The 70,144-nt window shown below is 49.5% G+C and overlaps 3 protein-coding genes across 3 annotated transcripts in view; 1 reads left to right on the forward strand and 2 right to left on the reverse strand.

Annotated features, from left to right (window-relative positions):
- Positions 1-4,018: 4,018 nt before the first annotated feature.
- Positions 4,019-23,049, reverse strand: Ttc22 (tetratricopeptide repeat domain 22). Its single transcript, XM_026381871.2, has 7 exons — positions 22,483-23,049; positions 10,026-10,081; positions 9,723-9,838; positions 8,904-9,022; positions 7,932-8,093; positions 5,221-5,373; positions 4,019-4,693 (listed from the first exon to the last, which is right to left on the reverse strand). The coding sequence occupies exons 1-7, from the start codon at positions 23,047-23,049 to the stop codon at positions 4,019-4,021; spliced, it is 1,848 nt and encodes a 615-aa protein (XP_026237656.2).
- A 4,650-nt stretch (positions 23,050-27,699) lies between these two features.
- On the forward strand, positions 27,700-50,595 carry Cimap2 (ciliary microtubule associated protein 2). The gene is made up of 10 exons (XM_026381868.2): positions 27,700-27,752; positions 28,483-28,570; positions 29,034-29,198; positions 29,383-29,505; positions 32,652-32,789; positions 32,922-33,065; positions 34,658-34,819; positions 35,965-36,090; positions 38,054-38,187; positions 50,523-50,595. The coding sequence occupies exons 1-10, from the start codon at positions 27,700-27,702 to the stop codon at positions 50,593-50,595; spliced, it is 1,206 nt and encodes a 401-aa protein (XP_026237653.2).
- Positions 50,596-60,635: 10,040 nt separating this feature from the next.
- The window catches only part of Dhcr24 (24-dehydrocholesterol reductase), a 23,419-nt gene continuing 13,910 nt past the window's right edge, over positions 60,636-70,144 (reverse strand). The window contains exons 6-9 of the mRNA XM_026382448.2: positions 67,865-68,008; positions 63,219-63,416; positions 62,727-62,905; positions 60,636-62,611 (exon numbers count right to left, since the gene is read on the reverse strand). Coding sequence (XP_026238233.1) covers positions 62,458-62,611; positions 62,727-62,905; positions 63,219-63,416; positions 67,865-68,008 — 675 coding nt within the window. The 3' untranslated portion in view covers positions 60,636-62,457. The remainder of the gene's footprint in view (positions 62,612-62,726; positions 62,906-63,218; positions 63,417-67,864; positions 68,009-70,144) is intronic.

The raw sequence follows: 70,144 nt of genomic DNA on the forward strand, positions 1-70,144 counted from the left end.
AGGCCCGGAGCAGGAGGAATTGGGGCAGGAGGAAGAGGAGCCACTGTGATTCTGTGCCCACCAGCAAGCCCGACAGTGACTTTGGCCCATGGAGCAGAGGAGGGTTTCCTGCTGGAAGCATGCCCACCGTGCAGGGGATCTGTTTCCATCTGCTCATTTTACTGCTGAGTTGTAAAGTGCTAAATGTCATTATCCTCCCCTTCCTTAAACAAGAAAAAAGTTAACAGCCTGAGAAAAGGAGATATTTCACTTCATTTGGCATCTAGCCACCATCATCCACACAGGATGCTCCCTGGGGTCTGATTGGAGACAGGGAGAAGCCCTGCTCTTTTTTGCTTTCAGCAGCAAGCACCCGGCTGGGGCTGGAAGCTGGAGGCCAGGCCAGAGCTCAGCTGCAGAGTAGCCAGGCACCCTCTGAACAACTCCAACACCATACCAGGTGCCATGACAGAAAGCGAGAATAGGGGCCAAGGACCAAGTGTTCTGACCAAGTGCTTATTAGGGTGTGCATGGCCTCAGAAGATAAACTTGAATTGAGGAAAGAAACTGCAGAGAAGACAACTTCAACTCAATAGAGGGATGAACTCAGAAGATGTAGATCTGCTGGAAAATGAATTGATTCCTCTATAAAGTCCAGAACTGCTTCTCTTCCAAAGGCGTGCAATTGTGTAGACCCTCTTCCAGAACACTCACTGTGGGGAGGAGTTTCGTAGTAGATGGGAGGCTGAGACAGGTGATGTCTAAGGTTCTTTCCAATTCTGAGACCCTGGGAACCTGTAACTGGGGGATCTCGGCTATGTTCACCATCTGTAACATGCCTCGCTCGTGCCGGCTGAACCCCAGTGCTAGGCTGCCTAATGATGGCTGCTGGACCCTGAGGAAGGCTCCATTCTCATTGCTCTGATTGTGTGGCCACTAAAGCTTTCACTTTGCAGTGCTCCCTGAGAAGCCACTTCAGTTGCATGACAGCTGTCCTCCCAGCCCCATAGTGGGCTTAAAGCTGTAAGCTGCCTCCCCAAGCAGCTGAGATCACAATTTGAGAGGACTGTCAGGCCTGGCCTGAGCAGTGGCTTGCTGAAAAGGGGTAGTCAAGAACCAGGTCCTGGGCCCCAGGGACAGCCACGTTCTCCTCCCCAACCCTGCTGGACTTTGGAAAGGCTACTCACCCTAGCTGAGGATAGCTAGAATGGAGGAGGGACAGTGCTTTGCCATCTAAAACCATCGATAGCCTCCCATAGGTCTTCCAAAGTTCCTGCAATGACCCATAAGACCCCAATAATTGTTCCTCATGGTCTAAGCTGTGAACTCCCTGAAGGCAAGGACAAGCTCTGTTTTGTTCCCTACTGTAGTCCCAGAGTTTGGCACTGGCCAGCACTTGGTAAATATTTGTTGAGTAAATGAATGGAAGCCAACTGGGCAAGGAGGACAGAGAGCAGTGGACCACGAGTCTGGGGGTGGTTTTGAGCTTGACCTTAGAAAAGTCTCTGCCCACTGGGCCTCAGTTTCCCAATCACAGAACTAGGAGATTGGTGTGAGGCTGGATAGGAGGTAGGAAGAAAAGTCATTTTCTGTCTGATCTTCAGACCTTAAGGGACCTTAGGCTGTAGACCTGCCCCTAACCTGAGTCCTGTGAACCTGGCAATAGAGACACCTGTTTGGAATTGAGGTGCCAGCTCATTGCTGTGGGTTTGCTCAGTTCAACCTCAAAAACTAAGACTTTCTTATATGTAAAGCTCAGTGCAGGACTTCCTGGACAAGGTGCCTTGGAGCTGAGCACTTGGGATAGAAATGACCAGAAAAAAAAAAAAAAAGCCAGTGGAGGAACAAAATGTGGAAAGGCCCAAAGGCAAGGCAGTTTAGGAATGGAGTTGGGGGAAGAGCAACAGGTAGGGCTGGTGCTCACAGGACACTGGGAAAGCCAACTCTGGAGGGAAGATGACACATGTCCTGCAGGGCTGTGTTCAGGAGGAGGCACAGAACAGGGTGGTTCACTTCAGGTCCTGGCTCTTCACACACTTACCTGTGGCCTTGTTTGTGTCGCAGTGTCCTCATTTCTGTAAAATGCCTACCCTTCAGGTGAGTGAGAGAATTCAGTGAGGTTACACACATGAAGTGCCTAGCACATAGTAGGCAGTCTGGGGAATGGGATTTCTTACCTCTTTTTGGCTTTTGGTTAATATGCAGATAGCCCTGAGGAAACTAGAATGGGTGTTTGTTAATCATTTAAATGATCAGTGTGAATGCGGTTATCAGAAAGAAATTTTATTCAAAAGGTTACGATAGTCAGGCGCTGTGGCGCACACCTGTAACCCCAGCGGCTCAGGAGGCTGAGGCAAGAGGATCTTGAGTTTAAAGCCAGCCTCAGCAATGGCAAGGCACTAAGCAACTCAGTGAGACCCTGTCTCTAAATAAAATATAAAATAGGGCTGGGGATGTGACTCAGTGGTCAAGTGTCTCTGGTTCAAAAAAAAAAAAAAAGGTTATGACAGGAGGCAGGGGCAATGGAGGGAGAAACGCATGAACTTGGGGACAAGAAATGCAAGGAAGGAAACACTGGAGGTGGGGGCACCAACTTCAGCAACTTTTTAAATCTTGCCAGTAGGGAAGTGGAAGGAAATGCATCTCCATCTTAAGGAAGGTCATAGTCATGGTCTTGGTTGAGAAAGGATGGGAGTGGGCAGGATGAAGGGAGAAAAGGGCCACAAGTACTGCCCACTGATGAGTCACCTCCTGGCCTCTGATGCAATGAAGACGAGAGGAGAAGGAGGTGGGGAGAGAATACCACAGTGCCAAATGGTGAGCCATGGTGAGCCTGAGGTGGAATTCAGCAACCTCAAAGTGGCCTCCTTGTCTGATTTCTAGGTATCTGGAAAGCATCAGTGGCGTTAAAAACATTGACTATCACAGTGCACCATGGTACAAGTGTCACACAAACCTTTAACACATAATAATGTTTTAGCATTGATCAGTTTACTATTATTTTTCCAAACCTTAAAAATGCTGAAAGTAAGCTTCAGATTCAGGGCAAGGACACAGAAAGTGGGACTTTGGGCAAATGCTTCCCTTCTGTGACTCTCAGTTTCCCATCTGCATAGTGAAGGGGTCAGACAGTGTTGTACTTCAGAATGGTGCCACTCTACCACTCTCACCCTCTAGTTCCTTGGTTTCAAAAAGCAATATAGAGCTGCAGTGCAAGGCTGCCACCCTGTCCCTGGTGGAGCCTGAGGACCATGGCCATGAACAATGCAGGGAGGATAGCTCTTCAAAGAAAGGAAAAGATGCAAAAAGAAATCATAAATCTTGCTTTTCTGGTGTCTGGCAAAAACTTAATCTGGGATTTGGGGTTAAAGTAGTTCCTGTGTGTGAGACCACAGAATCTAGCTCAACCCTTGTACAATTTGGTGGCTATCAGGTCTACTAAGTCTTTGACAAAATTCCACATCAAAGATTCTGTGATGATGATTCCAGAACATAAAGGTCCAAGTTCTCCCTCATTCTCTCATAGAAGATTCAAGATTGAGAGTAGGTGGCATTTCCTAATGGGTGGGGCCCCTAGATTTTCTCCAGAACAGAGAAGTCAAGTAAAGGTTCTATTGACAAGTTCTATTTCAAGGAATTCCAGAGGACTTTGGAACCATGCCGACCAAGAATGACACCTGCTGGAAAACTGGTAGGAGGTGGAGAAAGGACTGAGCACCCAGGTTTAAGTTAAGGCCTTGCCTTAGCCCACTCACTGTGCCACCCTGCCCTTGATTCCACTCTGAACTTTTTCCGGCTGCAGGACCCGAGACTGCAGTCAACAGTCAACGTTAGTCTTTTCGTTTTTTGAGACAGGGTCTCCCTCAATTTGTCCAGCGCGGGCTTGAAATCGCAGTCCTCCTGCCTCAGCAGTTGGGATCACAGGTGTGCACTCTCTCATCCGGCAACCCCTTATCTTCTTACAGAGAATGGCTCATGAGAGTCCCCAAACTGGCAGTCAGGCCTTAGTGGGCAGCTCAAACTGCCTTAGTCTCAATGTTCACCTCTCAGTTTCGGAAAAGGAATCTGATTGGCTACCGCAAGCAGCCTGCGGGTGGCTGGGGGGCACAACTTCAGTGCTTAGAACAGCCTCCGAACCTGGGGCGGGGCCTCTGGGGGGCGGGGCCTGGACTCCTGCAACTCCAAAGGAGAACGCACGGCGCCTGCGCGCCTCTCCACTCTCACCCTCTACTTCCATGGTTTCGAAAAGCATTCGCACTAGCGCTGGCCGTCCCTGGGCCACCAAGGCCCCGGCCACTCCCAGCATCTCATCCGTGTGGCTGCGCCACACGCGTTGCAGCTCCTGGCGCAGACAGGCCTCCGGGTACTTGCCCTGGGCGCGGCGCAGCCAGGCGTCCACCTCAAGTCCCAGCTCCCCGTCGCTCAGCTGCGCCTGGCTCCACTGCACCAGCAGCGCCTCAAGCAGGCATCCGAAGCCCTCGGTGTGGCTGGAGCCCATGTCGTCCAGCTCCACGGCGCGCTTGAAGCAGGCCGCCGCGTTGGCCTCCTCGCCCTTGATGCGCAGGCACTTGCCTCGTAGCAGCTGCAGCTCGGGCAGCGTGGCGCCCAGCTCGAATTCGCCGGCCTTGGCCAGGAAGACCAGCGCCTGGTTGAGCGCTGCCTCGTCCACCGCCAGCAGCTCCCGCATGGCGTCCACGCCCATGTAGTAGTAGACCTGGGGTGGGGGGGCCGCTGAGCCTTCCTTCCAGTAACACCGCCCTCAGGGTCATACCACCCTCAAGCTGGTTCAAAAAACACTTCCTTCATTTGGTCCACCCTCCCTACCTCCCTACTGCAGCAATTCTTAAACTCTGTAGCTGTCCCCGCCCCTGGAAAAGGAGAGGCAGTACTGGGATTCCAGTTCCAGCCCTCCCACTCTTGGCCAAATATAACCTTGAGCAAGTCCATCTCTAGACCCAGGTTTTCTCATATGTAAAATTATGATATTATCACCTCTTTGGTAACTATCCCCTGAGCATAGTAGTCACTTTTGGGTAAAGAATACTTATTGAGTACTTAGAGAGCCAGGCCCTCTTCTAAACACGGTACACACATCTCATTTCATCTTCCCCATGGCCAGAGGAGGTGGGTAGGGGGATGCCCCTTATTCCTATCCATGTCCTCATACTCAGGCCTAGCCTGGCAGGGAGTCAGTAGGTTATAAATGATCTTTTCGGTAATCAAGCCAAGAGGCTGCCTTACCTGGCCAATGTCCAGGTATGTCCTGAGGCCTGGGCACACCTTGACTACTTCTTCAAGGTCAGCTTTGGCGCAGGCCAGGTGTTTCCTGTCCGGCATGCCCCCAAGCCCCATCTTGGCCCGTGTCAGGTCATGCAGGTAGGCTCTGATGTGGATCTGCAGGCAGAGGATTAGCTCAGGGAAGGTGCTCAAGTAAGGACCTCCCTTCTTTCTGTCCTACAAGAACACCACCGTCCCTTTATCAATAGCAAACAGGGATGTTCTGTGGGGTAGCAGGAAGCTCCTAAGGCTGGGACCCAGGAATCCAAGGTTCTGGTCCTGTGGCAACTTGGGCTAGCTGCTCCTCTTTCTGGGCCTGTTTCTCTGTCTGTACAATGAGGGGACTGGGTGAAGTAAGTGGCCCTCATTCATTTACTCATTCATTCAACAAACATGTATCGAGTGCCCCCCCCCCAATATTAACCATGTAACCTGGAGGATGTCACACCACCTCTGTGAGCCCCATTTTCTATCTCTGAAAAGTTAGTACATTGATACCTCCCTTGGGAGTTACCCTGATGACTGAGAGATCATATTTTAGTTAGGCCCTAGCACATGCCCAGTTCCCTTGTTCATGTCTTCAAAAGATATTCATCATGAGCCAGGCACTGTTCCAGGCCCAAGGATACAGTGCAGAGCAAAATGTCAAAAGTCCTGCCTTCATGGAACTCATGTGTTATTACTGAGGGAGGAAGACAATAAACATAATAAATGGTTAAATAGAGTGTTAGGGAGTAATTGGCATTAAGAAAAAGCAACCCTGGGGCTGGGATTATGGCTCAGCGGTAGAGCGCTCCCCTAGCATGGGTGGGACCCGGGTTCGATCCTCAGCACCACATAAAGATAAAAACATTGTGTTGTGTCCATCTACACCTAAAAAATAAATATTAAAAAAAAAAAAGCAAACCTGAAAAGGATAGAAAGTATTGGCAGGGGGTTGATCTTTTCAATAAGGTCACTAGAAACTGCCTTTTATCAGGCCTGCAAGAAGTGAGGGAAGAAGTCAATCACATATCTGGGAGAAGAGCATTCTAGATGGAGGCTCAGGCCAGTGGGGCTGGAAAAGAATGAGAGACATGAGTAGAGGGAGGGGTGAGGCCATCATGACCAGGTTTGAGTTTATGGGTCACAGTGTGGTTCAAGGGTTCTACATAGGTCATGTGAGTCCCTCCCTCCTGCTCCTTCCTCCTCTGGACATCTGAATAATAAGTGACCTTTGGAGCTACAGGGAAGCAGCAAGCTTAAGACACAAGGCGAGAGAGTGAGGAAAGTAAGGCTGGGGTTCTGGCTGTTTTTTTAATATATATATTTTAGTTGTTGATGGACCTTTATTTTATTCACTTATTTATATGTGATGCTGAGAATCGAACCCAGTGCCTCACGTATGTGAGACAAGACCTGTACCACTGAGTCACAGCCATAGCCCAAGGGTTCTGGCTATTTGAGAGCAGATCGCTGGGAATGTTCACTGCGCCTTGGTGGCCTCATTTGTAGACTGACATAGGTCCGGTCTTTCTCAGATTCTTATAAGGATCAAATCAGACCACAATCATGAAAGTGCTTGGTGAAATGCAGAAATGCAGAGTTTTATAGAAATGTTTTATGGTGTATTATGATTAATATTCTTATTATTCATAATATTAACCATATCAACTACAGTGAAAGAATATGCTGACCCTAGTCCCTGATGGCACTAGGAGCAGGAAATTAAGCCGTGGAGACCAAGACCAGGAGCAGATTTGCCATTAGGTCATGTGAAAAGTAGTGGAAAAAATAGGGGGAAGAGGGTTGCTTATTAGCTTGGCACATAGTAAACTTGGAGCTCCTGGGCTGTCCCCAGGCAAATGACCTCTGTGAGGTTCCAGAGGGCAGATGTGGGCCCAGTGGGGAAAGATGGGAGGGGGCAGCTCTCACCGGAATGTGTAACTTGCAGCCCTAAAAAACTACGCAGGGGACTGTCACAAGAGACCACTGATCAGCTAAAAACATACCTAATAATAGCCATCAGTCACCTCTGAGCTCTTACCACATGCTTGGTGCTGAGTTTTACATAGAATCTAATTCACTTCTCAGAACCACTCTGTGAGGCAGGTACTACTATCTAGGGTCAGATAAAGAAACCAAGGTTTAGGAATTGGGCCCCAGTATTTTGTCAGAGGTCCCATGGCATGTCAGTGGTGACATGGGATTTGAATCAAGACTTTCTGTGTCCAGGACCAAAGCTCTGAGCCACCAGACGAATCTACCTCCACTTAAAGTGGTATCTCCCACTTTCCAAAAGAACCTGCCATGCCCAGGTGCTATGCTTCAGCCTCTGAGAGCTTTTTAAGATGGGTGTTATTAGCTTATCTTACAGATTTGGGAACTGAGGTTTGAAGGGGTAGGTGGCTTGCCACAGGTTCCACAATCATAGCTGGAGAGACCAGATTTCAACAGTCTGATTCCACAGGCATCTGGAGGCTCCTGACCAGGTGCTGCAGAAGGGATCCCTGCCGTAGGAAGGGGCTCCTCTATTCTTGACCTCAGCAACCTTACTGACCACAACGGCGTGCCCTGATGACCCCTAAGTGGCCCTCCACCATGAAGGCTCCAGGTCCTTTGGGCTTTTGCAATAGGGTCATGGCCCCTGGTCCTTGGTCCCTGATGCCCAATGGGAGGCGCTGTGGGTGACCCACCTTGGCCCTTGTGCAGTATGCTTGCCAGTTGAGCTCTGGATCTCGTAGGACATCCAGGGCCATGTTACAGGTTCCAATGGCCATATCCTGCTTTCCTAGGAAGTGGAAGATTTTGGCCAGGTGATTCAGGATAGGAGGTTGGTCCTTGGCAATCTCGATGGCCTAGGTAAGAGAGGAGGGTAGAGACAAACCATGTATTGTCTGCTTGTCTGCCAGCCTGGATAAATGGCGCCTAAACCATAGGGACCCCACCTCTGCACAGAGTCCTGTCACCACGTGTGCTAACTCCACACCTACCTGCTGTATGTCAGTCATATCATGGAACCCAACACCTTTGGGGTACATCCACTGATACTCAGCTCCCAGAACCCAGCTCATTGCCCTGTTCCCTGGTCATGGCCAGCAAACCCTTCCAGACCCCAGGTAAACCCTCCTTCCCATGTGTGCTCTGCCATATTCCCAGGGTAAGTGAGAGGAGGGGCCAGAGTCAGCCCCTTCCCATATTTACAACGTTTCTAGCTGGGCCTCAGCACTTCCCCCTATGTTGGCATTGACTGCTGCTTGACCTAAGTGGCTTGCCCTAGGGCCACACAGCTTGTGAGCAGAACTGGTAAGAAAACCCCAGCTAGAGATCTTCTTTCCACTGTGCCACTGTGGTTGGGGAGGGAGGGAACCCTGCAGAGGAACAATGTGGACACTGGCCTCAGGGGAGAAGTCTGAGGGTCTATGTCAAGGTGGGAGAAATGAGCTTGGGCCAGCTTGAATGTGGGGAAGGACTTGGTCTTAGGCAGAGGAAAAGAGTCACAAAGGAGCCCTTTTTGTTTAGAACTAGGGGAAGGGTGGAAAGGGGTGTGGAGTAAGTGCCTTCTTGTAGGACACATGGTGGAGGAATGACATCTAGAGAAGCCATGGGTCCTCCGGGAGAGCCGCCCCGCCTCCAGTTTGCAGAGGGGTTGCGGTTTGGGGACATACCTTGCCGAAGCAGTCCAAGGGGTCAGTCCCGGAGTACCCACAGTCGTGGATGCCCATAGGGGTGGTGGAGAAGGTGTCCTTCCTCTCCAGCAGCATCCCAAGATAGCACCAGGCCAGCGCTAGGGTGGGGGGTGGGAGAGGGACTCTAGGAAGCAGCAATGGGGGAGGAAGGGAAGGGGAGCCAGGGGTGGGGCGGAGACAGCTCCACTCAAGGCACCCATGATGACAAAGGAAGGGACAGTGGCAGAGAGAAACAAAGGCGGAACAAGGGGACATGGGAGGGAGTGAATGAACAGGTTTTTGTGCCCATTCTGAGTCTAAGGTGTCACCTAGGGAACCTCATTTCAGGGTCATAGCTCTCTTCTGACTTCTCTGGGTGGGTGCAGCGCCTATTCTGGCTTCTGGCCTTAGAGAAGATGGCTCTCTCTCTCTCTCTCTCTCTCTCTCTCACACACACACACACACACACACACACACACACACACACACTCTCACACACACCGGGTCAAGCAGACTTTCATCTCCCACCATAGAGTGAGGGTGGTGGGCTGGAGCAGGACAAGATCTCCCTCCAGGTCCTGAGACCAACTGGGAACTTTGGGAGCATGTCACTGTAGTGATTTGTAATTGGGTGTTCCCTTGGGCCAGGTGGGAGGGCTCCTGAGGTAAAGAAATGAGCAGGTGACACAAACAGGGAGGGAGAAAGAAAAGGGACAGAGTGCCAGACGTGGGGACAGTGCCACAGGCCAGCAGTGCCAGTGACAGGTACAAGGACAGCGGGGCAGAGGCTGCCACTCCACCCACCCCTGGGGTCCCTACCTCGGTGTCGGGGGTCCGAGGACTTGAGGACCTGCCGCAGCAGGGCCAGCGTGCGGTTGAAGGCAGGCAGCCTCTTCTGCTCCTCGCTGCCCTGCTCCAGGAAGATGCCATCCAGCCTGTGGCCAAGAAGGGGCTGTGGCTGGTCGGTGCCCCCTCCGAGCCACCCCCAGGTGAGCAGCCCTCCAGAAGCCCTTGCCTGGAATGGGCTCCACCACCTCTGCCCCCACCCGCTGCCTGGTTCCAGGCCCAGCCAAAGGAGCCACACCTCCCCAGTCCTGCACCCCCTTCCACCCCTGGCCTGACCTGATGAGGAGGGTTGCCATAGTGAAGTACCAGCCCCTTTTCTCCTCCATCGGGATCTGGGAAAGCAGAGAATGCCATGCTGCTGTTATGGAGGCCATTGTCCACCTTGAACCCCAAGAGGCAGCAGGCACAATCGAAGGGCCTTAGCCTAACACACCTTTGATGATCATCTTGGCTCTGCCGGTGACTGGCTGGGTGTCCTTGGACAAGTTGCTTCACCTCCCTGACCACATAGGATTTGACAAGATAAGCTGTGTGACCCCTACTGAGGTGCCTGTCACAGAGTAGGTGTGGAATCCCTTTCCTTCCTGGCCCTGGCTCCTCCACCAGGCTCTGGCTGCCCACTGGGGGCTCACACCCCACGGGTTGCCTTCTCTCTCCTCTGCTCTCGTTACTTCTCCCGTGGTGCTTTCCCTCAGCCCCCACTTTCCTGAGAAAGCCCCTCAGGCATGTTAAGTGAGTCCGGCTCAGCCCAAGCCCAGGACGCCCCTGGACTGTTTCCCATTATTATTCTTGCCAACCTTGCTGTGCATTTAGACCAACTTGGGCACCAGATAAAATATTTATGCCGTTATTTATGGGAGTAGCTGCTCCTGCCTCGAGAAGGAATTTTAATGAAAACCAATAAAACCCCCAGTGCATATCGGCAGCTCTGCCTCAGGGTCCAGCCCCTCCTTCCACATTCATCGCCCACGGTTGATCTTCTGCACTCCCTGCCCCCACTGTGGCCTCCTCAGCTCAAGACCCCCATCATCCATGCACTCCGCCCCAGCAGCATTCCAAACACCTCCAGCACCGAGTGCTGGGCGGGTGCTCGGGGGACGTGACAGTGAACAGCAGCTGCACCCTGACTTGAACAGGCTCCCAAGCTGGCTCGGGAAACAGACGCAGGTATCAATAACAGGCACAGGATTCGACTTTGTGTTGGCTGTGGGCCAGGATCTTGATACCATCACCTCAATCCCACAATCCAGGAGGGAGGTGTTAGACCCATTTTATGGGTGAACATATTGAGGCCTGGAGAGGTAAAGTGACTTGCCCAAGGTCACAGAATTTGAGAGCATCAGAGCTGGGCATCCAATGCCTTTTGGCTCCAAAGCCCATGCTCCCTTTGCCACATGAATTGCCAAAAACTGTAGTCGGATCAAGGTCATGAGCGCAATATGGACCAGGATGCAGCAGGATGGACAAAGACTCCCAGTTAGAGGCTGTGGATTTTTTTTTTTTAAAGAGAGAGAATTTTTTTTAATATTTATTTTTTAGTTTTCGGCGGACACAATATCTTTCTTTGTATGTGGTGCTGAAGATCGAACCCGGGCCGCCCGCATGCCAGGCGAGCGCGCTACTGTTTGAGCCACATCCCCAGCCCAAGGCTGTGGATTTAAGATGGGCAGTAGCACTTCAGAGGGATCCTCATGTGGGATGGAGACCAGGGCACCCCAAAACCGAGGGCCTGGCATGAACAGAGACACGGGGATGTGTGGAACAGACACCCTGGAGCTGTATGTGTGATTGGGTGAGGGGGGTCAACATTGGCAAGGAGACCTTGGATGAACTAGGAGCGGGGAGGGATGCAGAGAGGAGACCTCATGCGTGAGACTCACTTGAGTGGCGCCTGCCCATCGGGTTGAGAGCCCTGGCCCCAGCCAGAGCTCGCAGAGGAGGACCCACCGACAGCATGTCTTAGCCTATACTTCCCTGCTCTCTGTTCTGTGTGTCCTTAGGCTGAGCAATGAGGACAGGAGAGGAAAGATGAGGCCCATCCTGAGGGGCCCTTGGTCTATCAGTCCGAAAGATACAGTTGGAATAGAAGGGACATAGGTGCCCTGGGAGCCCAGAGGAGGTATCTGCCCAATCCAGGAGTTCCCTGGGGCTTCTCAGAGGAAGCAACCTCGAGTAGGTCCTCAAGGATGAGAGGAATCACCCAGGTGATACCACGAGGAAAGGCATTCCCAGAGGCCACCCTATGCCCAAACTCAGAGGAAAACGAGTGTGAATGGCAGGATCCGCAGGCAGCCCTGAGGATAAACCCCGGTGGTAAGGTGCAGGGGAAAAGTCAGCAGGAGCATATTAGGAGGGATTCCCATGCCAGGAGCTCATCTGCAGGGCAGTGGGGAGTCACAGAAGGAGTGTGAGCTAGGGAGTGCCAAGATCCAGTGTGATTTTATATTCACAGCACCTTGGAGGGTCATCCTGTCACATAGATGGGAATAAGTGCACTGGGGCTTTAGCTGAGAATAGTGCTCTCTGGAGGGGAGAGATGCAGGCCCTGAGGGTCAAGGCCTCCTTCAGAAGTGGGGAACATTTCCCAGGGCCAAAAGAGGGGGTAGGATGCTGGATCACTTTGTCAGCTTTCCTTACAGGGGATGTGGGAAGGAAGAAGGGGCTTGGATTTATGGAGCACCCTCTGTGGGCCACACTGACCAAAGACCTGGACATAAAGTCAAGGCCTGACCACGGTTAGCGCTAAAGGTAGTGGGGCCTTGGTTACCTGGACACTTGTTGGTGTGATCTCAGGACTCTGGCCACAGCCTGCTTTGTGGCTGGCTGAATAGTCATAGCAGGAAAGAGGCCCTGACCTGTCTTCAGTGCTCCTGGCAAGGGGTGAGGCCAAGTTGGAGTAGGTGGAGTGGACTTTGGCTTCTGATATTCAGAGCAGAGGCCTGGGTGTCCCACAGGCCTGGCCTGAGGTATGACCCTAGGGATGAGTTGCCTCTGAAGGCTATGCCCTCATCTGCAAAGTAGGGTGGCACTATGGGCTTCCAGGAAGTTCCAAGGGCAGTGCCAGGCCCAGAAGAAATGTTTATTCCCTTTCTCCTGTTTTGGGTTGGAGCCAAACCGAGTTAGTTTCTCTAGTTTCTAAGTTAGTTGCTTTGTCCACTGAGACCTGTTTTGGTGTCCTATGGGGCAATGAGGTCCCAGGATCCAGAGTCTAGAGACACCCTGCCTCATCCCATTCTCCGTACCTCATGTCTCCCAGGACTGCAGGACCCCGTGGGGTCCCAGGTAACTTTCCCAGTGTTTAAGTTGAGTGCTCTGTTGTCCCCGGGGCTCTTCCTGGTTCATAATCACTCTCGTTTGGTATTCAAGCCAAAATAAATTAAATTTTGTGCCCAAGCCAGACATTTTTGCATGATAGAACTAGGACTTAACCTGTGCCTCCCATAGTTCTAGCCCCAAGCGTAGTCCACAACACTCAGTTGTCTTATCAATCTCATTATGTATTTGAGAACACTGAGACTAGAGTGGTGAAGTGACTTACCCAAGGTTCTACACTTGTTAGCATCAGAATTTAGAACCCAGTGGCTGCCCCTCCCTCCTGCAGAAGGGAGGAGCTGTTCACCTCTCCTGGAGAATAAAGTTGCCTGCAAGGAATGGTGCTACAGGGTTTATGACTCCCAGAGGCCAGGGACTGGAGGCAGAATGAGAGGAGGCTCAGAGGCCGGCTTCTGGGAAAAAGGTATTTCCCCAGGATTTGCCTGGTGTGGGCTCTTGGAGGACACCTCACTGGTCACTGTTGAAAATCTTCCAACAGTTCAGCTTCCTTATGGTTTTCACTAAGCAAGCAATATCACCACCTGGTGGCTGTGTGCTTGAATTGCAGGGGTAGAGCCCAGAAGTGAACGCCTTCCGAACTTCCAAGAATCTTTTGGAAAATTTGATTTTCAAAAAAGGATCTAACTGAGTGACATCTGTGTGACAAATCCCAAATTCCCTCAACAGATCCCACTTGAGAGTGCTGTTTGCAGGAGGGTTTGTGGAGTTACAGACGAGGTCAGTGGAACTGGAATGGAGTTAATGGAGTAAACAGATCTAGTTGGAGTCCTTGATGTGCTGGGGCTTTCGTCTTCTACCCCTGCGATGAAGCAGTGGTGGAGGCTGTTCGCTCTGCCGTGCAACTCTGGCCTGCTTGTAAATGGGCTGTCTCTTTAAAAATTCTTCTGGTTGTTGCAGAAGCAGCAGCTGCAGCGGTTACCGGGGCAACCTGGCAAGCCACAGTGCGTTAAATTAAATTAAACAGGCCTCTGGCTGCCCCTCCCTCCCGCAGAAGGGAGGAGTTGTTCACCTCTCCTGGAGAATAAAGTTGCCTGCAAGGAATGCTGCTACAGGGTTTATGACTCCCAGAGGCCAGGGGTTGGAGGCTGAATGAGAGGAGGCTCACAGGCTGGCTTCTGGGAAAGAGGTATTTACCCAGGATTTGCCTGATGTGGGCTCTTGGAGGACACCTCATGATCTCCTTAGTCCCTGAGCTGGGGATTCTGTGTGAGGCCAGCATGGGAGTCCAGGCTTCAGCTGGAGGGGTCTCTGAGAAGGCGGCTGTCCTGTGGCAAATTTGTGGGAGGGAACTGGTGAGGCCCATGATGCCCCTGGAGTGAAATCTGCAACCCTGATACTGACTGAAGGTGAGAGTGAAGGGCAGACCCCAGTGAGGGGTTCTCAGGTCATTTCCCAGGTCCTCTGAGGTCCTTGTCATTATTCTCTTTATTTCAGAGTTGGGAAAACCAAGATCAAAAGAAGCAGAGATCTGACTACTTGTCCTGATATTTTAGGCTAGTTCTCTCTGACTTCAAGTTCATGTTCTTCCCATAACATCTAGCTTGCAGAGAGCTAGTGTTTGTACAGTGTTTACTATTTACAAAGTGCTTTTGCATGATTCCATGTGATTCTCAGAATGTCCTGTGTGGAGGGTTTAGTACAGATGGGAAAACTGAGGCAAGATGGGAAAAAGCCCCATGGCCCCGGTCACCATGGACTGAAAGCTGGGGAGGACCTCCTTTCTGCTATACAAATACGAGGAAATTTTATGGAGCACGTATTATACACTAGACACACCATTATGTATATTAACCCATTTGACTCTCTCAAGTGTTACCTATGAGGCAGGGACTATTATTATCCTAATTTTACAGATGAAGCAGCTGAGGCACACAGTAGTCAGGTCATGTGCCCAGAGTGAGAGTGACACAGCTGGAGGCTAGGAGAACTTGAACCCAGCAACTTTAACTCCATGGTCCCTACATGTAACTACTGCAGAATAATGGTGCTGAAAGCATCGGTCCCAGACCAGCGCATGGATGTTGCCTGGGAATTTGACAGAAATGCAAATTCTTGACCCAGCACTCTGAAATTTGCTGGGGTGGTGGCCCAGCCAGCTGCTCACAGGCCCTCTACTGCATGGTGAAGAAAACCGCTGTGCTAGGCTCTCTCTTTGGACAGTGGAATAAATGCAGCTAGCAGGTGCCTCATTTTTCTTGTATTTTGTATTATTATTTTTTTTTTTTTAGAGACATTCTCACTGAGTTGCTTAGTGCCTCACAGTTGCTGAGGCTGGTTTCAAACTCTGGATGCTCTTGCCTCAGCCTCCTGAGCCGCTGGGATTTCAGGTGTGCGCCACAATACCTGGCAGGTGCCTCATTTTTTAAATGAATCAAAGGAATACAGTCCACAGGGAAGCCTGAAGACACCAGCTCCTATAACTGGGTGGGTAAGTGACAATGACTGGTGACCTGACAGAAATGGTGGGATTGGGATAAGCCATTACAGGAGCAGGTTTGTGTTAACTCTGGTTCTAGGATGAATCTTAAACATTCCATTTTCTTCAAAAGATGGCCCCAAGCAGGGTGTGGTGGCGAACGCCTGTAATCCCAGTGGCTTGGGAGGCTGAGGCAGGAGGATCATGAGTTCAAAGCCAGCCTCAGCAACTTAGTGAGGCCCTAAGAAACCCAGCGAGACCCTGTCTCTAAATAAAATATAAAAAAGGGCTGGGGATGTGGCTCAGTGGTTAAGCATCCCTGGGTTCAATCCCTGGTACTAAAAAATTTTTAAAAAGGTTGGACTCAAAAGAAGGGAACATTTTGGGGCTTGGCTATTTTAAAGTTTTTCAATAAAAAATCTTTCCCATACCAAGGGCTTATACATCTCCATGCATCAGACAGGCAGTACAGACATCCTGTTTGTTCCTGGGGCAAGTATTTACCTAGCAGTTTGAGCTTTGCCCTTAATGGTTACACTCCACATTCCAGAGTTGGTTCCTGGGAGCTGACTAATTCTCTCAAGGAGAGGAAATGACAAGAATGAACACTTCTCTAGGGTCACTGGGCACTTTAGTGGCACTGGATCCTCACAGCAGCCTTAGAAGGTATATAGCATCTTCTTCCCAGTACAGATGAGGAAATAGACTAAGAAAAAAACCATTGGCCCAGCCCCCAGCCCAGGGTGTAAGTGTCTAGAGTCAAGTTCAGATCTGCCTCCCTCCACCGCCGCTGTTCTTCCCACCTCATCAGGCCGACCCTGAGAAGGCTGACACTGCACAAGTCAGAGTCACAAGGGCAGGCCTGGAATTCCGTCCTTCCTGCATGACTGGATCATCCTCTGAGATGCACACACAGCACATGGAGCCGCCTGCCACCTGAGGGACACACAGAGCAGCCAGGAGGGAGCTCCTCCCACCCCCACTGCCATGCTCCTGCGCTCCTGCTCCTGCCTGGGCCGGAGCACTGCTGATCCCCTCGCCCCTCAGGGATCTGGGAAAGGCCACTGGTTCAGCTTCTGCCCCTACAACTGTTGTTGGGGTCCGTAGGTGTGACCAGGCAGAGGAACTTCGGGGGTTGGGTGCTACTGGGTGCTAAGTAAAGTTCGGCCCTGTCTTGGGTTCCCTGTATGGTTCCTTGTGAACTTACGCTGCATAGGTGGACGTCAGCCCCCCGGTTGCCACTTCTTCCTGGTCTCAGGTCTGTCTAGGACGCAGGTCCTGTGGCTCATCTTTGCTTTGGCTCCCAGGCTGGCTGAGCTGCACTGAGTCACTTCTCTACCCCATTGTCCTCCTCATCAGACATCTCCTGTCTAGTTCTGGTCCAAGTCCAACTCTAGTGCTGGCCGCTGCTGGGTGGGTCTGAAGAAGTCCCCTGCCTTCTGGAGTAACAACAGTGTGACCCTACTCTGCAGTGCCACCAGGGGTCCATGCTATGCTGTGCTCAGGTAATGACCATTTTCCCCTCTCAGAGGTACTTGGGCCGAATGATGGTAAAAGCAGCTTTGGCTCTGGGATCTTGTATCCATTAGAAGGGGGAGACCCAGCATTCAGGGCTCTCAAATTTATGAGGTAAATGGGGAGAGAAGCCAGACGCAAACTCACAGCAGAAGCACTGATATGCAAAAGTGAATGGCCTTGAGGCCAAGAGAAGTCTGGAGCCAGAGCCTCAGGAATGTTGTTTCCCAGCCAGGCCTTAGATGTTCAACAGACCTGAGTTTAGTTCCTGCCAGCCATTCATGGCTGCGTGCCCTTGGGCATGTCACTATACCTCTCTGAGCCTTTCTTTGCTCATCTGTAATATGGACCAATGATGGATCCAATTTCCCAGCATTTCTGTGAAGATCAAGCGAGATAGCCTGGTGGCACTTTCACCATTCAATTAATCTACTTCCTTTGCTAGTTGAACTAAGTCAAACCACTTGGCACTGTAGTAGTGTGTGTGCATGCGTGTGCACTTGTGGTGACAAATATACACAAACCAGGGACCCTGAGGTCGCTAACCCAGGATACTCTCAAGTCTTGCCAGTCCCCACAGTGCTGAGTGTGCTCACCTTGCAAGGCCCACACCCTCGTGTGTGAGTGCTGAGTGCACTCACCTTGCAAGGCCACCTCCCTCCTCTCCTGCCTGGCTGCTGAGTGAAATCTGGACAGTGTGGGGGTGGGGCTGGGTCAACCTGAGCAAGTCACTGCACCTCTGTGGGTAGGGGATCCCCAGGCCCAGATGGCAGGGAGTCTGGGAGGTCTGAATACAAATTAAAGGGGCCACGATGTCCAGCACACAGGCATGGCCCTGGGACCATCCTTGTCATTACTGAGGACCTGCCCTGGGATAGAAGCAGGGGCGAGAGACCTGCATGCAGGTGTGTGTGCATGCACACATGTGGTTAAGTCCCCAATATTCTAGGAAAAGGGGGATGGAAAATCCAATAACTAAACTGGCTTGGGACATGTGTTTTTGTTGTTGTTGTTGAGGGGAAGTAGTTCAAACTATCTTTTATTTAAAAATCGTAGAGGTCTTTAAGACTTAGAATTGAGTTATTCAACTAAATTACATTAACAATGGTCCAAACTGCTCCTGGGTGTGGGGGCTCGGGCAACGGAGAGAGGCCCAAGACTGAGGGCTCACCTTCCAGGGGACAAGACAAAACTCACCTGAAGATAAGCCAGAGGCTGGCAATGACCCTGCTAAAGAGCAATGGCAAAGTGAAGCATAGGGCCCAGGGGGTGGGTGGAACCAGGTGTGCTCCTACCCCCACCTGCCTGGTACCTTCACATTCCCTCCATCCTCCCAGCAGCCTTGGGAGGATCCATATTACAACCCCATTTTGCAGATGAGAAAAAAATCCTCAAGAAGTGAGGTGACCTGCCTGTAGCCACCTGGTGACAGAGGCAGAATTTTAACCTGGTCTGTCCAAGTGCAGAACTCTTGCTCTAACAGCCCCGACGCTGAATCCACCTCCTGCCTCATCCTCCCTGGCCTCCCTCACCCATGGCAACCTACCCACCTCTTCTCTCTGACACTGATCTGCCTTGGGTTTCCTGGAGGCCACGTGCGAGAGGTGTCCCCTGATCTCTTCATCCCATCCCCATTTCTTTGACCTCTTTCAAAAGAGCAAATCTTTGAAGGCAGGTGTGGGGGGGGAGCCAACTAATGTGCCTCAGTTCCTATGTCTGTAATGGGGACCCCAGGATTCATGTAGGGACTCAACTCAAGGACTCAGAAGGTGTTCAGGAGGAGGTGGTGACATTTGAACTGAGTTTTCTTTCTAGGCAGAGGGAGATGACAGCCAGCGCCGGATGTTTAGGGAACCTCAAGTAGATTATAATTGCTATGAAGCAGGGTCCAATTCCTTGGACTTCCGTAAGAGGAAATGGGGGCTGAGGAAGGCGGGATCCTGCTTCACTTAGGGAGACCACGCCAGCTGCTCTGCAGAGCTGCTGTGTGCTCTTCCTGTGCAGCCCTGCACTGCCTTCTTCCAGGCCTCCTCCCCTGCTCCTGGCCAAGCCCTCCTGCCTCTGCACACACTAGGGCCTCCTGGGGGCCAGTGCACTTGTCTCTTTCAGAAGCTTCCCTTCAGTCTCTTTTGCTCAAGAAGAGGATTCATTGTCTACAGTCCCTCACTGCCACTCCATCCACAGGGACTGCTGATGCCAACACTTTTGTCCCCATGTCCCTGAAATGCATTTTCATCGTCAGCCTCTGGGGCCCCATTTTTGGTTCAGAAAGTGCCATCTCGGTTGTATAGTACTTAAGAGATGACTGTCACATGACACAGGCATGTGACCTCAGCCAGTTGCGGACACATCGCTGATTTGCCCCTTTGGTTTCTGTTTCCCCAGGAGGGGCTCAGGTAAGACAAGCTCATGAAGGAATGCAATGCTTCCTTCACCTTTTGTCCAGAAGCTTCTTCACAGCAAGAACTTCTTAAAAGACAGGGTCTGGCACATACCAGGTGCTCAACAAATGTAAAGAAGTTCAAGAAATGCCTCTTGGATGTCCCCAAAATTACTTATGGGCACTTTCACTTCATTATTTGGCTGAGATCACTACTGACAAATGCTTGAGAAGTAGACCCTGAGACTAGAGATGACAAGTGACTTGTCCAAAGCCACACAAGAAAATAATAACAGAGCTGGATGCTCCTGAGCCTCTTGACTGCCAAAATCACCCTCCTTGTCCTGACTGTGATGATTTTTATAGGTGTGATCTTGTGTACTCCTCAGAGGACAAATGGGGGCTCTGCATCCCCAACTCTCTCCTGGTCACAGCTGCTTTCTGCAGAACTGAGGAGCAGTCGCTGGGCCAGGCCCAGGAATGCAGCCCAGAGCCTGGCAGCCACACCTCCAGAAGCAACGGCTCCCTCCCTGGGGCGCTGGGTGCCCTGCTTCCCACTCCCTCTGGGTGTTCACTCACTGGGCGGTTCCTACTGTGGCTGTGCTGACTATGCAGGGGTGGGGGGCAGCTGGCCTTTGCTCACTATTCCTAAATCTTTGCCTTGCCACTCACCTCCTCCAGGAAACCTCCCCACACTGAATACCTCCAGAGAGCAGAAATGGAGCTCAGGGTCCATATGGTCCCCCACTTTCTGCACCCATTTTGCAGATGGGGAAAACACAGTGCAGAGAGGTCTTCTCTGTGGGTAGTGCGGTGGCTAAGAGGGGAGCCTGTTGGCTCCGAGACCAGAGCTCTTCAGACCCTGCTCCACTGCTATGACCTGCAGCAACAACCACACTCAGCACCTACAGTGTGAAACTGGAGACATGGGTCCTCACTGGCCCTAGGTGATGGTCATATCAACATCCAGCTCAGGCCAGGGGAGGCTTCCTAGCTGGGGAGATGGATGGGTCGCCTGTGACCCTGCCCATTTCTGCACAGGCTCCCTCTTGGAGCTTTACAAATAGAAACTCTTAATTATGACATCAACCAAATGAGAAGTACCTCCATATTACTAATGAGAAAGCTTTGGCAGACATACCATCGTTATCCCCATCTCAGAGAGGGAAAGGACCTTAGAGATGTTAAGCACAGTTTAGAGGTGTCAGCATGGGGGAGCTGGGATTTGAACCTGGACTGTCTGATCTGTAGTCTCTTCTCTGAGGCTCCTTTCTGCACTGCTGTCCTTAAATCAAGTCTCTGTCCTCCAACCTGTACTCTCTGCCACATTTCCCCTTAGAGAAGCTGTGAACTTTGGAGAAAAAGGCACTTGTGGGGGGATGTTCAGAGGTTTTGTGAATTGAGCTGTGCTACCCATGTGTGAAAATTTGTCATTACTTAAATTGCTGAAGTTGGCTTTGAACTCGAGATCCTCCTGCCCCAGCTTCCTGAGCTGCTGGAATTACAGGCATGCACCACCATGCCTGGCCTAATTATTTAAATATCACAAACTTAAAACTATACTGGCCTTCATGGAAAAGTCATGGTACCCCTCTGAACTAGCATGGCCTCTCTCTTAAAAGAGGATAATGCCCTCCATACCATTTATCCATCATCTGATGCTTCATGTGGCAGGCAGCTTCTGAGATGGCCCCCAGAGATCCCCACCTCCTGGGGTTCATGACCTTCTGTAATCCCCTCCTGTGAATGTGGGATAGACCTACTGACTAGCTCCTAAAGAACAGAATATGACAAAGGCCATGGATGTCAGCCAGTAAAGAACTAAATCCTACTCACAATCATGTGAGCTAGCTTGGTAGCAAATGGTCCCCCAGTCCGGCAAGACTTCGGATGAGATCACAGCCTAAGGGTCCTGAGCTAAGCCAGGCCTAGAGAGCTGACAACCCCACCCAAACTGTGTGAGAATAAAATCTTATTGCTTTAAGCTGCTAAATTTGGTAGGTATTTTTTTTCAGCAGTAGATGACTAGTATTCCTAGTATTTATTCAGTAGCAGGCCGTATGCTGTACATCCATCCACTGAAGATATGCTTATCAAATGCTACCATGTTCCAGTTACTAGGTTTACAGTAGTAAACCAGATGGATGTTGCTCCCTCTTTCAAAGCCCTCAAGATTGAGTCAGAGAGGCAGACTTGTAAATAGACAGTAGGGGGAGTGCTATGGGAGCCCAGGGGAGATTCTGACCCTGCCTGGGGAGCCAGCAGAGGCTTTCTAGAGACAAGCCCAAGACTGGAGAGGTGGAACAGAAGAGCACCCAGGGAAGGGGCTGAGAAAACAAGGTGAGTCGTTCCCTAGAGGGGAGTGAAGGGAAGTAAAATGTGGCAAAAGCCTGACTTGCAGAGGAAGGACAGAGGGGAATCCCGGGGGGATGGGTAGCAAAGCCCACTCAAGAGCCTAGGATTCTTTTGCCCGCCAGCGCCAGCGGGGAGTGGGCTGAGGGACTTGGCCAGCAAGGTGGAGCAACACTACCCTGGCAGCATAGAGGAGAAGGGTCAAGCTGGAGGGCAGAACCCCGCAGAGGAGGAAGGCAGCTACACAGGTCCAGGTGGGCAATTATGGAGGCTGGACTGGCTGAGGGCAGCTGGGGAGGAGTGGGTGGACCTTAGAGGTACAGGAGGTGGAGTGAACAAGCTTTGGGGTCTGAATGGATGGATGTGCAGGTGGCAGAGAAGAGGCAGGAATGCCTGAGTTTCTGGCAGGCTGTCTGGCTGTGCCTTTAATTAGGTGGGTGTGCACAGGCACGGGGACAGGTACTTGCTGGAAGGAGCAAGGGAGAGGGTTGGATTGGCCAGGTAGGGTTTGTGGTGTTTAGGAGGGACTTAGACCAGGAGCCTTGCTAAGGTCTTCTCCCTAGCCCAAAAAGCAAAGCTTTGGATTTAGTCTGGGACGGAAATGGGGGATGCACATTGGAAAGGTATTCCACAGGCCAAAGGCCAGGGTCGAGGTTGACTTTGGGGCAGAGGGCAACCCTACAGACCAAAGGACCATGACCACAGCCCTTCCAGCCGAAGGAGGGGGTGTCACCCACCTGCTGCCCGTAGCCCAGAGCCTTGTCATAGAGCGCGATGCCAGCTGCCAGTACCCGTGCGCGTTCTTTCAGGCTGGCGCAGCCCACGTCGAAGCCGTGTGCGTAGCCCTGCTCCGCCAGGCAGCGTGCAGCGCGGAGCTGGGGGTCCGCGGGTGCCTCCGGGTCCGCCGCCAGGCCCATGAGACCAGCCAGTCGCGCGGCACAAGCCTCCTCCTCTTCCTCCTGGCCCAGGTGCTCGTACACATGTGCCAGATTGGCCCAGGCATTGAGGTTGCCCGGGTCCTCGCGGACCACCTGGAGAAAGCGCTCCCGGGCTTCGTCCAGCTCCTCCAGATAGAAGGCGAACGCACCCAGCAGGTGACACACGGCCGACCGCTGCGGGACGGCCGCCAGCTCGAGCTCCTGCTGCACGGCCTCCCGCTGCAGTTTCAGATCCCGGGCGCGCAGCGGGGCCGGCGAACGCGGCTCGAAGTTCAGCTGCATCTCCAGGTGGAAGTGGCCCGGGAGGTAGTCCAGGTCGTCGATGAAGGCGTCCAGGTCGTCGGCTGCGACCTCGGGCTCAGACATGGCTATCTCGCTGCTCCTCTTGCCGCGCTCTGGCCCCCGAGGCTGAAGAGGGCAATGGACGGGGTCTCCCCGAAGAGAGTGAGTCACTGTGGCCCAGCGCACGCCGGTCTCCAGGTCCCCAGCGCCTCCCGCCGGTGGGTGGGTCCCAGCGCTGGCTGGGGAACTCCCTGTAGTTGTTTCCGCTTTCGCTGCTCAGCTAGACGTCGGCATTGCACAACCAGGTGTGCCAGAAAAACAGGTGCATCGCCAAATGCGGGGCGCGCAAACCCTGGTGGGAGGCAAAAGGCAGATTCTCACTTTTTACCCAGCAGAAAAGGAAACAAGCTGAGAGGAGGAGAAGGACTTGCCCAGGTCACAGAAGTGGGGCGTGCCCAAAGAGGCCTGGAACCCAGTTTGCCCAAGGCTGGCCTAGCCTTTCTTCCGGGGGCGCTGCTCCGCCCTCCCTGTGTGAGCTGAGCTGTCAGGACGGCCCTTCCAACTGCGGAAGCCACCCTGGGTTCTGATGCTGTCCCATCCTTTCTGCAGTTCCTCTGTGCTCTTCCTCTCTATAGAGCCTGCCACCTCCCTCCTCTCTTCCTTTGGCCACTATTCACCCTTGGGCTTTCTCTGCCTGCTCTCTGCTCAGCAGTGGCCCCTGTGGAAAGACTATGGCTTCCATGTGCTGGTTCTAATCCCATTTCTCCAACCCTAATAACACATCATTGGTCATTCTTTCTACTTTCCTTCTCTGTGACATGAGGATGACAGTTTCTACCCCAGGGGCAGGGAGTTACCAGAGGAGGTAAACCTGATACTTGGCCTCTCTGGATAAAACTCTGTTCTATTCTTTCCCCTTGGCCCCAATCCTGTCCTGCACCCCACCTATGGCCCTAATTTTCTTGCTCTGGCCAGTCTTCCTCTCAGGATTGGAGAGATCCCCTGACCTCTAGCCTGCAGGCCGGGCAGTGGTGCTCCCTGCTGCAGGGTGGAGTCTTCTAGAGGCTGAGTCTTACAGACTCAGGTCTGGACTTTGGATCCCTCCTCATTCCACCTGAGACTGGGCTCCCACCACCAGCTGCTGCCTCATCTTCTTGAAAAATACACCAGTCTTCTCAAAAGAGGAAATATAGCCAGTTCAGTGAAGTTAGGGGACATATTTGGCCTTGGCAATAGAAAGGTAAATCAAATCAAGATTTTGGTACAATTTTTTAACCTGTTGATTTTTAGGTATTGTATTTAGTACATTTAATACTTTTTAGTAAGGAGTTGTTACTATAAATTTCTGGCAATCATAAGATGAATCTTATTTCAACTGCTTGGGTATCAGAGATGGATTCCCAGAGGGTTTAGCTTTTTTTTTAAATTGTGGCAACATATACTTAACATAAAATTTATCATTTAAGGGTATAGTTCAAGGTCATTAAGTACATTCACATCATTGTGCAGTGGGGCTGGAGATGTGGCTCAAGCGGTAGCGCGCTCGCCTGGCATGCGTGCGGCCCGGGTTCGATCCTCAGCACCACATACAAACAAAGATGTTGTGTCTGCCGATACTAAAAAATAAATATTAAAAAAAACTTCTCTCTTATCATTGTGCAGCCATCATCCTTTCATCTCTGGAACTTTTTCATCTCCCCAAGTTGAAACTCCTTATCCATTAAACAATACCCCCATTCCCTCCTTCCCCCAGTGCCTGGGTCCCCACATTCTATGCATTTGACCATCCTAGTACTTCATGTAGGTAGAATTGTACAATATTTGTTCTTTTTTGTTTGGCTTAGATCACTTAGCATAATGCATGAGTCAGAATTTCCTTCCTTTTCAAGGCTGAGTAATAGTCCATTGTCTGTATATGACACACTTTGTTGAGCCATTCATCTGTTGGTATACACTTGAGTTGCTTCTACCTTATGGTTATTGTGGTCAATGCTGCTTTGAACAGAGGTGTATTATACAAATAGACATTTGGGTTCCTGCCTTTAATTCTTCTGGGTATATACCTAGAAATGGAATTGCTGGATCATATGGTAATTCTATGTTTAATTATTTGAGAGTATCCCATGCTGGTTTTCAAAGCAGCTGCATCTTTTGTTTTCTCCACCCCAGCAATGCACAAAAGTTCCAATTTCTCAACATCCTTGCCCACATGTGTCTTGTTCTATTTCTTTTTCTAATAACCATCCTGATGGGTGGGCTCAGCTTTTGATCTGACTTTGAGATGATGAGTAGGAGTTGGGAGGAGAAGGAGGTTAGTTGTGTGTGTTTTTAGAAGCAGAAAACGTTTGAAAATGTCAGAGGTTCCTCTTGTGCCTTGTGTGTCCTAGGGACAGAACAGCCCCAGTGGCTGTACCTCATAGAACCTGGGGAAGAGGTGATAGGAAATGAGGACCAAAGGCAGCAGTCAAAGCCCACTCAGAACCCTCAGTCCTGCCTGGAAGGCTGGGTTACATCCAGTGACAGGACACAGGGCTCCCAGGTCTGGGTGGTTAAGCCTTGCAGCCAGGAAGCTCTCAAATGTCCTAGAGACCCATGTCCGCTATGTGACGTATATAATTGACCAGATATGACCAGGACAATTTATTCTCGGTTTGAGCTTTAGTTTCCTTTTCTGTACAGTAAGAGTCGGGTGATGTTAGAATAGTGCCTACAGGAGGGAATGAGTTAGTTGTTGGATAGGGAAGTTGCTGTGCTGGGGATGCAGGGGGTTGCCTCCAGCAGGCCGTCTTGCTGAAGAGCTGACTCAACCTGTCTGTTCTGGCTTGCCTGGCAGGGGGACTCCCAGCCCAGTGCACCTTGGCTTTCCTCTTCTGTCACCACTCCATGAGTCCCTGAACCACAGGGATCAGGCCCAAAGAGAAGCTGCAGCGCCTCTGCGGGCAGGTCTGTGCCTCTGTGAGCACATGTGAACAGACCCCAGCTGGTGGAAGGTCCTCAGTGCACAGGGCTTGACAGTGTACACACCTCCTGGACACCTCCAAACAGCTCCAGGAAGCGCCAGCCCTGTGTCCCTGCCCAGGTGAAGAAATTGAAGCTTGGTGAGGGTACTTTACCTAAAGCCACCAGCTAGGAAGCAGTCAGTTGCTGAGGATTTGTGTGCTTTGGGAAGTTGGACTACGTTCATTTATCCATTCACTTGTCACTCAACAGATATTTATTGAGCATTTACTGTGTGATGTGAACTGTGCCAGGAGTGGATGAGATAGTCTGTCTGTTAGATGGAGGCTTCTGCAAGATCTCTTTCCAAGAACTGGGAATGACCTTATTGAGCTCCTGCAGTATACTGGGAGTGTTACCTAAATTAGGTCACTTATTTTTCATAGCAGCCTGTAGAGACAGATTTATCAGCTTCATTTTGCAGATAAGAATGCAGAAATACAGAGAAGGAAGTGTCTTACCTAAAGTTCTACTGCTGGGGAGGAGCAAAGGCTGAGCCCAGGTAACTCAGTTTTGGGTGTATTCCTGAGGCCTGTTGCCTCTAACTATCAGCCTAGCAGTGCAGTTCTACCAGCTGTGGCCATGTGCCCACCAGGCCTGGAGCTCAAATGTCCATCTGTGGGCTGTGCTTGAGGGCCACCTTTATTTAAATACCAGCTTGGGCCTGGAAGGAGACCTACTGTGCCTCTCGTTTATTTTGCCAGGGACTGGATGCAGGACCTGGTGCATGCACATCCTACCTCTCTTGGGCTTTGTTTTTGTCACCCTGGAATGGGGTGTACATCTCTGCCAAGTCCTTGCCTAAGGCCCTTGGGAGGTTCAAAGGTGACTATGGAGAAGATAATAGACAATCTCTTAGCACAACCAGGGACACAGGTGGGAGGTGAGGTAGGAGAAAGGAAGAGAGGGTTTACCTGTGCCTGTTGTGGGTAGACACACCTTCAACTCTTTTTGTGGACTGACAAGTCAAACATGCTTCAATATTGTGAAGTTTGGAACTTTCTCCAAAAGCCTTCCCTGACCTGTCAACCCACAGGTTGGATCTGAGGCCTTCCTCTCTCTTTGGCCTGACCATACTGGGTGGTCGTTGTTTTCCCCACTAGACTCAGGGCAGGGACCACACTTTCGTCCCGGGCACTCTGCACAGTGTCTGCCCAGAGTGGTTGTCAGGGTGTCCGGAGGTACCTTATCACCTAGCATCCCTGCATCCCTCCGCTTGTCGGTCCAGCCTTACCCCGCCCTCCCTGACTGTCCCTTCTCCTCCTTTCCTCCCCCACTTGGGGAAGACGGGGTGCACTTTGCCCTCGTCTGCCCTCTGGCGGGATTCAGGGTCCTGTCGGCAGGGGTCAACTACAGGCGGCACTCTGAACGTTCGCGCCGGTCCTGAAGGAGCCCTGCAGAAATCAGAAACAGTTCCTCAGCGGGTGACTCTAAAGCCCCACCCAGGGGCGGCCACCCTCTTTCAACACCAGCTGGGTCTCCTATATCTGCAGGGGCCTAGGACGGTGCTGTGGCCAGGGGGTGTCGAAAAACTCAAAATGAAACCACCAGGAGGCGGCACGGGCTCCTCGGCAGGGCGCCACGCGGGCACCGACGCGGCCGGGGCTCCGCGGATCACAAGGCCGGGTTGCCGTGGCAGCGGTGGCGGCCGCCAGCCCGCCCAGCAGTGGCGGGGGGCGCTGCCAGCAGTGGAAGCCAGGCGCCCGCAGGACTCGCGGCCCCGGCCACGCCAGCGCCATGTATGCGGCCAAGTGGTTCCAAGGGGCGCCCTTCGGGGTGCAGAGCCACAGGTGGGGCCCACCCGCATCCTGCGCTGGTACCTATGTCCCAGGCAGCCCGAGGGGCCCGTGGCAGCCACTCTCCCTGGGAGGGAGGGGCAGAGGCCCCCGGGTGGTCTAGAGCCCAGGAGAGGCGGGCACTGGGGGCTGGCCTTCCCCACCCCCCTGCACATCTGCAGCACCTCCGGGCCCAGGCTGTTCCCTTCCTAAGCTTCTTTCAAGCTGTCACCATCCTAAGCTTTGCTTCTTTTCCTTTCCTTTGTTCTTTCTTTTCCACTTCCTTAGTAAGTTCTTGAAAAACATGACCACTGCAACTTCTCTGCAAGGTTTAGAAAGGCCACAGGCCTGGCCTACTATGTGCCCTGCACAATCCTAGGATCTGTGGCTACAGCAGTGAGCAAAACAGTAAACTGTACACTTAAGGAGTTTGCATTCTTGTGGGAATGTGTGTGTGTGTGTGTGTGTGTGTGTGTGTGTGTGGTGTGGTAGGGGATAGATATGTTGGGGAGTGCTAAGGGTTTTGGAGAAACACCAAGCTGGAAGAAGGAGCAAGAGGGTGGGTGTGGGTGGGATGGTTCGAGTGGAGCAGTACCCCTGATGGTCAAAGCCACTACAACTGTTCTTCATGGACTGGTTCCAAAGTCACCTTCTCTAGGAAGCCAATTCCTCCCATCCTGAGGACCACCCAGGTCAGGGCCAGGTGCCAGGCTTTGGGTTCTTACTGGGCCTCTGTCCCTCCTAGATTTGATGTGTCTGCTGTTTATCCCAACCAGAAGAAATACAGCACCTTCACAGAGACCCCGTACTCCACGCATCATTCTGTGGAAGTGGTGAGTGGGCACTGCCTCCCTACCGCCTCCCACGTGGTCTGGCCATTGCTCCTCTGAGAGGCCCACCCTGGTGGCAGCTGAGCTGTGTCAGCTGTGTCACATCCCCCTCTGAGTCAGGCTTCTGATGTGTTTGATAAATGCAGGACGGTAGGTGAAACCGCATGCTGGGGGCCACAGGTGACCTGGCTTCCTTTCCTAGCTCCTGTTCTGTCCAGCGGCAGGCTCTCAAGGACTCACTGTATACCTCCCTCCATGGAAAAAGGCCAGTGACGGAGGAGGTCGTGAGAGGTCCTTGAGGGCCAACCTCTGGGTGCCAGGCTTACTACTGGGAGATAACTTACCTGTGATTGGGCCAGATTGTTACTCTGGCCCAATCACAGGTCCAGGGCAGCTTGGGGAGGACTTGCTCTGGGGTTGGCCCGGGTGGATGTGACTATCCCACTCTGACCACACTCCCTCTCAGTCCCACATAGGACCAGGAACCTATAGCTCCAAGGAGACCTGCTTCAGCAAAAAGAAGCTGAAGAAGGAGGTGGACACAGGCTGGGCTCTGGCCCAGCAAGCCATCCGGCTGACCCAGCTGCCCCACTTCCGGTACCAGACCGTTGTGAGAGAGAGGAAGTTGCAGGTGAGGGCTTTGCACCGTGCCCGCTGGGGCATGTCTCCTGATTTATTATGGCTGCTCCAAGCATAGCTTGAAGCAGGGCCAGGCAGAGCTCATTCTTGAGGGAGCAACACCATCCCTTGGGCTCCTTCCTGTGTGGACATTCCCTAGTTTATAGTTTTCCTCTCATTTCCTTCTTTTGGCGCAGGAGCAAAAGCTGGGGCCTGGCTCTTACAACTTCAAAGACTTCTTACAACAGTTGCAGCAGAAGCCAGGCAGCAAGCGGGGGCTGCTTAGCTCTGGGGAGATCCGCTTCCGTGGTCTCATTGGGGTACGTGTTCTGAGCTCCTTTTGGCTGTCTGCAGAGGAGTCCTTCCACCCCACCATGCGGTCTGTGGCAGACCATGTAGCCTGGGTGGTTCTGGAAATGCCCTTCCTTGTACCTGTCTCTTCCCCAGGCTTGGCCAGACTCTCCCCTGGGTCTCCACAGACCCTCTGCTTCCCTGTGCCTCAATCTTCAGCCCACTGGCTGTCACGATTTCAGCAGGGATGGGTCTGGTTCATTTTTAGGTTCCAAGAAAAGAACCCAGCATATATTAGGTGCTCAATGAATTCATCCATTTATGTATCCAGTCAGCCAACCAGGAGATCACCAGTAAGTGCCTACTAAGTGCTGTCTTAGGCCTTGGGGATCTGGAAATAACCAAGATAAGGGGCTGGGGTTGTAGCTCAGCGGTAGAGCGTTTGCCTAGCATGTGTGAGGCCCTGGGTTCAATCCTCAGCACCACATAAAAATAAATAAATAAAGGCATTGTGTCCAACTACACCAATTATAATAATAATAACAACAACAACAACAACAAAGACAAGCTTCCTGCCCTCGTAGAGCAAACATCCTAGTGGTAAAAACAATAGTTCAAAGAAGGAAGTACATGTTTAATTGGGGCTAAGAGGACAAATGACACAGGGAAGAGCTAGAGAGTGCCAGCAGGGCAGTTTACAGAACACAGTGAGGAAAGGCCTCTGGGAGGAAGTGCCATTTGAGCATAACTTGCAGGGCATGAGCAATAGAGACTTATGATATCTGTGTTAGAACATTCCAGATAGTGGGAACAGCAGAGGCTAAGGCCCCGGGTGCCAGCACGCTTGGCAAATTAGACCAGTGGACAGAGAGCAAATGGATACATTTCCAGGTGCAGAAGCTCCCCACCCCACCCCAGAGAGCAGAGTGCCTGGAGGCCTTTGAAGTGAGTCACTGCCTTCCAATCCAAATAATAATAGCTGATACCCGCCAGCACTTGCCATGTACTAATTAATTTAATCCTCACAACAGCCCTATGAAGGAGGCACCACTATTGTGTTCACAGGTGACAAAACTGGAGTAGAGAGGGTGAGTGATCAAACCATTCAAAGGTCACAGAGCTACTAGGTGACAGTAGCAGAATTGGAATCCAAGGTGTCCATCATATAAACAAAGCCCAGTGGCTTGGTTCCCTTAGTTCTTGGATTTTGTTCCTTTTCTGTCCAGGAGAGAGTCTCTGTGGGGTACAACCCAGCTGATAGCAGAGAAGTTGGGGGTCAAGTCTGAGAGTGTCTCCAGCACTGGAGAATCTGTGTTTGCTCCTTCTGCTTGGGGGAACTTCCCACCTTCTCCCATACCTTTCTTTGGGGATCCTTCTCATTCTTCAAGCTCCAGATTTTATTTATACACACACACACACACACACACACATAAATTTTAAAATTTTTATGTTATGTAAATACATATATAATGTAAATTACATATATTTATATATATTACACATATTTCTTATTAGTGACCATTCATTCCTCAACTCTCTTCTCCAATTAATCCTGCCTGGGTCCTAAAAGCTCTGACAGCATCGCATTCTAGTTAAAAATCAGGCTTTCACACCAGCCCAATGTGATATAAAACTTCTAAACTTGAAGATCTTATGGAAGAAATGAGATTATGCTGACAAACCCAACACCGAGCTTAGCTCCATCCATGAACCTCCTGGGTCAGGCCCTCCCCCCCAGGACTTGTAGTGCACTCTGCCCCCCCCATCCCAGTGCCAGGCAAACAGTACGGGCTCAGGAAGGACAGGGTCTTAGAGCCGGAGCCCTCATGCTGCCTGTTTCTGTATGTGGGAGGAATCTGGACATGTGGCTTGCTTCTCTGAGACTCAGGGTCCCTTTCTGTTAACTGTGGATGGTGTCGACATGATCTCATCAGGTTGCCACCAGGACCAAGATACTAAGGCTTTCGATATATCTAGCACACAATTTAGGGGCCCAGCTTCCTTCCTACCCTTAGGGATTTTCTCTAGAACACACCAGGGCACCTGAGCTTTGGAGGGAGGCAAGGTATAGTCTCATTCTTCTGGGGACAAACAATCTGATGCCCACAGTGGCTTGAGCTCCCCAAGTCCCTGATGTCTCTGCCCAGCCTGGCTTCCCCAGGGCCAGCTTCCAGGACCCAGAGGTAGACAGGGCTGAACCATCTGTGGAGCAGCAGTGACCCCACGTGGCTAAAAGGTGCAGACTGGCTGCAAAAGTCCTGCCAGGTTTTTACCTAAGGATGCCCACCCATCCCCTACACTGCAGGTAGATTCTCCCCACAAAGGGCCACCCTTTGACCCTGGCAGTCCAGGCCCCAGATGGTCATTCCAGTCACAGTTCTTAACTCCTCCTGCCCCCCAGGACTGTCAGTCACTCTGCCCTGCTTATGTGTGGGTGCTCACTATGTGCCAGGCACTGTTCAGGGAACTTTCAGACCTTATTGAACTTGGTAGTTATTACCCTGGAGGGAAGGTATTGCCATCCCCTTGTTATCAATATGCACCGTGAAGCTCAGGAAGCCTGAGCTCATTCAGCTAGGAAGCAGCTGTGCCCGGATCTGAACCAGGACTCCAGTTGTTTCTGTTCCCCGGCACTGTTCACCACACAGTGAGAAAGCCATTCACGCAGGTGTGGGTGCCAAGGACGAAACTGCTGAGACCACAAAGCAGGCAACTCCCTGGGGTGACAGGGGACGGAAGCCTTCATTCTCTGGAGAGATGATGTTCCAGCTGGCTTTGCAGGATTAGTAGAATTTCCCAAGGTGAAGAGAGCAGGACAGGCATTTGAGGTGGCGGGAGGCACAAGCGAGCCAGGGCAGGGAGGTTTGGCAGAATGTCATGTGCTCAGGCTGCAGCAAGGAGCAGCGCTGGCTGAAGCATGGCATGTAGAAAGCAAATGGTAAGGCAGGCCTTGGACAGGACAGCGGGTCCTCGTGACGAAGACAGACTTAGAGGTGGAGGCGTGAGCTGTGGAGGCTCATGGGTGATGTGGTATGCGTTGGGGGTGGGGACACTCGGGCAGCCTGAAAATCCTGTTCCCCATGTGGGGGTGGAGATCTTACAAGCTTTTTCCTCAGATGCACCAACAATGAGAGCAGGACTGGTGGCCTGTATGTCCCCACTTTGTGTCCCACAGAACTATTATCCAGGCCCCGGGAATTATGGGGAGAAGGGCAACCCATACACTCGGCTGGAGGAGAATGCCTGGAACCGGTCCCATTCCGAGGGCCTCATGTGCAGGATGTCAAACAAGTCACCACCTGAGGCTCCTCAGGTACCCCCAGCCTGGCCAGGCTCTTTCACGTGGTTCTGGAGGGGGTTCCCAGGGTTGATGGGGAAACTGAGGGCCTGAGAGGGCCTACCCCCATGGCTCCCCACCAGACACTGTCACAATGCTGTGCTCTAGGGGAGTGGTTTAGGACCTGGCACCTACTCCTTCAAAACTGGCATCGAAACCTACCTAGCACGATCTACTGGCACCCGCGGCCCCTATGACATTTTCTCTGGTGACCGAAGCAAGCCCCCGCCTTTTGGACATTACTCTGTGCAGGTGGGTAGCTCATAGGGTTCCTTCCCCAGCAGATGACAGCCCTTACTCGCCTATCCTAGGACTGCTGCCCAGTGCCCTTCCCACACCCTGCTCCCTTCACCCCCAGAGCCAGGGAGGGACATGGCTCCTGTATTAAATGAGGAGACTGAGGCTGGCCACACAGCAGAGCTGGAGTTGGACTCTGGGTAGACTGTCTGTTCCTGTGGCCAGTTCTCTTCTCTGCACCAGCAGGTGCTGCACTGGGGCTCAGGTGACCCATGATGTCAGGGTTGTGTGGGTGACTAGCTGTGGGGCCTGCAGGGCTCTTGAAGACACAAGTGTGGGTGTCCCACTATTTCAGAAGCATTTCCCAGGCTTCACAGACCCAGCACAGGGGCTGGGCTAGTGCCAGTGCTCTGCTAATGAGGCAGAGAACTGACAGGCAGGAGGGGAAGCTGGGGTAGTATTCCAGCTTGCCGCTACCTTTCCTGCCCTCATCACGATCCTGTCACGGGATTCCACAGCTCACTGGGCTCTGCTTTCCTGGTGCTCACAGCAGTTGGGACTGAGTCATTGTCCACCTACCTGTTCACACAGCCTCCACTGCATGTTCACCCCCTGTCTACTATCAGTCTAGGTGTGGGAGGCCAGCCCTGGGGAGTCCATATCCTAACGAAAGAGAAACAACCATCCATGACTAGGAAAGAAATTTTGGAGTGTTAGCACATGAAGAGGGTGTCAGAGCTAGAAAAGTGGTGGTTAATGTGGAAATACGCCTGGGCCACTTGGTTAAGAGCCTCTGCCCTGAGACCTGCCTGCTCCCCTGGAATCCCTCAGACCTTCACTGACCAGTCATGGAAACCACATCCTGCCACAGGGGCTTCCGGGACCCTCTGCTGATGCTGCAGCCAGTCGACTCTGATTGGCAGGTGCCAGGCCACCCTGCCTGTGCTTGTTTGTTCTGTCCTCATAGACTTTACTTTTTAGAGCAATTTTAGGTTCACAGCAAAATTGAGTGGCAAGTAGAGTTCCTATGGATCTTCTGCCTCTCCCACCCCTGTCAAGATCCTGCGCCAGAGTGGTCCATTTGTTATGATCAGTGGACCTACAGTGATACACCTTTGTCAACCAAGCCTAAAGTTTGCAAGATGGCTCACTCTTGGTGGTATTCTTTTTGTGGGTTTTGACACACATGACTGTATCCACTGTTTTCATATCCTACAGCATAGTTTTGTGGCCCTAAAAATTCTCTGCTCTCTGCCAGTTACACTGGTTTTTATATATTCAAAATATGGTTCCTGCCTAGACCAGTGCCTGCCTCAATATACGTCCAATAAATCAGAGAAAGAAAGAATGGATAAAGGCAAGCTGGGTCTCAGGGTGTAACCCAGAGGTGGAGGGTGCAAAAGACTGACCCCACCCCAACCTGGGGCCATAGTGGGCCTTGGGGCTGGCCTGGCCCTTGCATAGCTTGACCCAGGGATGTCCCAGTGGAGTAGTGAATGACACCTTGGATTACTGGTGAGTGAGGGACAAGAAGAGGGTGAGCTCTTGACTTTTCTGCAATAACATCTCTCTCTCTCTCTCTCTCTCTCTCTCTCTCTCTCTCTCAGAAAAAAAGGCCCAGGGAACTGATGAATTACAAGAGCTTCGTGGATGAACTTAACTCACGTCACAATAAGAAGCATGGAGTTTTTTCAGAAATTCCCCGCGACCCGAAAACCCCTCCAGAGAGGATTTACTGGTCCACCCTTAGCCAGTGCCCCCGAAAACTAGTCAGTGTCCAAAGGCAGCTCCCTTATGGGCTGGGGAGGTGGGGTGAGGTGGCTTGTTTGTGGCGGGGAGAAGCTCATTTTTAAAAAAAAAAAAATTTATATTTTTTTTATAGTTGTACACAATAACTTTTTTTTAAATTTATTTTTATGTGATGCTCAGGATCGAACCCAGGGCCTTGCACATGCAAAGCAAGCGCTCTACTGCTGAGCCATAACCCCAGCCCCGAGAAGCTCATTTTTAGGGACAGACCCACTGGTTTCCAATCCTGGCCTTACACTTTTCTTCTTCTGCCAGCCTCATTATATACCTGCCCTCTGAGGACAGAGAGGCGGCTGTGAGCATTAGATTTTTCTAGAAGCTTAGAGCCTGCCGTGCCTGGTTCCCTGGTCATGCTCAGCCAGTGTTGATATCCACCCTGCCCTCCCCCACTGGCCCTCCAGAGCTGGAGAGAGGGCAAGGGGAGACTGGATCTGGCAGATTGTAAGGGGTCCACCTTCAGAGGTCTGCCCACCTGCTCCATCCAGGGACTAGCAGTTTCAGCCTAGTTCAAGGCAGTGTTCTCTGGGGTAGGGGACTTGAAGGGGGGGACAGTCAGTGCTCTGCATAGGCCCTGGGCTTTCTTCAGGCCCCCAGGCTGGGTCTGTCTAGAAGGGCATGGACCTGGAGTGGAATGGGCAGAGGAAAACAAGGCACAGGCAGCTTCTGAAGGCCTGCTGGCCATTTTCCACCACACCCCCAGGGGTCAGCATTTGTGTTTCATAAAAGGAAACCGAGGCCCAGACCTGGGAAGGGATTTGCTGGAAGGGATTTGCCGGACTCCCTCAGGAGGGTGGGAATGAGCTGGACTGGCACCCCGCTCCAGGGCCTGTGTGCTGTCTCTCCCCAGGCTGCTGTCTGGAGTATCTCTCTGGACCCTGCCCAACCATGAGGCCTCTCAGGAACCTGAGAAGAGATGTCAGGCTGGGGGTGGTTAAAGTGGGATGCATGGGTCATGAGGGCACTACAGGGTCCCCTCGTGTCCCCTGTCCTTGACTCAAGGCTCAGCATTGCTGAGCAGGTAAGACTGCTGCCAGGAGCCCCCACCTGCCCTGGCTGGGTACTGCCAGGGCCTCTTCAATGCTTGGCCTTCATTTCTTCCCCCTAGAACACATCTGGCCCTGGTTCATGGCTTCCTCAAGAGACGGAGATCAAACACGTCAACCGGCCGCCATTCCTCCTGGCCTCTAAGCGTTCAGGTGTAAAGACCAACCAGATAGTTTTGGGAAGCTGGGTGAGTAGGCCTGGGGTGGCGGATATGTGTGACAGGCAGGGAACCCCCCTGCCTCTATAGGCAGCCTTGAACCCTCCTTGCCCCTGAGCACTGATCCTCAGATGGAGCTGGAAGCCATCTCTCTCTCCCTCCCTCCCACGGTCTTCCTTCTCCCCAGGCTTTGGCTAACTCCAGGTAGCAGCACCATCGCAGGCTTGTTAGGACCGAGGTGGCTGACACCGCAGGCCTGGTAGGGCCCAAGCATTGGCATTGATAACAAGTTTTCAGATGACGGTGATGAAGTTGTTCCAGGGACTACAGTTTGAGAAGCAGCCAGCTAAGCCATCTCAGACCACCCTGGCCCATTCCCAGGGAAACGATTTTTTCATTTTCTCTTTGTATTTGTCTTGTGGCCTCAGGGGCAGCTGCTGGAGTTGGCCCATTTTTCATCCCTGGGTCAGCAAGTCCCCCCAGCTTGACCCTATTCTCTTCCTTGTCCCCAGAGGCAGCCCTCCCCATGTGTGTGATGGAACCTATAAGCTTGCAGTGTTCTTGTAAAAAAGGCCAGTTCTTGGGCTTTGCACATGCCTCCTTCATGTACATGTACACACATGGTCAAAGGCCTGACCTCATTCTGTTCCTCCCTCCCTCCCTTCAGTTTTTAAGTGTACCTTTTATTGGCAACTAATGATTGCACAGAAACACACAGGAATCCTAAGTGAACAACTCCAAAGAATGCCTTCGCCCTGTGACCAGCCTGTGGTTGGCTGGATTCCTGTCCTATGACCAACCCCCAGAGCATTCAAGAGCACATTCTGTGCACCCCAGGGTCTCCTGTGCATTCTGTCCCCTTCGGGTAGCCCTGTCCTGACTCCAGTAGCACAGGGGAGTTCTGCCTGACTTTGAACGACTGTTTTTGTTTTTTAATATTTTATTTTTCGGTTGTAGTTGGACACAATACCTTTATTTTATTTATTTTTATGTGGTGCTGAGAATCTGACCTATGGTCTCGCACATGCTAGGCAAGCGCTCTACCGATAAGCCACATCCCCAGCCCCTGAATGACTGTTTTTAAGGTCATTGGTCTCCCTGGGCACATCTTACTTATAATTTATTCACCTTCTTATGGTTCCACCCCTCCCTATCCTGTACTCCCCAACCTGAGCTTTTGGGGTCCCCCAATTAAAATGTTTAGACTGGAGCCAAATGACCACACTGCCACCTCAAGGTCAACATCTGAAGTAGGAAGGGCTGACATGTGATGGGTTTCAGTGATGGGACAGGACCCCCAGCAGGGAGCCTGTGTTCCTGAGTAGACCTCTCCTGTGGTCCTGTGGGAGGCAGTCCACTGGACACTGGTCTAGACGCTGGGTCTGCATGTCTCCCCTCAGCACTGCTGCCTGTGGATGGCTGGATTCCTGTTCTGCCTTTATTCTGCTTTGCTGTGTCACCCTGGCAAATTTCGTCTCCTGCCTGAACCTCTGTAGGCAGATATCTGGGTGGGATGGTGGATGCGCTTCCTAGGACTGCAGGACAGAGCACTGCAGACATGCTTCACAACCAGAAATGAGCTCTCAGAAAGAGCAGCTGTGGAGGCTAGATGACCTAGATCAAGTGTCAGCAGGAACACGCTCCCTCTGATACCTGTAAGGGAGGGTCCTTCTTTGCCTCTTTGTAGCTCCTGGCAGTGTTTCCTACCTTGTGAATGCAACTCTCTAATCTCTGCCTCTGAGGGTGGCCGACACCTTGGATCAGGGTCCCACCCTATGCCAATGATCTTAGCCCTTTATATCTGAAACCACTCTATTCCCATAAAGGTCACATTCCAAGGTACTGGGGTTAGGACTTCAGCATATCTTTTCTGGGGGGCGTGATCCAACTCATAACAGCTGGGGTAGGCAGGGTCGGAGGGGAAAGGAGGAGGCCTGAGATCACGTGTCTGAGGCAGGCTTGCTAATGTCCTGCCGTCTTCTCCCTGGCACAGAACCCAGTAGGGGTGGGCCGCTACCTCAATACCACGCGGTTGGAGAACAAGGACACACGGCAGCGATACCGGTCCCTGTACATGGGTGAACCCAAGCGCTACCTCTCAGATCTGAACCGGGACAGGATCATGCAGTGAGTGCAGCTGGAGCTGCAGGAGAGAGGGGCAAGGGGAGGGAGGGGAGGGGGACGGTTGACCCTGGGATGGACTGGGGGTCATGCTTGGTTCCCATGGATCATGACTGCTTCCCCCTAAAGCCAGCCAAACACAGAGGCAGTCAGAGACCATCACCTTCAGATCGTGACCACCTACATGCCAACTACTGGCTGTGTGAGTTGGGGCGTGTTGCTTAACTCCTTTGAGCCTCGTTTCCTTCAACTGTCAAATGAGCAGGTGGCTGAGGAGGCTCAAATGAGATGATGATCTAAAACTTTTGGTAAGGAAAAGATACCCACTCAACACTAAATCCTCTACCCCTGACCCACACAGCCCTGGATAACTCCACGGCACGGAGTCTTAATTCCCTGGCGCTCACAAAGGGGTTGTTAAAACTCATTTCAGGAAGATGTTGTGAAACCTAAGAAAGAAAAGGTACATGAAATGCTGTGGAAAATAGAAAGGAGCTTGTAAATATTAAAAGTGTTGTGTTTGCCTAAGAGGCCATCCTTTGCAATATAATCTCAATTTCAGAAATGTTCAAATGTGAATAAACATGCACTTTAGAATTCAGCGTTTTGTTTTCTAGAAATTGTGAGGCTCAGGGACCAGATCCTGGGGACCAGATTGCTCAGGGGAAAAAAAAAAAGAACAGCTGTTGAGTGCAATTTCAAAAAATCTTTTATTTTTATCAAAGTAATCCTGTGCCTTCCTCTTTCTTGATTCACTCTCTTATTTCAGAGGGTTCCTGAGAAAGAACTTTGGAAGGTAGGATTTTCTTTTGACAGACTGCATGCCTGAAAGTGTTCTTTATTTTTCCCACTCCCAACAGCTGATCTATAATTTGGATGAAAATAAAATCCTAAACTGGGATTTTGAAGGCTTCACTCCCTGATTCCTGATTTTCAGCATGGCTGTGGAGAAGGCTGATGCCATTCTGGCTTTCTGTGACTTGCATTTCTCCTCTCTAGAAGTTTCCAGGGCCTTCTCTTGAGTTCTGGAATTCCATGGTGATGTGACTCGGTGTGGTCGGCTTTCACCCACTGTGCTGTGTATTTAGTGGTGTCCTCCATCTGGAAACTCAGCACCTTCCCTACTTAACCACTGAGCCACATTCCCATCCTTTTTATTTGGGGACTGGGTTTTGCTAAATTGCTGAAGCCAGTTTTGAACTTGAGATCCTTCTGTCTCAGCCTCCCGAGCTGCTGAAATTACAGGTGTGTGCCACCAGGCCCGGCTTCTCATTTTCCATCTCTGCCTATTCTGTTCTACTTCTTTCTAGTAAAATTTCCTTGTCTTTGTTTTCCAACCCTACTCTTCTTGCCTTTTAAAATTTTGACTCTCATATATATTTTTTTTAATTTCCAGGAGATCTTTTGCTCTTGTGGGTTGCTCTTTTTTTTCTTTCTTTTAATAACACCCAGTTCTGTGTCATGTACACAGTGTGTCCTGCTCCCTGCATTGGGTCCTGTTCCTCTAAGTTCCTTTTCCTCCATCATTGGTTCAAGTGTCAGAGGACAGCACCTTAACAATACCAGGAGCCTGGCTGGGGATCTGGTCATTCACTCTAATGTTTTTAGGGCTTTTCTCTGGATCTATTTGGTTCCACTAGAAAAGACTTCTCCATCCTGGGTCGGGGTAGGTGTGGTTGCTGGTGCCTGGGAAGGGTTGGGTGGCCTCCTGCCGTCTGTGCACCTCCCCTCACCCCTCTATTCCTGCTTGTGCCCATCTGCCTAGTTCCACTAGGCCACAGGGCACCTCTCCACGCACTAACCCTCCAGTCCCTGAGAGAGGGCGAGGGATTGGTGGGGTCGTGTGTAGCTTGCTCTCTGGTGCCTCCAGTGCCTAGGCCAGCTCTGGGTTTTGTAGCAGGAGTACCAGCTTCTTGTTGTCTTCTCTGCGGTCTTCTCAGGTCTGCTGATCCTTCCCCAAAGCATGTTTATGTCCTTGTCCCCTGATATCTCCTCTCTCTTCCTCTGTCATCTATTTTATTTAAATCCCTTTGTACATCTTTTAGTGGGTTGCAAGAGGGAACAGAGATCAATGTGTACATTCACCTGCCTTGCTTGATGGTAATTCATAAGAAACACTGTTAGTGTGCAAAAGGATCTTTCCCCCTTCCCAGCCGAGGTGGTTAGCCTTATTTTATGGATGTTGAACCAACACCAGAGAAGGGAACAAGGGGAGCCACTTGCCCTGTCACACTTGGCGACAGAGAGAGCAGCGACTAGAATCCAGTCCTTCCTTTCCAGGGCAGTGTCTGTCCTTCCCACACACCAGTGCCTGTGTGAAGATTTGGGGGAGCCAGGAAGAGGCCATGCCCAGCTGTCCACAGCCACCCCTTCCCAGCCACTGTTTCAGCAAAGCTCTAGGTGACATAGCATTTGCTTTGCAAAGGACTCTAAGGAAGGGAAGGATGCTGTGTCCCACTGGGGCCTCTGTCTTCTTCCCCCTTGGGACTAAAATTCTCCATCACCACTATTCTCACACTCAGGCATCTGAGAGTCTCTCCTTTACAACTTGGCTTAGAATTCCATCTGCCACTTAACTCTGTGACCTCTCAAACAGACTGTTTCTGAAAAAAGATGGTCATAGCTACTCTGCAGACTCTGTTATGAGGATTAGATGAGATGATCGTGAGAATGTGCTCTGTCCCGTGGATTCTCTTTGTAGGGATGTTGCAAATGCAGCTAACTCTCCCCTTAGCAGCTGATGCTTTGGCAGAATTTTGTGTTTTATTTATTTGTGTAAGGGGTAAGTTCTTTTTTAAATTTTTTTTTATTTATATGTGACAGCAGAATGTATTATGATTCTTATTACACATATAGAGCACAATTTTTCATATCTCTGGTTGTATATAAAGTATATTCACACCAATTCATGTCTTCATATATGTACTTTGGATAATAATATCCATCACATTCCTCCATCATTTCTAACCCCATGCCCCCTCCCTTCCTCATCCACCCCTCTGCCTATCTAGAGTTCATCTATTCCTCCCATGCTCCCCCTCCCCATCCCGCTACGAATCAGCCTCCTTATATCAGAGAAAACATTTGGCATTTGTTTTTTTGGGATTGGCTAACTTCACTTCGCATTATCTTTTCTAACTCCAACCATTTACCTGCAAATGCCATGATTATATTCTCTTTGATTGCTGAGTAATATTCCATTGTGTTTATATATACCACATTTTTTGTATCCATTCATCTATTGAAGGGCATCTAGGTTGGTTCCACAGTTTAGCTATTGTGAATTGTGCTGCTATAAACATTGATGTGGCTGTGTCCCTGTAGTATGCTGTTTTTAAGTCCTTTGGGTATAGACCGAGAGGGATAGCTGGGTTAAATGATGGTTCCATTCCCAATTTTCCAAGAAATCTCCATACTGCTTTCCATATTGGCTGCACCAATTTGCAGTCCTACCAGCAGTGTATGAGTGTACCTTTTTCTCCAGGGGTAAGTTCTTTATAGATGCTGGAAATGCACATTATTCAGGAAAGAAATTGCAGTGGTTTAACTCTTTTTTTTTTTTTTTTTTTTGGTACCAGGTATTGAACTCAGGGGCACTTGACCACTGGGCCACATCCCCAGCCCTATTTTGTATTTTATTTAGAGACAGAGTCTCACTGAGTTGTTAAGCACCTCTCTTTTGCTGAGGCTGGCTTTGAACTCTCAATCCTCCTGCCTCAGCCTCCCAAGAGGCTAGGATTACAGGCGTGTGCCACCGTGCCTGGCAGTTTAACTTATTCTTGTTGTCAAAGACCCGAGGAAAAGTTAGAGATTTTTTAATAGAGGGAGAAATGGAGGGGGGCATTTAAAAATCCTGAGGGAGGAGGGAGGGCTTTGAAAGAGAAGGAGGAACCCATTGAATATAACTAGACACTTCTTCCTGAAGTCATAAATAAGACATGGATTCTTATATCACTATTATTCAGCATTGCTTTGGAGGTTCTAACAAATGCAGTAAGACAAGAAAAATAAATAAGAAATATAAATATTGGGAGGGAAGAGCAAAAATTATTGCAGTTTGTAATGATATGTGTGTTTGCTAAAAAATTCTAAGACAGTTAATTTTAAAGCTGTAAAGCTTAGAAGGCAAGAGCAGTGAAATGTATGAATGAATAGTTCCCTCCTATGCCACAGGCACAGTGAATAGAAAACTGAATTGAGAGAAAAAGAGAGTTCCATTCTCATTAGCAAAACAAATGATAAAATGCATTGGAATAAACTTAAAAAGGTCCGTTTAAGGCACATATGAAGAAAAATATAAACCTTTACTAAAGGATGTTAAAGAAGCCTGGATAACTAAGGAGAATATCATTTTCATGGAAAGAAAGACTTGATATTGGGAAAACATTATTTCCTTTGGATTACACATTTAATGCCTTTAAAATCAAATCCCAAAGAGCTTGGCAGAGGGGAACTGGATAAATTGATTATGAACATCATCTGAAAGAGTATATAACTAAGAGTAGTTAAAAAAATAATGATACTATTTAAAAATGCATGAGCAGAGAGATCATAACATGGAAGATAAACTCCAAACTGTTGATCATGATTACCTCTGGATGGGAGGGTTACCAGGTTCTTTCACATTCTACCTTGTTTATTTCTGAATTGTTGGATTTTTTTTTCAGAATAAATATTTATTATCTTTAAAATCAAGGAAAAAATGCAAACAGAAAGAGGAGGACAAGAGTTCTTGAGATAGACTCATCTCCAGCCAAGAGTCATCCTTTGTTTTTCAGTCCCCAGTTTCCCATCTGTGAAAGGGGAATAAATTGTGCCCAGCAGGGACACAGTAAAGCATAATCGAGGCTTGTGAATGCTCTGAGCAGGAGCTAATCAATAGGTCTGGTGGGTGTCAGATTGTCAGGCTGCTGAATGATGCTCCCTGGGGCTCAAGTTCCTCATTTCTACCAACCCCTGACCCCACTTGGGCTCCTGAGTTAGGACTGAGCCAAGAGGCCCAGAAGATAAGTGGTGGCACGGTGTGAAGGAGTCCCTTATACACTGTTTCAAGGACTGATTCATTTGCCAAAGGTGCTCAGTGCTTCATTCTTAGGCACATCTGAGCTGGTGATTGTTTTTAGGTGAGTGAAAATATTCTCTTATTCACTCATTGAAATTTTCAATTCTACATTCTTAATCGCTAAGGGTTATTACTTTTCCTGAATATTCCAGTAGACCAAGTGTTCCATCTGGTCACCTCTCTGGACCTTCTGGATCTTTCAGCCAGGTCCTCTTAATACTAGCTTGCCCACTCTCTGGCCACAGGACAGGAGAGCCTGCTCCTGACCATGCTCTGCACCACTCCCTGGCTCTTCTATCTCATCGGGCCATTGGCCACACTCTGATCTGTACTTGAAACAACCTTCCTTTGGTGACTATTTGGAAAACTATTGTTTATCCACCAGGCCTCTGCTTAAATATGAAGCTTCCCCTGGCTCTTTATTCTAAGCTCACTTTATACATCCTCAGGTTGGAGCACTTTTCCATAATTCTGGAATTATTCTTCACATGCCTTTGGTCCCTACTAAACAAAAAACTTCTCTTTTCTCCAGCTCCAGTGTCTTTCTAGCAGTCATAGAAGGAACTCAATGAATATCTGTTAGATGATGTGTCAGTGCATTCGTTAATGCAGTGGGACAGGGTCTGGATAACCCTGAAAGGAGCACATAAGAAACTTCCAGTTTGATTTGGCAGAAGGTTGTTTTTCCTTAAAAAAAAATCTTTGGTCTGATGTTTTATCATGAAAAATTTCAAACACAAAAGACTTGAAAGGATTATATAGTGTATACCTGCATAACCTTTCTTAGATTATATTATTAACATTTTTCTTTCTCCCTTTCTCTCTCTCTTTCTCTCTTTTCTCCCTTTCTCTCTTTCTTTCTCTTTCTCTTGTACCAGGGATTGAACCCAGGGGTCCTTAACCACTGAGCTACATTTCCAGCCCCCCCTTTTTATATTTTATTTAGAGGACAGGGTCCTGATGAACTGGTTAGGGCCTTGCTATGTTGCTGATGCTGGCTTTGAACTCACGATTCTCCTGTCTCAGACTCCAGAGCTGCTGGGATTACAGCATGCACTACCACGCCCAGCACATTTTACTCTTCCTGCTTTATGACATATCTTTCTATCTGTCCTTCTACCGATCTCTTTGTTTGTTTATTTGTTTGCAGTACTGGTGACTGAACCTGTGGCCTTGCTCCTGCTAGACAGGTACATTCCCAGCACTCTATTCATCAATTAAAGATCTTTTATTTTTGAAAAATTTCAAAACAAATGGAAGACATCAGCACATTTCCTAAATACATCAGCATGCAGACTGGCTTTTTAGTATTTCAATCTAAAATCCATATTCTTTATCTCAAAGTCTGAAAATGAGATCCATGTTCATTCTCTGTAATAATAATATATTCTGATATTCTTGGAGTGTATATGTAGTGATTTTTGAAAAATCACTTTTAGTCTATTTACTTTTGCAGAACCTGGGATTGAACCCAGGGCCTCACACATGCTAGGCAAGCATTCAACCACAGAGCCACATCCCCAACATGTAGTGGTTTTGTATGCATGTATTCTATGCAGTAACTTTAAAGGATAGGTATTAATTTTAATGTTTCTTAGTTGGGACAACTGAAGTTTAGAGAGAGAACATCACTATCCAAGTCACTGTCAGTATGTGGCACTGGTGTGTACATTCCTCAAAATAGAATGCGCCTTTCTTATGTCAGGCACCATGCTGGCTCCTGGGACACTGTAGAGGAGACAGCAGCTCTGCCCCAGAGTGGCTCCCAACTTCATGGGGAAATACACTCCTCCCCTCCCCATAGTTACAGGAAACGCACAAGAGGAGGAATGAGGGCAGGTGGGACACAGAACTAGTCTCCTGGTGGCCACAACACCTACCCCTCTCTTTCCCCTAAGCTTTCTGGAAGATGAGACCAGGGGGAAAGGCTTTTTGAACCCAGGAAGGCTGAGGCAGAGTTGGCTTCCATCCTGACCCATCTCCCTGTCCTCATCCCACCTGCCCTCACCCGGTCACTTTCCTTTTTCTACCTGGACATTTGTGCATGCTGTTTTGGTGAGAAATTTGGAAGTCTGGGTAGGAAGGGGGACTCTTAGGAAGCTCAACCTGCAGAGTGCCCCTCCTCCTCCCCTCAACTCCCACTATACAATTACTATGCAGCACAGAAGCCAGGTGGTTGCCATAGAGACAACTAAAAGATAGGGCTTTAGCTTCAAGGGAGGGTGGAGTGCAGAGAAGGCCATATTTCTTCCCTCGCTTCTTTCCTCCCTCCCTCCCTCCCTCCGCTTCTCCCTCATTTCTTTCCTCCCTCCCTCCCTCCCTCCGCTTCTCCCTCCTTTCCTTTTCTTCCACCTTCCTTTCTGTATTTCTTGTGAGAGTGGATGGAGGTGGAGATTTGAGCTGATGGGCAAGGGAGTGGAAGGTTGCATCTTGAGGTGGAGGAACACACTCCTTGCATGGGTTGGAGGGGTGATCTCTCAACACCAGGAGAAATGGTGGCTTCGGATGGGGGCAGGGGGAGACAGAAAGGTTGATAATTCAGTTAAATTTAGTAAACACTGCTAGGGGCAGGGGTCCTTGTCCTTCGAAGGTCACAGGCAAGTGGGGCAAAGGGAAGTGATTGATTTAGCATCAGGTGCATGATGGGAGTGTGGAGTACAGAGAGACAAATGCCCACTCTGCCTGGAAAGGAGGTGGAGAGATGGAAGATGCTGCAGGCTGCCCCTGTGGGCATGGAGGGGTGAGCAAACTTGGCCCGTTGAGGGATGGCTGAATAGCTGGGGGTGGGCATGGGAAGGGGTGTGGAAGAATGAAGAAAGATGGATTAGTCGGGTGGGATCAGCCGTCTGGATGTAGGAATCTGGACTCTTTGCCAACACATACCTGCAAATCAAACTGCAGTTGACACAGAAGGTGTCTTTGGACAGGGCCACTTGGGATATGCAACATTAGGGTGTGTTAGTCAGCTTCCTGTTACTCTGACAAAAAATACCAGAGAAAATCAACTTGGGCTGGGGATATATCTCAGTGGGTAGAGTGCTTGCCTTGCATGCACAAGGCCCTGGGTTCAATCCCCAGCACCACAAAAAAACAAAACAAACAAAAAGCTTTGAGAAAATCAACTTAAAAGGAGGAAAGGTTTATTTTGAGTCATAGTTTCAGTCTACGATCAGTTGGCTCTGTGGTTTTTTGGGCCTGTGGTGAGGGGGGTCCATTATGATGGGGAGCATGTGGCAGTGCAGAACTGCTCACCTCATGGTGGCTAGGAAGGAGAGAGAGAGAGAGAGAGAGAGAGCAAGGCTGAGCAAGCAGCATGTCAATATCCCCTTCAGGGTCCACTCCCGCCGTGACCTAAGGTCCTTCCACTAGGCTCCACCTCCTGAAGGTTCCACCCCACGCCTCCCCAATAGCCCCACAGACTGGTGATCAAGCACTTAGCACCTGGCCTTTGGGAGACATTTAATATTCAAACCATGACAGAGTATGACTTGCCTTTTGCCTCACTGAGTCTGAATTACAGGTAGGGAACCCTCAGGGGATTATAAAACATAATGATAGACCCTAAAAAAAGAATTTGGGGAGTTGAATGGGGTTCTGTTGACTTCAAGCCCTGTAACACTGGACAAGTCACCTGACTTCCCAAGGCACACCTGTTCCTCCGTAGAGCTCAGCATTGATACCAGGGACCCAGCAGGCAGCCTGGACTCTGCTCTATCCAGGGACGCCCACTCAGATCAGCCTGTTCTTCCTACCCAGGCTGGCCTGTTAGAACTCTGACACATTCATGGGCTTCAGGTTCAAAATGCAGGTTCCAGTCCTGGCTTTGCCATCTTCTAGCGCATAATAACCCTGGGCTACTAAGTAAGTCTCTCTTTTCCTAGTTGTAGAATGGGAATAATAAAGCTTGCCCCCAGGCCACTGTCTGTTAAGAAATAAGACTTGCTACCAGCCCCTTCTCTCTAGCCAGCACCCCTCAGCAAGGAATAGGGAGGTCACTTCTTCCTAGTTAGCCAAACTCTGCTACCCACGGGCAGGAGGTAGGAGTTCCTGGTGCCTGCATTTTGGTGGCTTCAAGTCTTTGTGACAGCCCCAAAACTCTTACACATTTTCAATGCTCCCTAAGGAGAGCAAACACCACTCTCTTTAGCTGTTTCAATTTGAGACACATTTGTTGAGTGCCAAGGATGTGCAAGGAGGCACTTTGGGTTTGCACTTGAAAGCAGGGATGTTTGTGTGGTAGAAGCAGCCACTGCCCTGGAGACAGGAAAACAGACTTTCTGTCCCTCGATTGCAAAAATCATTTAATCTTTCTCTGATTGGAGTCTATGTCTGGACCAGACACCTGTGTTTCAGGCCATGACCATGTTTCCGAATGACTCAGAGTTGAGGATGGAATGTACTGGAGAGGAATGGAGAAAGTACTAGGGGAGTTCAGAGAAGGGATAGACTACGTGCAGCTGGAGATTCAGGGAGGGTGGCTTAGAAGAAGCAGCATATGAGCTGGCCCTCAAAAACTGGGTAAGAGCTGGACTTGGAAAAACAATAATAACCACTGATCAAAGACTAACTGTGCGCCAGGCACTGAACTTGACAATATGTACATCTTCTCTTGTGGGCCTCACAAAGCACCATGAGGTATGTGTTATTCTGTTATGTTGATGAGGAGACTGAGTGACTTTCCCAGAGCTATAGTGAGTTACTAACTGTATCAATGAGCTATTGCTGCATCATAAACCAGCCCAAAACTCAGTGGCTCAGAACAATAGCTATTTGTTATTGTTCATGGACCTATGAGTCAGTTGGGGGTCTGGGATGGTCTTGGATGGAACACCTAGACTTCCATGTGGACTCCCATCCTCCAGAGGGTAGCCCAGGCTTGTTCTCATGGAAGAGGCCAGGCTTGGTAGGAAGTATGCAAGGCCTTCTGCAGCCTAGGCTCAGAATGCCACGTCATTACTTCTTCTACATTCTGTTGGCCAAAGCAAGTTATAAGGCCAGCCCAGATTCCAGAGAAAGGGAAATAGTCTCTACCTCTCAGTGGCAGCAGCTGCGAAGTCACATTGCCAAGGACACTCTGGTGCCAGGAGACATACAGGCTGCACCATTTTTGATCTCTGTTTAGTACAATAGCAGAACAGGGTTGGTCCCTGGTCTAGTTGGCTCCAAGCTTTCTTTCTGAAAGGGTTCACTTCTTCCAGGGAGAAGGAAAACATTTAGAACAGAGAGAAGAGCATGAGGAAAGGAAAGGAAGCAAAAAAGCTCAGGATGTGTTGGAACACACTCCCCGGTTCCTTATAAATGCTGTGTGGAGGGTGTGAAGGGCTAGAGTGGAGAGGAAGGCAGGAGAGGTTGGTTAGGTCTGACCCTGAATGTAAGGTAAGCTGCCTGGGCTTCATCCTGCATATTTTGTGGGAAGCCATGGGATTTTTTAAAAAGTCAAATTTATAGTAGTATAACTTACATACAATAAAATTCATCCTTTTAAGGTCTACAATTCTATAAATTTTGACAAATGCATAGAGCCATGTCACTACCACATGGAAGAAAGTTCCCTTGTGATGTCTGTGGTCAACCTACTCCTATCCCAGCCCCTGGCAACTATTAGCATGATTAATATCCAGAGATTTTTGCCTTTTTCAGAGTGTCATGTAAGTGGAATCATCCATATGTAGACATTTGTGTCTTTTCCTTTCATTTTACATGATGCTCTTGAGATTCGCCCAGGTTGTATGTGTCAGTAGCTTATATTTTCCATGCTGAGTTAGAGTCCAATGAATGGATATGCCACGGTTTATTTATATGCTCTCAAGTAGAGGGGAATTTGCAGTGTTTCCAGCTTGGGCAATTTTTAATAAAGTTGATACAATAATAAATAGCTAGGTACAGGTCCTTATGTAGACATGTTTTTGTTTCTCTTTGGCAAATATCTCAGAGTAGGATTTCTAGGTCATTTGGTAAGTGTATATCTAGCTTTGTGAGAAACTGCCAAACTATTTTGAAATGGCTGTACTGTCTTGTATTTGTACCAGCAATGTCTGAAGGTTTTAATTGCTCTGCATCTTGTCATCACTTGGTATTGATAGGTTTTTTTTTTCTAATTTTAACCATTCTAATAATGTGCTTCATTATGGTTTAAATTTGCATTTCTCCAACGACAAGATGTTGAACATCTTTTCATGCACTTCTCCGTCTCTTCTTTGTTCAAGTGTTTTAAAATCTTGTGCACATTTTAAAAATTGGGTTGCTTGATTGTACTAAGCTTTGAGAGTTCTTTATAGATTCAGGACACTTGTCCTGTCTTAGATATGTGTTTTGCAAATATTTTCTCCCATTCAGAAGGATTTTAATGAGAAGTAATACTGTGCTTTAATAAGTTTACTCTGTGGCATTATTGGGTGGAGAATGGAGTGGGGAGAAATAGAGAGAAGGGGAGTTATGGGCCAGGCCAGGGGACGTGGGGATGGGCAGGGGGGAGTGAAGAGACAAAGAGATGGAGACCCACTGGATAGCAGGAAAGGCCCCCTTTACCCCAGTGAACCCTCCTTCTCTCCTTCTCACTTCTTTCCTTTGGTAAATATTTGTGGAGCACTTACTAAGCATCAGGTGATGATCTAGGCAAAGGGGAAAAATACCAAGGAAGAATCCACCACCTGCCTTCACAGAGTTCGCCTCTAGATGGGGAAGACAGATAATAAACAGGGACATAGGTGTGTAAGGCTCACTCGGGATGCTCTTTGACACACAGCCAGGGGTTCCTGTGGGAATGCCATCTTCCTATTGGCTCATGGGAAAGGGACCAGAGTCCTCAGAGGTTCACTCCCAGGACAGAATCTAAGCAGAAAAAGGAATGTGGGACTGAGGTCAGGAGCCCTGGGCCTGGATTCTGACCTTCCCTCTGATCTGCAGGTGACCTCAGGCAAATTCCCTCTTCTTGGTCTCCCTCTCAGGGTTGGCCTAGATGTTCTTTCAGGTGCTATGAATTTTTTAATTTGAAGTTGGTTTCTTTTTTTTTTGGTTATTTAAATTTGAAGTCTTTACAAACAGACCTGGGTGCTCTGATAAGCCCAATAGGTGCAAGGTGGAGGGACCTCCTGAGGATCAGATCCTTTCATTGGTACAGGTCTCAAGGTCATCGATTTTGGCCCCTCATCCAGTGTGGGATCTCGGGGAAGAACAACAGACAGGGACCTATTCATTTCTTGGGGTGCCCCTCTAGGGATGGGGGGCCTACTCCCTTCCAAGGGATTACTACATTATGTCTTTCTCTGTCTTTTTAAAGGGAAAGGATCACACCTTTTACAAAGGGCAGGTGCCCTCCAACTATGGATTATAATTCAAATCCAACTCCTTAAAGCCACGTGGGAAGAACAGCTATGGTGACTGGAGGGCCCAAAGCCTGAAGACAGATGGTGGGTGAGAGGATGGGAGTGGGATCGGGGGTCTTAGAGAAAGGGTACACGAGAATGCCTGGGAGAAGGGAGAGGTATGGAGGGATCTCCTTCACTGGAGCCATATCCCAATGTCTTTTGGGACAGCAAGGGCCAGTTATCTTTTGTTACAAGAGATCGATTGTCCTGAAAAATGCCAATCAACCAGTGACAGAAATATGGGAACCGCACAGCAGAACGACCCCAGGAGGGGATGTGGGTGAACCCTAAAGCCCTTTCTATTCTAAAGCCAGAGTGCTCGTTCCTGCTCTTTAAAGTCTAAAAGGAGGTGGGAGAGTGTGGCATATATCTTATGGCTGCCCCGGGCTCCCTCCAGAAGCACTCCATCTCCATCCCTGGATGCTTCTGAAAACTCAACAGGGCTTCATGCCAGGAGGAGACTGCTGACCTTCAGGCAATGTCCACCCACTGGGGACCACCTGCTTCTCTCCCAGAGGTGCCCCCTGTGCGCACCCTGGTTTAGCCCAAAGCTGTGTCTGTGGGGGCTGGTGACAACATTCCGAGCTTCTTCCCTCACTGTTTTTTGTCAGTGAGGGTTGGATGGGATGGGGGCGGAGGTTGTTCCTAGAGGAGAGGAGGCTGGGACCCCGGACTGAGCCACAAAACTCACATAGCAATAAAATATATTCCCAATGCTTCCTTCACAGGGTGTCTTACAGAGAGCAGTTGCTTTCTCAACCGTGTCAGACAGCAGTCCTGGAAGAAGTCAGACCATCTTTATTCACGAACAGCAACATCAGCTCTGTAAAGTCCTCCTGAATCTTCCAAAAAGCCTTGAGGTCTGAGAAGTCATTTTTGTAAGATTACAACAAATAAGATCAATCTACCCAAACTGTTTTCATATATAGCAACACACAACAAAAAGTTGGAAATTTAAAATACAACTTATATGGCATGAAAAACTATGAAACACTTATTCTGAATTTTGGCAAAAGAGATAACAAAGTCTGTACACGAAAAGCAAAGCAATTATCACTGTGGGGACATTAAAGAAGACAGAAAGGGAGAGATACCACATTCATGGGTCACAATATTTGATATGGGTGTTAAGCTGTTTTCCCCAAATTAATCTATGGATTTCATGCAATGCTAATCAAAACCTCAGTGACCTTTCTGTAAAAGTTGATCAGCTGGAGCCGGGGGTGTTGCCTAGGGAGGCCCTTGGTCTGATCTCCAGCACTGCCCAAAACAAATACCTGCAGACTGACAAGCTGATAGCAAAACTTATACAGAAATACAAAAGACATAAAATATCCAGAATAATTTAGAAAAAGAACAACGCTGTAGGACCAACCTTATCTTATTTCTAGACTCATCATCACAAAGCTATAGGAATAAGACAGTGGAATTGGTGCCAAGATGGATCAAAGGAACAGAGCAGAGAATCCAGGAACAGGAGATATGGACAACTGCACTTCAACAGTGGTGCAAAGTCAACTGGGGGTGGGGTGGGGATCTTCTCACCAAGTGGTGCTAGAACCATTGCATACTAATCTGCAAAAAAGTGAACTGTGATTAGCAAGTCCCCTCATGGACAGAAACTAACTCTATCTGTGATACTCAGAAGTACAGTATATACTTGATTTTCCTCTTATTTCATGGCTCACAGCTCCTAAAACCCTGGGAACCTCCAGAGCGATGTCTTTCACATGCTAGTTAGATGACTGGTCACTGAGGACCCTTAGATAGCTTTAGGGTGGAGAATGGTCACCAGAAAGACCCAGGCCTGTTTAAAGAGTTGAAACCTTCAATCCCACACCCCTGAGGAGGGGAAAGAGGCTGAAGGTTGAGTTGATCACTAATGGCCAAGGATGCAGCAATCATGCCTAGTAATGACCCCTCGTAAAACCCCAGGCAGGCTAGGTGTGGGGAGCTTCTGGATAGCCGGACCCATGGAAGACACCCAGAGAGAGCAGGGAGGCTCCCCCTCTTTCCCACATGCCCTGCCCTCCTCATCTCTTCCATCTGGACTGTTGATCTGCACCCTTCATAATGTTCTTTATAATATACGGGTAAATATATGAAAAGCATTCCCTGAGGGCTGTGAGCCATCCTAGCAAGGCAACTGATCCCAGGATCCCACACATCTGGCATCAGAAGTGTTGAGTGGCGTGTGAGAGGAGGAATGAGCTGTTTTCCCCTCAGGATCACAGACCTAAATTTAAGACCTAAGCTGTGAAAATTCTAGAAGAAAACACAGGAGGAAAACCTTTGGACATTATGTGAGGCAAAAAGTTCTGAGATGCAGATTTAACTTTAAAAAAAAAAAATAAATCATACATATTGTTAAATTGGACTTAATTGAAATTTTTTTTTGTTCTTTCAAAGGTGCTATTAAAAGAATGATGGGTCACGGCTTTGGAGAAAATATTTGCAAATCATATCTGATAAAGGACTTATATTCAGAATATGAATATATATGTATACATATACATATACATATATATGCATATATATTTAAATATATATATATTTCAAAAATAAGAAACTACAAAATAGGGGCTGGGGTTGTGGCTCAGTGGTAGAGCGCTTGCCTAGCATGTGTGAGGCACTGGGTTCTATCCTCAGCACTGCATATAGATAAATGAATAAAATAAAAGTCTATCAACATCTGAAAAGAATTAAAACAAAAGAAACAACAAAATAACAATGTACAGAAGATATAATAGACACTCTACCAAGAAGATAGACGATGGCAAATAAGCATATGGAAAGAAACCTGAGCTCTCACTAGTCATTAAGGAAATGCCGGTTAGAACCACAATGAGCTACCACTGCCCGCCCATTAGTTTGGCTAAAATGAAAAAGGCTGACTCTCCCGAGGCTGGAGGAGGATGTGGGGTTCTCATGTAGTGCTGGGGGACATGTGCAATAATACCTCCCTTGGAAGACAGAGTAGCAAGAGAAGGAGTTAACCCTAACCCTACCATCTGACCCTGCTCTTCCTCTGCCAGGTATTTGCTCAAGAGAAAGGAAAGCCTATGTCCATGCAGACTGTTCACAGATGTCCCTGGCTGCTTGATTTCTAATAGCCCCAAACTAGAAACAAGCCAACCATCCATCAACCAGTGAATTAAGAGAAATAAGTGGTGGTTTTTACCCATACACATGTCAAGACTCAGCCAGTTGTATACCTTCAGCATGTGCAATTTATCATATGCTAGTTGCACCTTGGTAAACAACTGCAATTTGAGACAAAAAAGAAAAAAAAAAGAAAAAAGAAAGAATGGGCAGGAGCGATGTAGGATACTGGATAGGATTCTGGAAAAGAAACGATGGGGTTAAAGTTGGTGAAATTCAGATACGGTCAGTGGTTTAGTTGACAATGTTATGCAATGTGAATTTGTTTTGATCATTTTGCTGTGATCATGTAGCCAGTGTGAACATTAGGAGAGAGTCGGGGAGAGGGGATGTTGGAACTCTGTACTATCATTGCAGCTTTTATGTTAAGCTTAATCTAATTCAAAATAAAAAATATATTCAATAAAACTTTTGTTAAAAGACAGTTTACCTTATAGTATGAGTACATTTCTTGGAATGTATCTGTCAACTATCATATTACTGATAGTCACTGTCCCCATGGAGGTCAGCAGATTTAGAATACTCACTTTGTATAAGAGAAGACTGTGTAACAACTTGCACTTAGTTCTTTTAAGTATTTGGCTGGAGATAACCAATGAACTTGCATGTTGTTCTGAAAGTTATGTGTGCTGAGGAGGAATGCCCACCTATGAGTGCAAAGATTGGCTGGCTGCCAGGTCAGGTTTATCAGTGGGGAGGCTAGAGGCACCACACCCCCAGGGGCTGCCCTCGCTGGTGGAAGTTAGTGTATCTGACACCCAGCTCCCTCAGCCCCTGAGGGGTACAATTTGAAGTGCATGTTTTACATTGCCTTCTGAAGATTTTCCCAGGGCAATTAAACTCTAGTTTAATAAGCAACTTGCCCTTGAATTCTTTTCTCAGGGTCAACTTCTAGGGAAACCTAAACCAGGACAAATGCTAATATTTATTCTGGCATTCCGGTGGATCATCTTACACACCTCTGGATTTGGTACCTCTTTTTTTTTTTTTTTTAAAGAGAGAGGGGAGAGAGAGAGAGAGAGAGAGAGAGAGAGAGAGAGAGAGAGAGAGAGAGAGAGAGAGAAAATTTTCAATATTTATTTTCTAGTTCTCGGCGGACACAACATTCTTGTTGGTATGTGGTGCTGAGGATCGAACCCGGGCCAGGCGAGCGCACTACCGCTTGAGCCACATCCCCAGCCCCAATGGTACCTCATTTTGAAGACCATTGTTCTTCTCCCTGACAATCATTCCATCTTCCAGTCTTCTCTCTCATTCCCCAGACAGCCTCTCCCATCACAGAGAAGTGATGAGTGTAAGTGTCCTTTGATGTTGACTTGAAATCTTGCTCCTGTGACCTTTGCCCTTTTGCTTGGGCAAGGCCAGAAGAGGACATGAGATGTGAGGTTTATTAACAGGGCCCTGCTGAGGCCTCTAGCACCCCTTGGGGAAGGAGGGCACAGGGGCTGGACTTCTGGCTCTACCCTGCTGGAATCAAAAGAAGTTCCATGTTGGTTATACAGTGGACTTTTCCTAAAAGCATTTGTTTGGAAAAAAAAAAAGAGTTCCATGGCCAATAAATAACAGATGCTAATAGCCACCTATTCTAGTTTGATCTTTTAACACAGTTTTGAAGAAGACTGGGTTGAATACTTGGGCACATAAATCTAATAAAGTTAACATAGGTTCTGGCACCTCCCCAGCTGGTCAGGAAGGTAGCACTTTATTCCACTCCAGTGTGAGATCCTGCCAGGTTGTGAGAAGCTCTGAGCAGGACCAAAATTGCCTTTCCCAAGCCACCAGACCTAACATCCAGGTTCCTCACTAGGCTTCCCGCATCTTGCCACACAGACCATAGGTACTAAAACAAGGAGCGGGCATCACACTCAGACAGTCCTGCTGCAACCAGGTCCTGGTGAGCAGGTAGTGGGTGTGGCAGGTGGGCATTGGCCATGCTGTGGCAGCACCAAGAATGAATGGCATAGCTGCTCACTTGACAAGGAGAAACCGAAGCCCAGAGAAGGATCCCATTTACCTAGTTGACACAGGATTAGTGCTTTAGAAAACATATAGAACAAGGTCTTCCTTGGCTATGTGAGGGTCTTATCAGTTTCTGAGGGCAATGGTTCTGACATCAGTGTCTTATTTGGCTTTATATTCACAATCCACAATATTCCAGCAACCAGGGTAGATGAGAGGAGAACTGTTCTAGGACCCAGGGTCACAGGCATGCTAGGCAAGTGTTCTACCTCTGAATTACATTCACAACCCTTCTTATTTTGTATTTTGAGTCAGGGTCTTGCTAAGTTATCCAGATTGGGCTCAAACTTGGGATCCTCCTACCTTAGCCTCCTGGGTGGCTGGGATCTTTAAAGTTGTTGGCTGCTGGGTATGTGTCCTGGTGCCGAGTCAGTGCAGCCTCACTGCTGGCCCTGCCTGCTGTGGTCCTTCGGCCCTGCAGGCAGCCTCACTCATTTAGCTTGACCCTACAAGTCCTCCTTAGGGCCATCTGTGTACATTCTGGGTTCCATTATCTACTCTCTTTTCCTAGATCTGCTACAGTATTGGCCAGGGAATGGGGATTCAACAATGGGAATGAGTGGCTGGGGTGTGGGGAGGATCTCAGAGATGTGGAGATTCCAAAGCCTGAGAGGTGAGTGTGCTGAGGCCAGGGAGAGCTGAGGGATGAGGCCCTTTCCTGCTGAACTTGCAGTTGGGAGGGTGTCAGGAGCAGAGTTGATAAGTGGTGTCTGACAGTTGGTTCTCAAAACGGAGCACCTGTGATAGTTAAGGTTATATGTCAGTTCACACCATAGAGTGCCCAGACCCTGGAGCAAGCATTCTTTTGGCTCTTCTATGAGGGCATTTATTGCTCCTCCCTCGTGTGGGTGGGCTTTATCCAGTCAACTGAAGATCTGAATACAAAGACTGAGTGAGGGAACCCCTCCTGCCTGACTCCTGGAGCCCAGACTTCAGTCTTTTCCTGCCTTTGGACTTGAATGGAAACTGGTTCTTCCTGGGTCTTGAGCTGCTGGCCTTGGATTAGAACTACAGTATGGGCTCCTCTGGGTCTCTACCCTGATGACTGTAGACCTTGGAATGGTTTAGCCTCTGTAATCATGGGAGCCGATATCTAATAACTCTCTGTTGTGCTGGTTCTCTGGAGAACCCCGACTCTCATAACACCAGAGCAAAACAGGCCCTGATCTGTAGTGATTGCTAATTTCTGTGGTATAGACAAATGATTTCATGCTGCGGGCATCACTGAGCACAGAGGTGGGAGAAGGTATGTACAGTGGCTCTTGAAGACAGTTTAAAGCAGCCCAGTACACTGCTGTCCCCTCCTCCACACACCTTCCACATTGCTCCCGCTGAGGAGTCAGACTTGGGGTTTGTGGGTGAGGCTTCTGGGAGTTTCAAGGTCATGCATGGGAGGGCTCTTCTGCCTGCAGCTCCATAAGGTTGGGGAGTGGACACGCTGCTGACCTGACCACCTTGCTCTTCCACCCTCCTGCATGGCTGAGTTGACAGCAAGACAGGGCAGTCCCGTTGCTCCTCTCACAGGTCTCAGTGCCAGGTCCCAGGCTTCAGGTTAGGAGCCCACTGCTTCTAAGATTCAGGATTGGAACTGGAGGAGGACACAGCAGTGTGCAGACTGAAGTGCAGACCCAACCCATCAAGGCCTCTGGTCTGAGCTCTTGGGCATCAGCCCAGTTAGCAAGTGGTTCAATTTAAAACAAAAAACATTCCTTGGATCTTCTCCGTAGGAGGCCCATGGGGAGGTGGGGTGATGGGCAGAGCCAAGTTCAGCTCTTTCTTAGTCACTTGGCCCAACAAAATTAACATCATCAAAAGGTCACCTCCTGGAGCTCAGCAGGCCTGCAATCCTCTTCCACACAGCAGTTAGCTGCCATCATCAGTGGCCATAGGATGCTACCTGTGGGCCATATCAACACTGGGACACAGCCGAGAAGCATGTTGTTGAAATGCATTCCATGTAGCTTGCATAGTGGTGTGTGATTTTTCTTTTTTTGGTACCAGGGATCGAACCCACAAAGTCTTAATAACTGAGTCACATCCACAGCCCTTTTTGTTTTGTGCCAGGGTCTCCCTAAGGTGCTTAGGGCTGGCTTTGAACTTGCAAACATCCTGCCTTAGCCTCCTAAGCCGCTGAGATTATAGGCATGTGCCACCACCCCTGGTTTGTGATTCTTTCTCTTTGGAAAGCCAGCTATTACAACTCTGGCATGAAGGTCATTATCTGGACACTGCCCTGGGGACTGAGGGTCTGGCTCCCAACAGAAGGAATTGCTCCAGGTCAAAGCAGAACACTCCTTGTTGACCACTAGTGGCTTCCCTTCTAAGCCAAGCCCAGTGCTGTGAACTCTGACTACCTGCCACCCACAGGCTCAGACACAGGCCTCTCCCAACCTCGGATGGAGCCTCACCTCCGATGGCTTGGGCTCTAAAGTGCTTTGATGAAAGGCTAGACGATGAGTCTGCATCCTTGCCTAACCCATGAGCAGTCTCAATGTGGCTTTTTTAGGCAACTCAAGCTTTCTTGAGCTTCACTTTTCTTCATTTGTAAAATGGGGATAGAAGCGGACTCTTCTAAAATCGTGAAGATTAAATAAGATATTGTGCTATTAAAATGTAAGGTGCAGGGGGAAGTGCTAGGGAGTGATACTGGTCAAATTATGATGTGACATTGTGTGCATGGACAAATACCCGACAACCCATCCCACCAATATGTACAGCTATTAAAAAAGAGAGAGATAAAATGTATTCAAAAATCATGGAAGCTGCAGGCTGTTCTAAGGAATGCTATGGCTTGGATCTGGAATGCCCCAAGGACCATGTGTCAAAGGCTTGGCTCTATTGGTAGGTGGTGGAACCTTTGAGAGGTGGGAAGTCTTTAGGCCTCTGGGGGACTTGTGTCCTCAGGAGGAATGTGGACCTCAGTCCCCTCCTGGCTCTTCTTTTTATTCCCTGGCTGGTGAAGTGAGGGTCTAGGTCCACCACACACTCCACCACGATGAGCTGCCTCACCACAGGCCCAATTGACCATGGACTGAATCTTTTCAAAACTGTGAGCCAAAATTAACCCTTTTCTGATAGTCTCAAGTGTTTTGTTATAGTGCTAGAAAGCCGAGAACACAAAGAACCTTAAAGATTTCTCCTTTAAAGAGAATATGCAGAACCCAGTTTGTGAAACTGAACCACTGGAAAAGGAATTTCCTAAATGCATCTCTGGAGAGAACTTTAGAGTAAGATTCACACATCGCATATACTTTAGGAAAATGACCACTGTGTATATCCTTGTGTTTGCATAAAACTTTTTTGCATTAACTTCAACTTTTATATCTATTCACTTAGCCTATGGTATTTGAGGTGAACTACTACACAATCTTGTTGAGGTGGCTCAACTGCCATAGAAGTTTTTCTTGCTCCCATAACTCAGGATAGGGTTTGGGCTGGTGGCCAGTTCTCCATACAGTCACTCAGGGATCCAGTCTCTTTCCAACTGAGGACTTTCCTGCCTCCTATGCTTGGAAGACTGCCTCCTTCAGGCAAGATGTCATTTTCACCCAGCTTACATTCCACTGGAAAACACTCTTTTCAAGGACACACCTGACTACAAGGGAGGCTGAGAAGCACCATTCAACTGTGTATGTACAAAGGGAGGGATGTGCTCTGGTGGACAGCTAATGGTTCCTGAACTAACAGATGAGGAAAACACTCAATGGATTAACTAGCTTGTCAAAACCAGTCGGTCACAACCAAGTGATAAAGCCAGGACGGTAGCTAAACTTCCTGATGGCTCTGTCTGGTGCCTTAAAAAGGACTGCCCCACCCTGACCTGAGCGGCCCTCCTCTCACTTGGACTCTGGCCTTTTCTCTGGTCTCCTCACTTCAGCCTGTTCTCTACCTGGCAGGGGACTCCAGGAGAGCCCAGTCCAGACCTCAGTGGGATGACAGAAATGCAGCTCATCCCCCCATCTTCTTGTTGTCCTGTCCCTGGGCACACAGGTTTGGAGAAGGCCTCTGAGGGGCAGAGCAGCATGGCCTGCACCTAAGCCCAGGTGTGACTGTGCATCGTGGTCCCGAGCAAGAAATGACGAAGGCTAGCTTCCAGGCCATACTTTTATTTTGACAGAAGCAGCAGCCCCACAGCCACAGGACGCGTGTTCAAGTAGGCACAGTGTCTGCAGCTGCAAGAGCCTAATAGGGGAGACTCATGCCTTTCTCTTTGGTCCCCATGACCAAAGAAAAAAAAAGTAAAAATCACACACCACACAACGCCACAGCCATCCCCACCCCTCTCTTCTCTCAGTTAACAGTCAACAATTCATCCTTCAAAAGAAACGGGATTTTACATTAAACCTCAAGCAACCAAGAAACCAGGGCCCTGGAGGGGAGAGGCTCGCTGTTCCTTTCTACACTCACTGCCCCGTGGCACCAAGTTTAACTCTGCCCAAAGCCACCACACGGATGGACAATGACAGGGCTGGCTACAAGAAAAGCTAGAATGCAGCTCAGCATGCTTGGGAGACGGCCTCTTTCAGGCAAGATGTCACAGGGGCCAAACGTCAACCTGGTGGGATTCCAAAATCCTTCCCTTTGAAGCCCTGGGTTCTGCCTAAGGTCTGTGAAGGGCTGGACTGGGGTTATAGGACTCAGGGTGACACAGGATGCTGGCATCTCTGGCCACCAGTGGCTTTGCGATGGGGCCTCCACTGGTGAAATGATGGCACTTTAGCTGCTGGATTAACCTCTCAGGTCAACCATTCATCCACAGAAGTGGAGTCATCAGTTGACACCGAGTTGGGAAGCCCCGGGCCCACTCAGAGCTCAGGCCACAACGTGCGGCTTTGCAGACTAGAGAATGAAGGCTACTTTCTTCTGCCTCGCCCAGAGGCCAATGGGTAAGGGTGGCTCCTTTGCCTCCTGAGTGCCACAGCCAGACCTCACAGGACCACATGAAGACACGGCAGTGTGCCAAGGCCTGGATGGGAAGGTCCTTCAGTAAAAGTGTGACAAGATCTCAAGAGGATACTGGCCCTGGAAGGGACAAGACAGAAGCCAGCTGAAGATGAGCCGTTCTGAAAATGAGATGGGAACTGGCCCTGGGGCTGAAGGAAGGACCTTAAATGACGGACAATCCCTAAGGGTCACCTGCCTCATTTATTCTTCCTCTGACTTTCAACGCAAATAAGGGTTGATCCTCATGGGTTTTGCAACCATGGTATCGAAGACAGAAAGGCTCTAGGGAGGTCTTATCTGTTCCAATGTGACCGATGAGGAAACTGCAGCTCGGAGGGACAAATGATTTGCCCACGGTTGCACAGCTCGTTGACGGTAGAGCAGGGACTGAAAGCCAGGCCCCCTGACTCCACCATCATGGCCGTGACTGGCTCAGCTCACAGAGTCTGGCTTCCCTTTAATAGGTCCTTCCCACATCTGGGTTTCCAGCTGGGCCAGCAGTTCTCAAAGTGGAGCTGCGTAAACAAACAGGCTTTGATAACAAGGCAGAAGGACCTAGGAAGGTCCCTTCCCTCTGAACGGAAACTGAGCTAACTTTCTCTGAGCTTAGGATTTGTAAGGCACTGAAATTAACTACAGCTGGGGCAGGAGAAAGAAAAAGGGGATTGATGATTGGAGAAATCCAGTTGATGGTCTTTTCTTTCAGCCCCACAGCGAGACTCCTCACAGAAACACAATGATGGCGGACTCCACTTTCCCACCTATTGCAGTCCACCTGCCCTGATGCCACAGAGCAGCGTGGACCTGCCCCCACCATGCCTAAGTGGGGTCTGCATACAAGAAGAGGCCTAGGGGGTTGGTGAGCCATGGAGAATGAGCCTGTGGTGCTCTGGATCCAATCAGAACCAAGGCCCTTCTCCCCACCTGGGCATACTGGGCCGGGCCGGACAGGATCCCAGATGTCTTCTCCAGGAACACAGTCCTCTGAGTGAACTTGGTGATGGCTGAGGTGGACCCACAGGCTTGAGCATGCAGGAGAAAGGGATAGGACATCACCAAGGATGGCAGAGAGAACTTTGGAATCGAACCTGGCTTTGGCACGGCACATCTCGGGCCTGCCCACCCTATGTGTTGCCCTCCTGAGACCCCAGGGGTGGAGAGTAGTCTTCCTTCTCCCCACGAGGAGCTCTTCTGACTGACTCAGGCAATGGCAGTACAACTCCAGGGCGCCCCCTTCATCATTCCAGCCAAACCTGTGCCCAGGGGACCTAACCCGGGTGGCCTTTTTGGACTCAGCTGCTGAATCCAAAGCACTTTAGTCAGAATGACACTGAATGGGAAGCACTAATAACAGCTCCTGCTCACACAGCCCCTTCCATGTGACAGGTGCATGACTTTGAGGACAACCTGCAGGTAGGTATTACTGCCCCTTTAACAGATGAAGAGGCTGGGACACAGAGGGATTAAGTGACTCACCCAGAGTTACACAGCTAATGAGTGGCTAATCTTGAGCCTGGATTCAGGTGTGCCTGATTCCAGATCCCATGTCCTTGCCACCTGATTGGGCTGCCCCTAGAAGCCAGTAGGAAGCGGTCAGGGCTCTCTGGATGGGATTTCTGCAGGGGATTCTTTCTGAAAATGTGGATCTGGGAAAGCAGCCAAGCTGGAGTAAAGGGAAGACGCCGGTCCCTGCCACGTGTCTGTCTCTCCAGGCGGCCCCCCTCAGTGCCTCGCGGCCTTGCAGATCTTGTCGTACACCTCAGGGAAGGCGTCTTGGCAACCGAGCTGCTTGCGCAACTTGTGGTACAAGGAGCCGTCAAACATCTCCCAGAACTCCTCCCGGTTCATGTAGCAGTCGGCATAGAGCATCTGGAATCTGCAGAGGGAGAGAAGCGGGTGAGGGCACAGGTTGGTGGCATCCAGAAGGGTGGGAGCTAAGAGGCACGTGGGAGAAGCCACAACTCCCCTGGCACCCTGAGACACCTGCTCACCCATGCACGCTCCGGACGAACTTCTCCAACTGCCTCATGCAGGATCTGGCTTCAAAGTGCTTCACCCGCGGCTCTCCATATGCCCCAATGTCGACGTACAGCTCTGCCTCATCTCCCTTGGGGTGCACCAGGCCTGGCTGGCTGGGCAGGATGAACGGACACAGCCAGATGGGGTAGACCTAAGGAAGCCAGGGAGGAGGGTATTGGTGCTTTTTCTCCAGCAGGTGACAGTTGCATGGCTGTAGCCCGCCCCCTCCAGTCCTGCCTAAGACTCCCGACTCCCCCATATGAGGCGACCCACCCGAGTGGTCCACAGAGGTGCTCATCACCAGGCCATCGCTGAGATAGGCTGAGGCCCCCATAGGCCTGGGGACGAGACCCCCATTTTACAGTTGGGGAAGGTGAGGCCCAGAGGGCAGGCCTGCCAAAGTGGGGCATGGGGCTTAGACAAGACTGGGGATTCGGTGGGACCCTGCCCAGCCCCTGGCTCACGTGGATGTCGTTGTGGAAGGTGAGCAGGGCCTGCCGCAGGCACTTCATGGGCACCAGCATGTCCTGCACCACGTGGTGCTGCTCGTACAGTTTGCGCAGAGTCTCGCCCTGGGTCAGCTTCAGGAGGGAGATCTTGGGAGGCACCATCCAACCAAAGAGGTAGCGGAAAATGGGGTTGTTGCCAAAGGGAATGATATCCTGCAAGATGGAGGCGGGGGTGGAGAGCAGGGCTGAGGGTCCACGTGCATGGATCACGGCCAGGTCCTCATTCTGTGCTCCATGTAAGTACTCCATGTACAATCTCCTCACGTGGTGGGGCGTGAGGGCACTTAGGACTTGATCAAGTAGGTATGGGTTTGATTGTCAGCTCTGACATTTACCAGCTGTGATGACCTTGGGCTAGTTATTTAACTTCTCTGAGCTTAGTTTCCTTATCTGTGAAAAGGGACTTGTGAGGCTAATAAGACATCAAATGGAAGACACTCTGCCCAGTTTCTGGAGCAAAATGATAAGGTGGCTATCATCCCTGTTCTAATAATTGAGGTCAGGGTGGCTGGCACAGAACAGGCATTCCATAAATGTCTGAAAAATGAATGTTGTTGAATGAGAAGAGCAATACCCAGAGAGCTTAAGTAATTTCCTTCAGGTTACACAGCAGGGAGGGTGAAGCCTGGCTCAGGTTCCATAAGGAGTCCACTGACTGGCACTTCCCTTGCTCACAGCCTGATGCTTGCCTGCCTTTCCAGCTTAGGGCTGCTGGCCACCCTGCTGAGCAGAAGCAGCCCTTCCTCTTCCACAATGCTGACTGCCAGGAGGGATGAGCCACCTCACACAGTGCTGCTGCTTTCCAGTGATGCCCTCTGCTCCTTGCCAGCCCCTCCAGGGCTCCTATAGCTGGTGATCCTGCCAACCCCAGAGAAGACTTTGGCCCCCTGGCTTGCAATGTTCCTCAATGCTGCAAGTCCTGCCGTCTTCCTGAGAGCCTCAGTGCCCATGGCTGCTCCATTCTTTAGACAGTCACAAGGCACCTGTGAGATCAGGAACCAGGTTCTATGCTGGGCGCTAGTGCTACCTGTGGCAATGGAGACATGGGCCCTGTCTTTATGACACTTGTTCCCTCAGGTATGGAAGGAACAGGCCACTGGACTGTGGTGTGGATGAGCTGAGACAAATGGAGCAGAAGCAGCTCATCCAAGAAGCCACACATGCCAAGTACTGAAGGCATGTGACTCTTCTGCAACCCCTCAAATTAATCAGACCATTCCATAAGGGCAGGGATCTATCTGCTTCCTTCTCTGTTGAATCCCTGTGGCTCATCAACGCCTGTACACTGCAAAGGCTCAATAAATTATATATATCTTTTATTGTTTCCTGGGAAGCTTTAAAAAAGCAGATATCCCATTGGACAAAGGTTAAAAGGCCTCCTTTCACACCCTGACTCTTTCCAAGAGCAACCGCTAGTGTGAATTCACTTGTGTGCACTGCTGGGCTGCAGGGGCCACTAGGGACCCAGCCAGGCCAGGACCCCCATTCCTAGAAGCAGAGCCTATGGCAATAGCCCCCCAAGAAGACCAATGACCAAGGGCCCAGCATCTGCTCTTACCTGTGCTAACTGCCTACAGGACTAGCCACCTTCACCAAAAACAAGAGGACTCCTCTCTTGGGATGCCATCTTCTCCTGGTTTTTCTCTCCCAGATGCTGGGTTCCTTGGCGGGTTTGCCCTTTCCTAACCTACAGGCCCCCCCAGGCTCTTGCACCTTTCTTTTATCCACCCTCACTCTTCTACTCCCCTGGCTTTAAATAACATTCATCTGTTACAGACACCCACATTTATTTTTATAGCCTCAACCTCTGCTGAATCTGAGGTCCTGACCCACATACAGGCTGCCTGCAGGTGTCCCATCCAGGTGTCAGGAGGCATCTCAAACTGACACGCCCCAGGCTAAGCTTCTGATTGCCCTTCCAGAGGCCCCCTGCTTCTTCCCGTGGCAGCCAAGGGCACCTCTGTCCACCCAGTTCTTGGGCCCCTAACCTCGGACTCACACCCACTGCCGATCTATCTGGAAAGCCTGTCAAATGGCTTGTCTCTTACAATACATCTCGGGCCCGACACTTCTTTCCAAAGCTGTCACCTGGTTAGCAGAAATCTTTCCTTTCCTCTTCTACTTTTGTCCACCCGCCATGCCATCAAGCTGTTTAAAAGTCATTCTTTAAAACAAAAATCAGGTCATTGTCACTTCCCTCCTCAGATCCCCCACTGACTTCCTGCCACACTCACAACAGCCTCTGGCTGCCATTTGACCTCATTCTGCACCAAGGCTCTAGCCCTATGGCCAGGCAAGAATGTTTTCCAAACATTCTTGCCTGGACTGCACAGCTACAAGCAAAACAATGGAGGTCGACTCCTACCTCACACAGCATAGAGAAGTTGACTCAAAATGTGCAGCAACCTAAATAGAAGAGCTAAAACCTTAAATAAAGCATTTATGGAAAAACGGGCAAATTGTGATCTTGCATTTGGCATGGATTCTTAAATAGGACACTAAAAGTATAAACAACAAAGGGGGAAATAGATAAACTGGATTTTGTCTGAATTAAAAACTATTGAGGGGCTGGGGATGTGGTTCAAGTGGTAGCGCGCTCGCCTGGCATGCGTGCGGCCCGGGTTCGATCCTCAGCACCACATACCAACAAAGATGTTGTGTCCACCGAGAACTAAAAATTAAATATTAAAAAAAAATTCTCTCTCTCTCTCTCTCTCTCTTAAAAAAAAATTATTAAAAAAAAAAAAAAAAACTATTGAGTACCAAAGGGCATGACCAAGGAAGCGAAAGAACAACATACAGAATGGGAGAAAATTCTTGCAAATCACATATGAAGAACATATGACGTACTCTTAGAACTGAACAACAAACAGCCCAGTTAAAAATGGACATAGGATCTAAACAAACATTTTTGCAAAAAAGGATATACAAATGCTCAAGAAGACACAAAATGATGCTCAACACGGTTAGTCAATAAGCAAATGCAAATTAAAACCAAGAGATAAACATTTAACATTGACTAGGATGGCTGTAATTAGACTAATACTTTAAAAATCATGCTGGGTGTGGTAGTGCATGCCTGTAATCCCAGAGGCTTGGGAGGCTGAGGCAGGAGGATCACAAGCTTGAGACCAGTCTCAGCAAGTTATCCAAGACCCTGTCTCAAAATAAAAAATAAAAGGGACTGGGGATGTGGCTCAGTAGTTAAGTGCCTCTGGGTTTAATCCCTGGTACAAAACAAACTACCTCCCCCCCCCCCCGGCCCCCGCCCCGACAAAACAACCAATCAGAAATAACAGGGAGGGAGGAAGTGCTGAGGAATGATAGTGGCCAAATTATATTGTGCATGTGAAAATATGTAAAAAGAAATCCCATCATTACATGCAACTATAATGTACCAATAAAAATTGTGGAAAAATAAAACTAAATAAACTGCAATAAGTAAATAATAAACAAACAAATAAATAAATAGCTATCTATCTCAGAAGTAAGTGTTGGTGAGAAGGCAGAAAAATCAGAACACTCGTATGTTGCTAGTGGGAATGGTAAATGGTGTGGCCACTGTGGAAAACGGTAGGCTCCTTAATTAACCAGACAGAATTACCATACAATCCAGCAAATCCACTCCTGGATCTATGTACACATCCCTCCAAACAACCAAAAACTGGCCCTTGAACAAACACTCATGCACGAATGCTTACAACAGCACTGCTGTAAGAGGGCTGAAACCCAGATGTCCACCGACAGGTACATGGAAAAAACCAATGTGGGACACCTATCCAATGGAGCATGATTCAGCCACAAAGAGAAATACTGATACCTGACAGCATTCTGCTAAGTGAAAGAAGCAAGTCCCAAAGGCACATACTGTATGTCCATTTTTATGAAATTTCTAGAACAGATCAATCCACAGGGATCGAGAGCAAACTGGTGGTTGCCACAGGCTGGGTGAAGGCAGGATAGAGAGGTGCTGCTTAATGGGCACCAGGCTTCCTTGTGGGACGAGGAAAGTGTTTTGGAGCCAGGGGGGTGGAGGTTCCCCTCCTCTGTGTACCTGACCCGGTGAATTTTCTGTTGGTCCACTTTAGCTGGTTCAGCTGTTCCCCTGCCTGGGTACTCTCCAGGAGGTTCTGCGTGGTCTGCCCTCCTCACTTCAGTTCTTGCTCATCTCCTAAGGGGCCTTTTCTGACCCCATTTAAAATGTCCCTGCTTTCCATCTGCCCACTCCTCTCTACATAAAGCACAAATTCTTGCTCACCTTTCAAGGCCAAGGCCAAGTTTGACTGCCCCCTTCCACTCAAAGGAGAACTAGCCACTTCCTCCTCTTGTTCTCTAGCCCTGTACTAAGCCAGAATCCATCAGTTCGATGAGGCTAACTGCTTCTCTAAGATAGAGCAGGTTTCTATTCCCCAAAACACCAGCCCAGAGACCCACTGCCAGACCCTTGAAGGAAGTTTACTGCTCTCACTGCAGGGATCACAACTATTGCAGCTTAAGGTGTTTGTCCCTCAGGACAAGGTGTCAGTGTAGCTACAGTCCTAACCATCCTGGTTCCTGCTGCTGGCCAGGTGGACCCAGGGCTGTGCAAAGCCAAGCCTCACCTGGAGCTCCCAGAAGATGCTGCGCGTGTGGCGGTGGTAATAGTGTCTCAGGGGAATGTACTCCAGGCCCTCTCGGTTTGTCTTCAGGTAGTTCTCCACATGCTTGAAGAACCACGGCTTGTAGTAATTACCAATGCTATTCAGCTGAAATGACAGAGGCCATTGTGATCAGCATGTAGACAAATGCCAAATGCCACCAGGGAGTGACAGTGATACGGGGTGCCGTTTGGCACTCCTGGCCCTTTCAAAGCTGTCATGTTGATTGCTGCCTTTGAGACTTGAAAGCCAGGTGAGGTAGGGCATTAACAGTGTCTGCCACCAACAGAGCTCAGTGCAGGTGGGCTCCTTCCTGCCCTCACTAGGCCAGCATGGGGCACCCATCTCATTGCAACCACTGCCCACAGTTCTAATTGACCATGGCACCTCCACGCTGCTCCTGGACCAAGCTCCACCATCCTCTGGGCACAGTACTTCCCCAGGCATCCTCATCCCCTGGAGAAGCTCAGCAGTACGAACCAGCACACTCTGTGGTCTGCAACATGCAATTCTTACAGTGAGCCATCCTCTGCAGTTACAAATGGTTCAGGACTCACTGTGCTGTGTACCCTGAGATGACTCAGCTTCTCCACACCTCAGCTCCCTCATCTATGAAACACATTCTGGGCAGATGCTCTTGGGGATTGGTGGGGGTGGAGGGGCATCCTGGACAGAGCATAGGCTCTGGGGCTGGGTGGCTGGGGCCAGATAATGTTCAGTTGTCCCCTAGCTATGTGACTCTGGACAGGTCACTCTCTGAGCCTATTTCTTCATATGTAAAAATGACAAAAATACATATTTGGGGGGGGGGAGTTCTTTGTGCCTTATAGATAACATACACACATACTCTCATACACACTCATGCACGCAGTTGTTATAAAAATAGAACCATCCTTTACATACTGCTCCAATTTGCTTTTTCCATTTACAACCTACTTGGCCGCTTCTGTGCAGGCTACTTAGCCTCTCTGAGCCTCACTTTCTGAACAGGCAAGATGGAGACACTGCTGCCCCCTGGGGTGGTTGGGGACGCTAAAAGAGAGAACACAGGATGTGCCAAGCCTGGTGCCTGGCCTGCAGCAGGGCTCACCCTTAGTTCTGGCCCCATACAGGGTAGAATCCATTTGCTTGGCGAGGCTCACCACTCCTCCAGGACAGAGTAGGTCTTTGTTCCCCAAAGTATGGCCCAGTGGCCCACGCCTGGCAATGCAGCAACTTGGACCACGCCAAGCAGGGTCCAGCCACACTGGCAGTGGCACCTACTTCATACTGAAGTTGAGACTTGGGGTACCTGGCTACAGGGTTCCTGGTGTCTAGATACTTCAGGTACCTTATGTGCCAGAGAAGCTTAGGAGACAATAAAGAAGCTAGATAGTGTGTCTCTCCTGGAGTGCGTGTCAGCTGGGGAGGCCAGGTGGCAGCACCAGCCTCACTTCATTGCTTCATTAATTACAATCATGAAAAAACTGGAAGCAACTTAAATTTCCCACTACAGGACAGTGGCATTAAGTGACAGGCACTCTCTCAGTGCAGTGTTCTGCAGACATCAACTAAGGTGGTGTGACTCACTGTTTCACGGGCAACGCTTACCATACCCAGTGAGATGAATTTGAAGAGGTGATCACAGATGAAGACAAGAATGGAAAACTCTGTAAAGAGATGTCCAACCCCACAAGTAACCCAAGAACTGCCAAATAAAAAGACTTACTATTTTTAGCCTTATCAGATTGGCAAAAATGAAAGAGTAACACTATCATCACTAGTGCTGGCAAAAATGTAGGGGAAAAGAAATTCTGCTACCCCACTGCCGCCAGCAGACATCGAAGTGACTTTTCTGGAAGGCTGTGTGGTCCTATTTATCAGTATTTAATGTGCTCAAAGCCTTAGATTAGGAATTCCACTTATTTGACTCAACTCTACAAAAATGTCTGTATGAAAGGCCAAGGACAGATTTGAGAGAATCTTCAGTGCCATCTTGCTTGTAGGAGCAAAACAACTTATGCAACATAAATGCTCATCAGTAAACGATGAGTCAGGCTATTTCTATACAGCAATGGATGTTAAAGAATGAAATCAGAGCACACTCACGTGTGCACACACATACACACAGAAAATGGGTCTGGAAGAATGCACACCAACCCCCCGAGTGGTTACCCTGGGGTAAAGAGATACCCTTTAACTTTTCTCTTATATATTTCAATATCATCTATCACTTTTATAATTTAACAAGTTAAACTCTATGCA

Source organism: Urocitellus parryii, chromosome 11 (assembly GCF_045843805.1).
Source record: "Urocitellus parryii isolate mUroPar1 chromosome 11, mUroPar1.hap1, whole genome shotgun sequence".
Classification (NCBI taxonomy): domain Eukaryota; kingdom Metazoa; phylum Chordata; class Mammalia; order Rodentia; family Sciuridae; genus Urocitellus; species Urocitellus parryii.

Coding starts and splice junctions, on each gene's coding strand:
- Ttc22 (XM_026381871.2), bottom strand. CDS start 23,049: ATGTCTGAGCCCGAGGTCGCAGCCGACGACCTGGACGCCTTCATCGAC. Junction 5,374..7,931: donor CATACTGCACAAGGGCCAAG/GTGGGTCACCCA, acceptor CTCTGCCTGCAG/ATCCACATCAGAGCCTACCT. Junction 4,694..5,220: donor CATACCTGGACATTGGCCAG/GTAAGGCAGCCT, acceptor CCCCCACCCCAG/GTCTACTACTACATGGGCGT.
- Cimap2 (XM_026381868.2), top strand. CDS start 27,700: ATGTATGCGGCCAAGTGGTTCCAAGGGGCGCCCTTCGGGGTGCAGAGC. Junction 28,571..29,033: donor CGCATCATTCTGTGGAAGTG/GTGAGTGGGCAC, acceptor ACTCCCTCTCAG/TCCCACATAGGACCAGGAAC. Junction 36,091..38,053: donor AGATAGTTTTGGGAAGCTGG/GTGAGTAGGCCT, acceptor TCCCTGGCACAG/AACCCAGTAGGGGTGGGCCG.